The 70,235-nt window shown below is 49.1% G+C and overlaps 4 protein-coding genes across 21 annotated transcripts in view; 2 read left to right on the forward strand and 2 right to left on the reverse strand.

The window, feature by feature from the left end:
- Positions 1-4,244: 4,244 nt before the first annotated feature.
- LOC105190174 (ELAV-like protein 3) lies at positions 4,245-55,489 on the reverse strand. Of its 15 annotated transcripts, XM_025297506.1 has the most exons (10): positions 33,637-33,899; positions 26,959-27,192; positions 21,401-21,636; positions 19,378-19,481; positions 18,578-18,731; positions 16,326-16,364; positions 14,116-14,374; positions 10,552-10,593; positions 8,703-8,705; positions 4,245-6,583 (listed from the first exon to the last, which is right to left on the reverse strand). In XM_025297506.1, exons 3-10 carry the CDS (start codon positions 21,594-21,596, stop codon positions 6,259-6,261), a joined length of 1,122 nt encoding a protein of 373 aa, XP_025153291.1. In that variant the 5' UTR covers positions 21,597-21,636; positions 26,959-27,192; positions 33,637-33,899; the 3' UTR covers positions 4,245-6,258. The 15 variants fall into 15 exon arrangements, with proteins under 15 accessions (XP_025153291.1, XP_025153313.1, XP_025153305.1 ...); XM_025297528.1 differs by lacking the exons at positions 26,959-27,192; positions 33,637-33,899 and adding an exon at positions 55,467-55,489; XM_025297520.1 differs by lacking the exons at positions 26,959-27,192; positions 33,637-33,899 and adding an exon at positions 52,910-53,278.
- On the forward strand, positions 46,406-52,896 carry LOC105190177 (cytosolic carboxypeptidase 6). Its single transcript, XM_025297564.1, has 8 exons — positions 46,406-46,510; positions 46,737-47,101; positions 47,897-48,330; positions 48,856-49,059; positions 49,260-49,483; positions 49,705-49,900; positions 50,906-51,116; positions 51,225-52,896. Exons 1-8 carry the CDS (start codon positions 46,450-46,452, stop codon positions 51,333-51,335), a joined length of 1,806 nt encoding a protein of 601 aa, XP_025153349.1. The 5' UTR covers positions 46,406-46,449; the 3' UTR covers positions 51,336-52,896.
- A 2,336-nt stretch (positions 55,490-57,825) lies between the features above and the next one.
- On the forward strand, positions 57,826-64,070 carry LOC105190262 (uncharacterized). 3 transcript variants are annotated; one of them, XM_025297574.1, is made up of 6 exons: positions 57,826-57,950; positions 59,184-59,481; positions 59,585-59,996; positions 60,338-61,121; positions 61,299-62,700; positions 62,863-64,070. In XM_025297574.1, the coding sequence occupies exons 3-6, from the start codon at positions 59,658-59,660 to the stop codon at positions 62,948-62,950; spliced, it is 2,613 nt and encodes an 870-aa protein (XP_025153359.1). In that variant the 5' UTR covers positions 57,826-57,950; positions 59,184-59,481; positions 59,585-59,657; the 3' UTR covers positions 62,951-64,070. The 3 variants fall into 3 exon arrangements, with proteins under 3 accessions (XP_025153359.1, XP_025153376.1, XP_025153369.1); XM_025297584.1 differs by lacking the exon at positions 57,826-57,950 and adding an exon at positions 58,382-58,640; XM_025297591.1 differs by lacking the exon at positions 59,184-59,481 and having other exon boundaries at positions 57,856-57,950.
- Positions 64,071-64,353: 283 nt separating this feature from the next.
- Ir25a (ionotropic receptor 25a) overlaps positions 64,354-70,235 on the reverse strand; it is a 9,299-nt gene continuing 3,417 nt past the window's right edge. For both annotated transcript variants that reach the window (XM_025297572.1, XM_025297568.1), the window contains 5 exons: positions 70,084-70,235; positions 68,970-69,767; positions 65,521-66,359; positions 64,901-65,236; positions 64,354-64,792 (listed from right to left, as the gene is read on the reverse strand). The exon at positions 70,084-70,235 is cut by the window's right edge. In XM_025297572.1, coding sequence (XP_025153357.1) covers positions 64,447-64,792; positions 64,901-65,236; positions 65,521-66,359; positions 68,970-69,767; positions 70,084-70,235 — 2,471 coding nt within the window. In that variant the 3' untranslated portion in view covers positions 64,354-64,446. The remainder of the gene's footprint in view (positions 64,793-64,900; positions 65,237-65,520; positions 66,360-68,969; positions 69,768-70,083) is intronic.

The raw sequence follows: 70,235 nt of genomic DNA on the forward strand, positions 1-70,235 counted from the left end.
CGCGAGTTTCACGAGCGATTCGCGACTCAGCGTGGCGGCGTCCCCGTGACTATGCACTAATTAATAATTACGATAATAATAAAGACGCTACGAACCAGGATCCAGGAGCGTGTCTCGTGCATCGAGGTCGGAGCGGCTCGCCGTAATGTTACGCACATCGATCTATCACTACATCAGTCTGTGACTCGTGGAATGTCAGGAAGAGATCGTGGAATGTCGGATGTAATCGGTGAGAAGGGGGGTGCTGGAGGGACGGATCGGCGATAACGGGGAGGACAGGATCCGGTGTGGCAACTGAAACATTTTAATAGAAATAAAACGAACGACGTTTTTTTGAACCAAACACAAATCAGTTTAATCCTTAAATAAAACATAATAATTATGTTATTTAATAATTAATTAAATAAATAAATAAATAGTCGGCGTTTGTAGTAGTAGTTATAGTAGTAGTAGCAGCAGTAGTAGTAGTAGTAGTAGTAATGGTGGTGGTAGTGGTGGTGGTAGTGGTAGTGATATTAATGATAATAGAGGTGGTAACAGCGATAGTGTTAAGTAGTAACAGTAATTATAAAGCAGGTGGTAAAAAAAGTGGCGAGACGAGTAGAACGATGATGTGTATTAAAGTGAGCAAGTGAAGTGAGAGCGATAAAGTATCATTTTCCTTTTCTATGATCCTTTTCTAGCTTCACGGGAGTAGATGATAATGAGACGTTAGAGGGTTACACGTAACTATCAAGACGAGAAACACAGAAAAAATACACGATCATAAGTAGTAGTAGTAATAGTAGTAGTAGTAGTAGTAGTAGTAATAATAATAATAATTATAATAATAATAATAATAATAATGATGACGATGACGATGGCAATAATAATAGTAACCACAATAATAAGTATAATCGTACGGTAATAATAGCGAGAAGGAGAAGAATCATTGTCGTAATGGCAAATGTAACTGCACATAGTACACGCGAGACAAAACACTGTATGTGTTTGTGTGTTTGTGTGTATATGTGTGTGTATGTGTATGTGTGGGGAGGAAAAAACGGATATAACGGCTCGCTGATATTGAGAGGATGCTGTCGAGGTACGATTTGTCGATCTCTCGCGCGTCGTCCGCGACACGAGAATCGCGAAAAATTCACCTCTCATTTTCCCCCTTTTCTCTTGCCAAGCAATTTTCTTTTTTTTTAACATCGCGCAAAATGCGTCCCCGTCGTTGATCGACCCATCGGACGGCGCGCGATTGCGTGTATCTCCGTAGCGTACCGCGAGTGAAACTCGCTCGCGCTACACTGCTCTTCGCTGACGCGCGGAAACACGCGCAACCGCGCGACATCTCTGTGCTATTACTTTCATTATTTAACACGGCATTCGCGACTCGTGATTACAGCGGGAGGGAGGATCGTCGATCGTCGAATTCGCGCACCCTCCGATCAGCGAGCGCGAGATTTTGCTTGCCCATTTTGCTTTACTCGCGCGCCCGCGCGAGTAAGACGTCGTCGTCTTCTAACAATCATTCGCTGGCGCGTCAAAACTTACACTAATGTATGTCACGAACTGATCGACGTTGGCCTCGTGTCTCCCACGGCGGGTGATCTACGGACTCCAACGGTAGAGAACGATTGCTCAATATATGGAGCAATAAAAGGAAAAAAAAAGAAAAGAAAAACGCGACGCTGGGAGATAGGACAGGAGCCGCGGGATGGACCCTAGCGAGAAACGCACAGCTTCGTCCACGCCACTCCGTCGACTCCCCAGACTAGATACAAATAGGTACACTATATATGACAATTACATACGTAATCCTTTTTTGGTTTCCTTGACTAAAGCTACTCTTAATCGAGTGTCGCCTCACTCGCTAATTAAGTAATCCGCGCGATCCGCCCTTTCTCTCTTTCTTTCTCTCTCTCTCTCTCTCTTTCTCTCTCTCTCTCTCACTCTCTCACTCTCTCACGCTCGGTTTCGCATTCATCGATCTCTCGACTCGGATCGTCGAGTCGCCATTTCTCACGAAAAGTGACGCGGACCGAGACTCATCGGCGTCGTCGTTGTTCTTCCTCCGAAAAGTGCGACAGATCTCGATCGAGATGTCGCGCGGTGCAAATTAGCGTGAGAGAGACGCCGTTCGCTTGCTCTCGCGTCGTGTTTCGCTTAACCGACGTCACCTCGTTAATACGACGAGTAAGATTAAGCACGTAAGTATACGCCGCTTCTCTCCCCCCTCCCGGTGATATATGTTCGCTATCCTGGCACGGTATCCTTCTCTCTCTCTCTCTCTCCTCTTTTTCTTTTTGGGAGGCGGGCAGAGGGAGGGGGGATTACGCAAGCGCGTGATCACACCGACAACGCGGTTGTTAAGTTGCACGTAAGACTAGATTGCGTGATTCCTTAAACCTGACTTGAGATCGAACGTTGAATTAGCTCTATTAATCTGTATCACATTACCCGTGCACACCGTCCTCGAAGTACATGCAGGAACGCGAGGATCTCGCGACGCCCTTCCGCATGACTTCAGGCTCTCCCGAGGGCGAGCGAATAAAGTGTTCCGCGAAAATGTTCAACAACCAGCGTTGTTCCGTGAACAGCGGGGGAGAGAGAGTATTTGTCGTCCTTCTGCTCCGTTTCACGGAACAACACGCGGCCGTTGCTCCCTGTGTTCCTCTCCGTATACCGTATTGATAATTTTGACGAATCTTCTTGTCGCGAAAAAAAATCGTGCAATATATCGATCAACAATGAAGAAGCGTAAAGTCGCACATGATGATGTCTCGCGATTAATTACGCGCACGAGAAGAATGAGGAAGCGCGCTCTCCTCTCCGGATTCCCATCGGCTGAAATAATCGCGCGCGCGCTCTCTCTCTCTCTCTCTCTCTCTCTTGATCCGCCTCAAGTCCCTCTCGCTCGATTCTTTCCGCAAAAATCCGTTTACAAAAGGAAGGGTCGCGAAGAAGCCGCGTAATCGTGAGTCGTAAAATATTCTCTCAGACGGTGTGCCCTCGCGGGGGGAAACTGTCGAGAGTCAGACTGGCCTTCCGAAAGCGCATTCTTTTGTTTCTTTTTCTCTTTTGTCAACTACACACCTAAGTACGTCCCTTACTTAGAAAAGTGACGAAAAAAATAAGAAGAAAAAAAGGAAAAAATAGCCACGTCAACGCGCGTCGCCGCGTACCCGATGTTCGTCACGATGACGAGTCAATGTTTCCTGAATCGCCGACGGGACGATCGAGCGTGCCCGAGGCTGAAAGCTACAATAAATAGCGCGTGCCGCCTAGCGCGCCAACTATATATAATGCTATAATAACGCTTTAATAAATTTTATATCTTTTCCCCCCTTTCTTTTTTTTGTTAATTTCACGCCGTATCGCGCGACGCGATCGCGGACCGAGTTCTCCTGTTGTCGCTTTCTCCCCGTTTCTATCGATCTGCTCGATTCTCTTCACCTGCGCCGCCCGCGGAGCATCTCCTCCGGGAATAAATATACGCGTCTCTGGATGCCCGTGTTCGAACGGTAGCATCTTAATCCAACTAGTAAGTTAAGTATACCATGTTCGCGCACTGTGTGAGAGACGTCCGTTCTGCCTCTCTTTCCCTTTCTCCCCCTCTTTCTCCTCGTTCTCCTCGTGGTCGTTCGAAAAATCGTGAGTGCGAGCCCTGCCCGAATACTCTTTTTCTTTTTCTCTTTCTCTCTCTCTCTCTCTCTTTCTTTCTTTCTCGCGATGTTTCGACTCCACGTGTCATCATCGTACGAAATATCCGGTCTGGCCCTTGCCCATTCGTAACGTCTTGGTCGCGATTAATTCAGTATTTAATTAATTAGTAATACCTTTGGTATGTCAAACGGTCCCCCAATACCGTTCATAGTGTATGCGAAATACGTTGCGTCTCTTCCTCAACTCTCATTCTCTCTCTCTTGCTTTCTTCATACATTCAAATATCCTCATCGCATTTTCTCTCGTTCTTCTCCCACCTCTCTCTCTCTCTCTCTCGTTCTCTCTCTCTCTCTCACACACCTTTCTCTCGTTCTCATACACACGACGCTAATACTCTCTAAAACTTATGCATAAAACGAGTATGTATAACCATCTACTACTAAGCACTGTGTGTGTGGGTCTGAGTTTTCTTTTAATACTCCCCCTCTCTGTCTTCCTCACCCCTTTCTTACGCTCTCTTTCACTCTCTCCCACCCGCTCTTTTTCTCACCCTTTCTCTCACATCTCGCTCGCGACCAGGAAGCGCGAGGGTGCGGTCACGTGATCCACGTGTTCCCCGCGACGAGTTGTCTCGCGTAAGCGCGTCGTCTCGAGAGGTCCGATGCAACACATTATTCTTCCACGACAGCCCGCCGTTCTTAACGCCGCGCATTTTTTTTTATGTTGATCGTTCTTCTATAGTTGTACGTGCATGTGTATGAGTGTGTATGCACGTGTATGTATACATGTGTGTGAGCGTGTTGTGTGTCCATATAGTAAGAACGTGTACCGGTGTGCACGTATGTGTATACGTGTGTGTGTGTGTATGTGTGTATACGTGTGAATCAGTCTCACAGCCCGATATCGTCGTGACTAACCCGGTCTCATGGATGTACGTTAAGTAGAAAAAAAAGAAGATCGGCCGAAAGTGCCGGCGGAGGCTCTCGACGCCATCGTCACACCTATTAACGGAGGAAAGTTCCTTCGCTCCCCTCTATAAATGTGCTCGCTCCCTGCTGTCGGCCTGTTCGCCGCCGCCCCCTGTCCTCTACTTGAGCCCTTAGGGCTCTCCCAATCTTTGCCGTTCCGATCTTGCGGGAAACGTTCGCACGAACGGGCATCACGTGGCCCACGAGCGTCCCCACGTACATATACATATAAATCGGTAATATGTATGTACAGGACCCGCGATCGGTCACTGTGCGCGAGCCGCGTAAATCCTAAAAACACGAGTTTCATCGTGTCTCCCCTCTCTGCCCCCTTCCGTCGTCCTGTCGCCGACTCGCCGACTGAGTCTTCGCACCCTCGTACCGTCTTCGTGCGTCGATGACGTCCGGAAGAGCGGTGACAAATGATACTTTCCCAGGCGATATTCGTTCGTTCTCGACATCCTTTTACCACGAACTCGATTCGACCGCTCGTTTCTCTTTGTCCGATTTTGTTGGACTAAATGTCAGCATCAACGAGAACGCCGAGGGTGTCTCAGATTCCCGCTGTGTCACTACGTCGCGTCCTCGACCACGGTCGAACGTGAGGACGGAAACATGCGAGGGTGAGGCGAGTGCCGACTCGAGAACGAAAGGAGACAGAAAGGGCGACGCGATTGTGACTCGCGCGCATTTAATAATGTCGCATGTTTTTCTACCGCCCACCTTATCCCCCAACCCCTCCCCCCCCCCAATCGAGGGAAATTCGAGTTTTCAGCACGTGTCAGCAAGCTTCAGTCGTGCAGTTATGTTATCGGACACAGTCGAACGACTCAACACCCACCACCTTCTTATCAACCTCTTTTATTAATTTTTTCACACACACACACACACACACACACACACACTCTTTCTCTCTCTCTCTTTCGCACATAGTTTTCTCTCGTTATTATCTTCCATGTATTCTTTCCTTGTTTGCATTTTCCCATTTATCCTCTTTCTCTCTCTCTCTCTCCCTCCCTTTCTCTCTCTCGCACATACACGCACATTCATACACTTCATCTTGTCCTTTCTTTCTCTCTCATACATACTCGCCACGTGCACATACACACGCACGCACACACATACACACAATCACTCCTCGCAACTACGCTTTCTCGCTCTGCTGGAGCTTCTTGCCGCCGGCCTGACGGTTGTTGTTGGGCTTGCTCTTGAGGGAGGTCTGCTGCTTGGCTTGCGCATGCTGACGCTGTTGCTGCTGCTGCTGCTGCTGCTGCTGTTGCACCGGGTTCGCCGCTCCCGAGACGGCTATTTCAATCGCCCGAGTGAGATCGTGTATGCGCGACGGTAGGCGCTGGAGAAACGGCTGCCGTTGGCCCTTGGCACCGTGGAGAATGCCGTTACCGCCTCCGCCGCCGTGGTGACTGTTGCTGATGCTGTTGGCGGGATTCGCGCCCGGCACCTGACCGGGTCCCCTCTTGTTGTAGAAGTGACCCGGCATCGGCACCGGTAGCTGCACCACCGCGGTACGTAGCAGCCGATGACGACGATGATGGTAAGGCGCCGCTACCGCCGCCGCGTCCGCCGCCACGGCCGCAGCCGCAGCCGCAGCCACCGCCGCCGCTGCCGCCTGTTGCTCGTCCTACGCCGTCTTGCTCTTGTTCGTCTTGAAGCTGACCTGGAGCACACGGTTGCCCAAGGTGTAGCCGTTCAGGCTCTGTATAGCCACCACCGCCTCCTCGTAGTTGGTCATCGTCACGAAGCCGAAGCCCTTGCACTTGTTCGTCTGTAGGTCACGTATAACCTTGACCGACTGGACGGCGCCGAAAGGCCCGAACAGCTGCCACAGCACGTTCTCCTCTGTCTCGGGCGCGAGGTTGTACACGAAGATGCACCAGCCGGCGCCGTTCATCGTGTTACCTGGCAGCATGGAGTTTGCGAGGAGGTCACCCGCCAACGGACTGTACCTGAAACACGACGTCGCATCGGTCATTAAATGGATATCGTCGCATTCAACGGCATAAGGCTAGGTGTGAGGGAGAAGGAAGAGGTGGTGGTGGAGTGGTGGCGGACGAATCGCGGACTCACTACGCACTCCGGAGGAGGATAGGAACGATGCTGAAACGTCAAGCTGTCGCCGCTCCCAGCAGCTCAGAAACTCGCGTTCGTTGTCTTTCTCTATTTTCAGCGTTTCTTTTTTTTCTTTTTGTTTAGCATTCAACGTACACACAATGTTTTCCAGACATTCGAACTTGGCAGAGCGATACATTTTGTTCCGCGTAATCTAGGCAATTTTTACAATTTATGCCACAATCGCCATTTTACTCGCGCTCGTCTCCGTATTTTTCTTTCCTTTATTTTCTTCTTTTTTTTTTTTAATCCTGCTGCATACGAATGTTTTGCGGCATCCCGAGAACTGAGAACGACAAAAGGCACATTCTAAGTGACGGTGAGAGCTTTAAAAATATACCGCGCTCTTATTTTATATCTTATTATCGTTCTCACGTCTCGTCACGGAAGAGAACGTTTGAGCATCGTTCGGGCTATAATTATACCTGCTGGAACTATTCTGCCTTTCTGAGTGGAGAGTATGTCTAAATAAGGTTTTACGTTATACGCTACTCGCACAGTATATCGCAATCCCAATGAGATTGAACGTGTTATATAGCGTGATGCGATTATATATTATACACATATACAGGTATCGATATGAAAATTTATTTCGCGCCAATTGCGAATCGGTCGAATCTTCTCATTAGATCACAGATACGTAAATCTCGCAGACACTTATACGACGAGACACTGTATAGCAGAAAATGTGCGGTAACATATCAAAGACTACACAAGAACCGACACACCTTGCGCCGTGTAACTTAATGCACGAGATAATGACGGTAATAGTAAGTGATGTAACGACAGCGTGCAAATTTCTTCTGTGCATCCAAAGTATACACTAAAAAAAAAAAAAGGCACATGCGACATACATATACACACACACACACACACACACACACACACACACACAAGGTACGCGGGTGTTAATGCCAGTATATTAAATACGGTAAATTTGTCAATTAAATAAACACACACAGTATCTTAGCGCAGGAAATGAAAGTAGAAAAGCTCCGATTCACACGCCATCGTTTGTCGCTCTACAAAAGGAAAATATATCCTTACTATCGTCGCATATAATACGAGAGAAAGAGACAGAGAGATTAGACTATTGTAATCGAATTTACAGGATGCGTTAAAAAACGCAAGTGTGTTCTGTTTTATACCGAAGCTTCGCCGAATTTATCCTTTTCAACGCATCCTGCGAATAATAAAAAACAAGACACTAGGCAACTGTTCGCAAATCTTTATCTACAAATATCGCGAGTTTTGCTACATAAAATAGATAGTAACGGTTAATATCGAGAGAGAGAGAGATAGACAAAATGTAAATGTAACAAGGAGAAGCATAACAAAAATCAAACGGTAAGATCACACAAGAATACAATCTGTTTTTTTTTTTCAACAAAGGGAAAGACTACACCCCCTTCGTACATTTCGGGCAGTGAGAGATAAAGATTCACAAATACACATCGCACGAGCTGAACACACGAGAAGGGAAGGAAAAAACAAAAAAAAAGAAAAAACACTTATTATCACAACTCCTTATTATCACAACATAAATCGATACATGCGTTTCCGCCGGGAAGGTGCAGCAACGAAAAATACAGCATCTGCCGGGAGAGAAGAACAGAGACGCGCGCGATGGTATATTCGTTGTTACTTCGCATTCATACACATTCGCATGCACAGCTAGACGACAAGATCGCACACATAGGTACAGAACGTGTCTCTCGAAAAACACAAGCCGACTCCTTGGATGTGACGCTTTACTCCGTCGAAAGAGAATCACGAAGCGTGATCGATCGTGGATCGTATTAATTGAGATCGGACACATTAATACCGCGCTTCAGAACCGTCAAGCGAGAGAATTTGCGAGGAAGAGGTAGGCAATTGTATACGGTACACGTCCCGCACGACGGCACCTGAGTGAGAGGGGGGAGTATTTACAGATGTAAAAATATCTCTACGTACCTACTTGACGTCACAAGCCGCGTTAAAACAGGGCACATCTCGGTGAGTACTCAGTATAATGCCGAGGCCACAGTAATTACGTATGCATTCGTCACGAACGTTGTTCCGTATTACCGCGAAAAAGTAAACGTGTACGTGTGTCTGTGTACAGTACGTATGTCTCCGTATATTCTCGTGGTTGTGTGTGCATGTGTGTGTGTGTGTGTGTGTTTGTGTGTGTGTGTGTGTATATATATATATTTTTTACACGTGCACGCGGAGACGTGTGCATCGGGTGTTTGCAAAACCGCGTGCACACGTCTAATTAATTTCGCGCGCGTGTGCGTGAGTCGTGCGGCTTTTCGTGTACATTTGTGTATGCGTGCGTGCGTGTACACGTGTGTCGGTGTGCTGTGTGAGGGGGGCGAAAGAGAGAGAGAGAGAGAGAGAGAGAGAGAGAGAGAGAGAGAGAGAGAGAGAGAGAGAGAGAGGAAAAAGAAAAGAGAGAAAAGAAGAAACGATGGAGTCGTGAGGACGAGAAAATGAGGGGGGAGGGATGGGGGTGGTAACATCACGTTGCTTGCGCGCGAGTCTATCTCGCAGCTCACTAAGCGTTATGTACACACATGTATACTTGTACGAGTGTCTGCATCCGGCTAACTCTTCGTATGTACACGGAGAATTCGGGGGAGACGTACATTCCGGGCGGGGGAGAGTAAAGAGTCATCGGTTCGCGTTTATTTGAAATTTCGCGTGAAAGTCGGGAGATGTTTTAGGTAGAGATTGCGAAAGAGAGATCGAGAAAGTAGCGGGGTATTTCTCGACAGAGATTGCAGAATGCGGCATATATGCGCGTAGCTGACCGTTCCTCGAGATCACACAAAGACATTGAATTCGGGCGTTTTTAAGTACGCGAGGTATTTCACAGCGACAGTCGACAGGGCGCGACAGGTAATCGTACGAAACATGTGCTCGCACAGCACATTTTCTCACGGGGGTTGCCAATTCCACCGCTCGCAACATGTACCGTCAAATAACCGACGTTCTGCGGTCGCGCGTTGTGTACGAACGTGTAGAGAACAGCAGAGATCTCTAGGATATATTCTATAATGTAAACCGTCGCCGCTGCGCAAGTGTCGTGTCGTGTCGCAGTTTGTTCGTCGTTAAAAGAAGAGCGAGTTGCAAGTAGCGCTATGTTTAAACAAGTGACAGAACGGAGGAACCAAGGAGGCTTGTTTTGCGAAAACAAATTCAATAATAATATAATAATATACGTGACATCGATATATCTACCACTGTGTGTCTGCACAAATAAATCGAACCAAAGCGAAAAGGCGTGAAGAATGCAAGTGTGGTGACAAAACGGGGTCCCGTTACGAAATTTATGATTGCCTGGAATAAATCAGCAACGTGTCTCTCTTACGTCACGGAGAACAATCGGTCGCGCGAGAACCAGTGAAGACGAGCCAACAAGATCGAGAGACAACAATTACGAATGATACAAAAATCATGAGCAATCTTTTCTTCCCTGTCGCGTTGTCTCAACAGGAACAAATTATTTCGCGATATTTAAATGTCGAATTCGTAACGAGTCGAAGAAAGGAGAGAAACATACGAGATGGAGAAAGGTAGAGAGAGAGAGAGAGAGAGAGAGAGAGAGAGAGAGAGAGAGAGGGAGAGAGAGAGAGAGAGAGAGAGAGAGAGAGAGAGAGAGAGAGAGAGAGAGGGAGAGAGAGAGAGAGGGGGGGAGAGAGATAGAATGAGAAAATGAGAGTGAGAGTGTAAGAGAGAGCGAAAACGAAGCCACACAACGGAATAATTAAACGGAAATCAGGAGGAACGTAGTGGTAGTAACGAAAAAAATACTGACCTCTGTAAGCCTTTGTTAATGGCAAGCATGGCCTTGCCAGTGCTAAAACAAAACACAAAAAGAACAACGTAAGAAGAGAGATACTCCGGGATCGAGCCAAAGTCGGGATAAGTCGGGCGCTTTTCCTGTGCCAATCATTGTATTTCCGGTTCTCTACCCTCTACGTAGCGGTGCGTATTTACCCGGTAAACGAAATCATGGGGATGCATTGCGAGAGACTCGGAGAAGCGAAGCGGTTTTCCTCGACATCGTTGATTCTTAACGATGGCGAAGTGCGACGCACCGAATGTTACGCAACGTTCGCACTGTCGAAGAATCGCGATGCAGTTTGCAGGAAAAAAAATTCACGCTCGATTACAGATCGATTACATCGCATATAAAACAAACGATCTCGACGCGAGGTTCACCTCTACTCCTTCTTCTTTCTCTCTTCGCGCGGACCGCTTCGGTTCCCTGCCGAGGAGGGAAGCAAAATGGGATTATCCTCGCGGCAGTGGCATAACCGTTGCTGAGATTGTTAGATACAACACCTTTAATCATCAACGTAAAAGACACAATAAAGAGAAGCGGTATAACAAATCGATACTTGTGTCTCCAAATCATACTCATAAATCAAGAAAACGTATGTAACATGACGTGTATATGATATACAGGAAAGAGCTGAAACATTGAAGATCGTCAACGAAGTGGAGGAAGCCCGGCACTGCTTCGATCGAGGTTCCGCCCTCAGACGATACGCGGACAACGTCGACTTCGAGCAGGTGCGATTTCGAGTGGTGCGCGCTTTCAGACGCTTTCGCGGACGTTACCGCGCAACCGCATGAAAATGCAACAATACTGTTCGATCCGCCTCGAAATCTCAAGTCTTCGTCGTCGCACAAAGGTGCGCGGTGTCCTTCAACGCTGACAGCTTAACAACTGTCATCGCCACTCCGCCGTAAGGGAGAAAGGGGGATAATGAGAGAGACAAAGCGGTAGCGAAGCGCGTCTACACTCGGTTAACGCTTTGTACTTGTTAAAAGAACCAAACAATCGGACGTCGGTCAGGCGGGTCTCACCGAGAGATTTTTTTTCGGCGCGGCGCTCTACCTCTCGAGACCGAACACGGACAAACGGACCGTGACAGGTGCGACTAATGAAGATGTATTGTGCGTGTGTACTGTCTTTTTTCGCGTCAGCGAAATCGCGAAGTTTGTTCGAGTGTATGTGTGTACGTGTGTGCATGTGTGTGTGTGTGTGTGCAGCGTATTATCACATGTGTAGCTAGATCGCCCTCGATGGCGAGCATCGTGATCGCAATGGCTCGAAATGAAAGAGACATGGGAGCTATGTATGTGTGTGTGTGTGCGCGCGCGCGCGTCGCCGCGATAGCCCAGGATTTTAATAGGACGTATACTTGTCATCAGGCGTGTCTCGACTGTCAAGGGAAAACGATTCTACGTAATTTTACACTACACACACGCACACACCGATCGATCCAAGTGATACTGTGTGCTTGAGGACAAGTATCGAACACAGGACGCAGGACTGTCGTGTGTGTGTGTGTGTGTGTGTGTGTGCTCCTTGCTCCTCCATATTTCGAGAACGGCCAAGGATCAGTTTGATCTCCCTGAAATCGAACGCGTACTCTCATCGTCGAGCGTTCCTGCGTCTCGTGTGTAAAGTCAGTAGATATCTTAGACTGTGCTCATACTCGTCTCGTGAGATCTCTGCTGATCGTTGGCTCTAAAGGAGAGGACGAGGACGAGAGGAGGAAGAGGGACAGCGAAAATCAGATAGCGATACGCGCGATGGATTGAGGGAAGGCAAAGCCACGGGCGCAAATAATGCAAGAGGGCCAAGCGACGTTTCTCGGTGTCGCGTGAAGTTACACCGAAGATGGATCTATTATTCCTTAAGGTCATGGAGCTATCCGATCGAATCGCCCTTGGTAGGCTGTTTCGTCAATATGCAAGTTTAATGGAAAAATATCGATCGCCGGACTTTTCATCTAAAACAAAGTTACCGCCGGGTCTTCGCGCAAATTACAGTTCCGAAATGTTTTCCATCGGCTCGCAAACTTCCCCTCGTTTGCGTCCCACGTTTTTCGCTTTCCATCTTTAGGTCACTGAATGACGACAGCAAGGTAACTTGGCAAGGTCGAAAGTGGCAAACACGTATCTATGACGATTGTGCGAACGCGAGGAAATGTCATGAAAGGAAAGATAAAATAAAAGTAGAAACCATATTTCGAAAAAGAAAAAAAAAGATTGTTTTTCCATTTATACCGAGTGAAAAAAATGGAGTAACGTTTTATCGCGGAAGGTAACGCGAATGTCCGAGCAACATTATCGGAAAGTAATAGAGCGCACACAGAGACACAAGATAAGGAATGGACGTGTTGATGCACATCATACAGATGATACCGAAGAAGGAGCTCTGTACCGAATAATTCGCACGATGTATGTTAAGAATCGTTTGAGACCGACTGATCGACCGATCAACGAACGTGTGCTGATTACTTCTGCTTATTTTGTCTCAAATTGACACGCTATATACGTAATTACAGACCGTTATTACGTGTTGCCTTGTTTTCGTACTTTTTCCTTTACTGTCCGATTGTAAAAAAATCTGTCCGGAAATAAATGACGGATTTCAAGTGTGACGTTTCACACTATTTTCTCCGTAGAAATATTAATTTTCGCCCGTGACAAAAATATCAATTTTTCTAACAAAAAGCTAGCAATCACAGTGAGACGATATGTGTACGGACGATCAATCGATCTAATCGAGTATTCATGTTTGCACGTGCCTGCCTGTGTGTGTATGTGTGTGTGTGTGTGTGTGTGTGTGTGTGTGTGTGTGTGTGTGTGTCGAGAAAGAGAAAAAGAGAGAAAGAGAGAAGGAGAGAGATAAATAGTAGTAAGAGAGATAGAGAAATAGATAGATGTAGACAGCTGGAGAGATAACAGACAAATGGATTGATACACGGATGAACAAGGAAAGATCCACGGACAAGAAAAGAACTCGACAGAGAGAAGTCAACTCACAGCTATAAAATATTACAAGAGAACCGACCAATAGGAGAGAGAGAGAGAGAGAGAGAGAGAGAGAGAAAAGGAAAAGAGTAAACAAAACTGGAAGAGAAGAGACAGTAGCATGCGGTCAACGCGATGCTTCAGTTCAAACAGCGCGAACGCGACATACCGATTCGTCGCACAGACGTCGATATCCACATTAATAATCACGTTAATTGATCGCGCATCTCTCTCACGTCGACTTCAAAGCCACGCCGGTACACGAGCGGCTCGGTCGCACCGTCCTCGGCGACGTGATCGAGTCGCCGGTGTCTCATGGCTCCAAGCTTGATAACAATCAGCAAAGGTAGAGCAGGAAAAAAAAGAAGAAGAAGAAGAAGAAGCGGGAAGAGAAAGAGACGTAGAGGAAGTGATAGAGAGATGAAAGAGAGAAAGACCCAGAGAAAGAGATGAAGAGGAGAGAGTAGAAAGTTTTAGAGAGAGAGAGAGAGAGAGAGAGAGAGAGAGAAAGAATCCTTGGGTAGAGCGAGTAGAGGCGAGTAGGTACCTGGATAGTGGCGACAGTGGAATGTACCTGAAGCGGCCGGTTGGGTGGTGGATCGGCCCGCCGAAGCGACGAGTCGCCTGTGGTGCGAGATAGGCGGCCAATGGCGGTATCGCCTTGTTGTTGTTGCTGGGATTGTTGGCGAATTTGACGGTGATCGGCTCGGACGAGCCCTTCGGTATGGTGCCGTTCAGCTCCTGAATCGCCCGCTCGGCCTCGACGCGCTGGTCGAACCTTATGAAGCCGACACCCTTTGACAGGCCTGTCGAGGCGCCGACGTCGGCGAAACACACAAGATCACACTCGTTATTGCGAGATTGCGGCGGCGCCGCCGTTCGCGACGCGCGCGCGACGCAGCGTTTTCTTTTCTTTTTCTGCTCTTTTGTCTGCTCAGACTGCGTGCGGCCTCGATCGGGATCACGATTGATCTTCGCGCGTCTTTCTTTCTTTCGGTTCGATTCGGTTCAGTTCGCTAAGCGAGAGAGTGGGCAAAATCGCGGAGGGAGGAATGCACGAGAGAGACGACGAAACAAAGTTGATCTCAAGTTTCTGTTTCTTTTCTTCTTCTTTTCTGCCCCTCCCCCCCTCCTCCCCAGTTCCCTTGATTCTCTATGTTATCATGAATGATAAACAACAAAGCAATGAGAGCGACTACTACTACTACTGCTGCTGCTGCTGCTGCTGAGAAAAGAAACTTTCAACTTTGCTTTTCACGACCACTCAATTATTCTCACACAACTTACGTCAACTATCATGCCGGCTCCGCCGGCAGCGGATATTTCGTAATATCGCCGCCAATACCGCCGACGTAAATTGCAACGGAACGTGTTCTCGGCGCGCATTGATGCGACGCAGCGACGATTCGTCGCAGATGCGAATATTGGATCTCTCGTTACCGCGGAAAAATGCAATTTACATGGACGCCCCCGCGTCCGCGCGAGGCGAGAGAGGTTTGTTAAGCTCCTTACAGGAGAAAGATCGCAGAGTCGCTGAAGAGCGAGTGGTTCGGTGCGCGCAGATTCGTTTCTTTACTAACACACTGACAACGCGTTGTCGAGTGGACGTCTTTTTGTCTTTCTTTCGATTTTCTACTTTGCCCGTGGATGTATCCCGCGGATTGGATATTCAATCGCGTTGCTGATTGACTAATAACGGGTAAAACAGAAATAAAAACAAGAGAGAAAAAGAATGAGAAATAAAGAGAAAAAGAGAGAGAGAGAGAGAGAGAGAGAGTAAAAAAGAGTGAAAGAGAGAGAGAGAGAGAGAGAGAGAGAGAAAAAAAGAGTGAGAGAGAGAGAGAGAGAGAGAGAGAGAGAGAGAGAGAGAGAGAGAGAGAGAGAGAGAGAGAGAGAGAGAGAGAGACAGTAATAAAAAACAAAGCGAGTACATTCGATCGCGTGTACGCACGTAAATGTCAGTAGAATCGAGAGATCGTAATGGCAAATCATAATCAATAACGAATGACAAAAAGCGTAAAGAAACAAAAGTGGCGCTCGGGGAAGAAACACTGAACGATGGCGCGCGCCAGGTCCGATTTACCAGAGATGCACCTTTTCATCCTCCAGCTCCTCATTTTCTCCTCGTACCGATCGCCGTAAAACCTCGTTAGCGAGCCTCGAATTTTCGGCGCGGCCGACTCGCGGTGTGATCAATTCTCTCGAGACTCTAGAAATCCTGCGATAATTTTCTAACGCGAGTCGAGTAGAGCGAGTAACGTTCGTCGCGCGGCTCGAAACTGTCACTGAGAAACGGGTCTTCTTCTCTCATCGAGTGTGTCGCCATTGGTCTCGCGCGTTTGCGATTAATTTGGACAAAACGTCACCGTCAATAACCCGCAAACGCGGACTTCGTTCAAGGTGACGAGGTCCCGCTTCGCGGTACTTCGCGTCGAATCGATTTTCGATTCCGCGTGCGCGCGCGATTCCGCTCGATTACCGGCCGCCCGCGCCGGCGGGAGGAAATCGGCATTCGTATAACTTCTGCGTTCCTGTTTTATTAACAACCATCGAGACGGCGATATCGCGGGCGACGAGGCGGACGACGCGACGCGGACGCACGACAAACGAGGTCGCAGACGAGGCGCGCGCATCATTCCGGAAAACGGCTGCTTCTCATTTGGTTCTTTTTTTTTTCTTTTCTTTTCCTTTCTTTTTTCGTTCAGCTGAAGAGCGCGTAATGAGGAAAAAGAAAAAAGAGATTTGTGAGTTACGTACCGGGCAAATTGTCTCCGCCGCCGGTCACAAACTGTCGTACTAAACAGAAACGAAAAAAACCATATCTCGTTAAAATCCAACTGGCAGCACCCCGCGATTCGCTCGCCCCTGATTCGTCGGCAAATTGGGGGGGGGGGTGGCGGGAGGGAAAAGACAAAAACGATATGGAACGTGTTCTCGCGAGTGAAAATCAAAGAAGCGGGGGTCGATTTGCGCTAACTAGGGGAGAAACGCGGGGACAACGCAAACTGAAAACAACGACATCAATCTCGCGTCCGTTCAACCTCGAAAAATCGTGTCCACGAGTCATGCTCTGAAGAGAGAGAGAGAGAGAGAGAGAGAGAATGACAGGAATCAAACGCGACAATCGCGGAATCTCTGTTTCATTTTCTACTACGAGTCTACACTACAAACGTACACTTTCCAACTGATATCCTCTTGTAGCTTGCAGGGAGTAAATTCCTGGCAAGGAGTGCTCGGAAAATAACTCATGCTCGAAAGTGTCCAGTGAACGTGGCACCCAAAAATCATAAGACTACGGGGTTTACAAAATAAAAAGAAGACAGAAAGAAGAAGGAAAAAAAAAAACTAATAAATCTATACGAATTTCAAACGACAGATTTTACTCGCGCTCTTTTATTCCGTTTCGACTACTGCGTCGCTCAAGAAGCGAGTCGTCGGTTCTACCCGTCGTTGCTTTTTCCGCGGCTAATGACGTCTCGCGCATCGCGACAAGGGGCGGTGGATGATGACCGTCGCGAAGTAAAACATAAACTTACCAGCGAGGCGAATAAGGGGCGAGCGAACTTCGTGTATAAATTACGCTACTTCTTCTGGTCTCTCTCCTTAATCGTAGAAAAAGCGTGAGCGCCAAAGGGTGAGGGGGAGGAAAGGGATAATTTTCGGCGTGTGATCGCACGTGTATTCGCTCGTGCGAGGGGGGGAGGGAGGGGAGGACGAAACAAGCAATGTCAACTGAAACGTAAATCCGTCTCGAACAAAAACAAAGCAAGCAAGTCGGTGTGTTCCTGAGGAGGGTTGGTGGCAAGGAGGGGGGACTGGAGTAAACGGGACGATAACGATAACGTGTGGGGGAGCAGCCGCGACGCGGGATAAGACTGGCAACGACGACAAGTGCCAGTTGGAGTGTGTTGCGGGGGTTGGTTGCTTGGTTGCTCGGTGTGTCGGAGAAGAGAGGTGAGTCGTGAGGCGCGCGGAAGGAAGCGAAACGAAATCAAGATCGTGGCGGAGGCCATGAGGGGCTTTTTATGCGTGCAACTGGGCTGGATAGCCGGGGTAGGAGAGCATTCGCAACGGATAAACCAAGGACGCGACAAAGAAAATCCAGCTCGGAGAAAGGGTGAAGTGAACTGAAAGCGCGAGTGAACTGAAAATTCTCATCATCGTCATCGTCGTCGAAAGGTGTCTCTTGGAGAACCAAGTTTCCGCGCGCGCGCGCGCGCGCGCACGCGCGCGACGGGAGGAAACGCGACGAAACGGTAGTAGAACTGACGCGACGACGACGGCGTATCTCGTTTAGATCTTTGTACTTTTGCACGAATGTTTGCAGCCGTGTGTCGCTTTATCATCGCTATCGATCGAGAGTCGCATCGTGTGTGTACGTGTGTGTGTGTGTGTGTGTGTTCACATTGTACTATTTGCCGCGCGTTCGCCTGTTATTATATCATCTCGTTTTCGTGGCGCACCGACCCACCCTACACAGAGACGATGCTTTCTAACGCCCCATGGCCTACGCATCTGATCTGATCGCTCGCAATCGAGTCTCGCTTGAGATTTTTATCGGAGGCTTCCGATCGTGGCGTTGTTGTCTCGTGAGTGAGAGTACGCTCCCTTCTGGGGATCACGATTTCATCTACGAGATTGCGAAAAGTCTCGCCTCGCCGCGAGTCGAAGCGAGTTTCCAACAAGAGAGAGAGAGAGAGAGAGAGAGAGAGAGAGAGAGAGAGAGAGAGAGAAAGAGAGAGAGAGAGGTTTACAACTTCGAACCAACTCCACACACCCCGGAGATATTTCGAACGATTTTTTTCTCTTTTCTTTTATTCTTTCCCCTTATTTCTTTTCGTTACGACGATTCGTCGAATTCTCGTTTGCGAGAAAACAAAGTGGTCTCGAGTAGCGAGAATCGCAAACGTGCCGTCTTTTCTTTCTTTCACGTCGACGACCACGACGGAAACCTTCGCCGCGGCAAGCTCGCGGAAAAAATCGCAACACGGACGATTCACAGGACTTACCGGTGATGTTGTCGCACAGTATTCGCGACGTGATGATTCTGCCGTAAGGACTAAAGAGATTCTCCAGATCCTGCTGCGCCATATTCTTCGGCAAGCCGCTTACATAGAGATTCGCGCCTTTGATCGCCTCGCTGCTCGGTCTTGCGTACGATACCTGAAAATAATGAAGCAAAACGAGACCCAATGAAATGAAGAGACAAGGATACGTACAAGTCTTGCGGTAATTTTAGTCTCTCTCTCGACGATCGGATCGATCGGATCGGCCAAAATGAGGAAACGACCAAATGTCACCGGGACATGTCTCACATGCGTCATTGCGAGAATGGAAGGAGAAAAAGACAAGAAAAAAGGAAAAACACACGCCTCCGCGCGCGCGCGCGCGCGATAATCATCGCTTTATTCTCGCCTGTGCGATAAAACCCGCCCGAATCCAGGCCAGCCTATTTATATTGTTGCACTGCCGCGTTACACGCTCGCGTAGATGCATTTAGCATTCTAGAAATCGAATCGCGCGCTTTACAATGTAGCTCCGAGTTCTGCTCGGAAATAGATTATCGGTCGCTCCAATATCGAGGATTAAAATTGTCAAACGCTAATCCCCACCGGAGTAACATATCTTTCCCCGTGTTACGTCATAAAAATTAACGCGACGAGAGTCGACCGAATATCCCCTCGGAAGCATGTAATTGTGCCGAAATGCAGTAACTTGTCGAGAGACTCGAGAAATTTCAGCGAGAGGAGCCTCGCTCGACACTGCACGAGGAATTTCGAAAAGGTTGGCGCTAACACATGCTACTGACCTTGATCGTTTTGTTCTGTAGACGGAGACCATTGAGCGTGCTTATAGCCTTTTCAGCATCTTCAGGCCGGTGATAGTTGACGAAACCGTAACCCAAACTCTGACCTACAAACAGAGCGGCGTGTCCCAATGAATATCATACGACGACGACGACGATGTCGACGGTATGTCGTTTCGCCGTTATTGACGATGAACGGGTTGCAGAGCCGGGCGCTTCGAAGGCATTCTGCTCTCGAATGAAATGCCTCACTCTGCACCGTCGAGTGAACATTTTCATTCGAGAGTTGATCGTCCATCGCACTCCATATCGTCGTGAGAATAAATTTTCCTCGGACTGTCGGATATCATTTATTCGTACGGATTAAGAAAATCCACTCCGCGAGTCGAGTGAAATATATATTTAAACATGTTCCCACCTTTAAAATACGCTTTAATCATTTCAGCGCTATATCTCTGGACTTCGCAGGACGATTTTTCCACCGTCGCTTCGAGCGGATTTTCACGCGCTTTCATTCCGCGTGATCTCGAGACCAACACACGCGTACGAATCGCGCTCGCAAACGCGTTTGTGTAACGCAAACTGCAACGCACCCGACTCGCGTCTCGGAAGCTCTTCTGCTCCCGTTTAAATGTTTCCTTTAACGCGCTCCAGCTCGCGTCTGTACGCGTGTCCTATTGTCTAATATTGAGGAAATAGTGGCCGCATAATGCCAACTTTAATATCCCCGATACGCGGCGGAATCAATTTTATGAATGGCACTGGTGGCAAATATATCAACGAGCCACTTGGCGAAATGCCTAAAGCACCGGAACTACCAGAATGTACGTGCTCGAGTATTTTTCGCCTCCGCTGAGAAGATAAAATCGCTCTCTTTCTCTTTCGTGTGTCGAGCGTCTCGACACCGAAATAGCCGAATCCGCGGACCGGCTATGATCCTTACCCAATTTTTCAGCATCTCAACCAGCTCCGCTCATACTTTTCGTATCGACAACGGGCGCGAGACAACTTTTCTCTCTCGGTCGCGATAAGCTTGAGAATTTCAGCAGATCGATGTACACATCAGCCGTTCGAAGAAGCGGTAGAAGGGATAAGAGGAGAAGTAGAATTCAAATCGCCGCGGTACCGGGGTGCCGAGGTTGTTCGACGAGCTTCTTGCTAAGTTAACCGATAAGTGAAATCATATGTTTATCTTTATTTTTCCTTCGACTCGACGACAGACGAAGACAAGACATACGATTGAGGCAGCAGTCAACTGCTAAATTAATCAAGGTAAGGTAAGGTAAGGTAATTAATTAAGGCAAATTAAATTAACTTACCAAGAGGTTTGGAACAACAACAACAACAACAACAACCGGCCCTGTGCGATCTTCAGCGGGAGATGAGAGAGAGAGAGAGAGAGAGAATTTTGCCGAAACGCGCGAGACGGCACGGCGTTTACCGCGGGATACGACGCGATACGGTACTGTGATTCTGCCGAGCTGAGGTCGAGCATAAAGCGGCAAATCTTCAAACCAAACGCCGCCCCCGCTCTCTTCGCGCTCGAAATAGCGCCGCAACGTCTATACACGTGCTCGCCGCCACTGCACGGAGAGAACATATACCCGGCGCACACGTACGGTACACGTACGGCGGCTACCACCGCCGAATTACGCTAAATTATGCACGCACGGATTACAGGCCGACGGGGATAGGTCGCGCGAAATGTTTCATCACCGGAGGAGATTCGCGTAGGCCTCGCGCTTACATAAACGCGCGACGACGAGAGAGACCTCCGCCCCGAAGCGAAGCGAAGGTCCCTTCGCGTCGAGAAAGAGAGTGCGACTTTTCTTCTTCCACCGTATCCACCGGCCGTTGGCTGTAATTCTAACAAAATCGCGCGACGAAACTTCTCCCCTTTGCTTTCCCTCGGTTCTTTCTTTTCCTTTTTTGTCAGCGCGATGTCCATCGCGCTTCGATCGCGCCGACCGGACTATTTCGGTCGCTCATGCGGAACTTACCGCCTTTACCATCTTGTGATGCTTACCGCTGAGCTTATCACGGATTAACTTGCAGCTCTCGACTTCGCCTATGCTGGAGAACAGAGAGCGAATCTCATCCTGTGTCATGCTCTGCGGCAAGTAGTTTACAATGAGATTCGTCTTCGACTCCTCCTGCGAGGTCTGTCCGAGGGTCGATCCTCCGTTTTGTTGTACGACTGTGTCCATTCCGTTCGCCATCATTGCAATCCTCTAACGAGTCGTATCTAACTATGTACGAAATCTGCAAGCAAAACGCGCCAGATATTAGACCACCTGTGATCACGACAACTTTATATTGCTATATTTTGTGGTTATCGTCGTAATTATATGTAAAAGCAGTTAACATCGTGATACCGCCGTTTCTGATAATTTTCCGCGAAAACCACCGGTCGCCGCACGAACTCGCCTGTTCGAGAGACTGTTCGGGTCTGCATATTTCCATCTAAGAAAGCGTTTAAAGAAAGTTCAGGGAATCTCGCACGGAAACAGCGGAGACAGCGAACAGAGCGAGAGCGGGTTCTCTCGTCACGAGCCGACGGGAGAAACTTTAGAGTTACGGCACAGATATAAATACAGGTGTAAACACGAAATATCGAAGGATGTAAAAACGCGCGTGATAAGCAAACAACGATGCACAAGAAGTCGCCGGACGCTCGCTGCTGCTCTCGGGTTTTTATGCAGCCCAGTTTAGCATGAAGGCGCGACGCAAGAAGCGTCTTTACCACCAAGCGTATAAAGCAAAATTCACGCAAATCGGCCCCTCGGCTCCGGTATTGTGACTTTTACAGGACTACGAGTTGTACCAAACAATGTTTTTTCTCTTCTTCACCGAACATCAGTTGATGTCACACTTTTCCCCGGTATACGATTCGCGTGTACCTCGCGGGAGAACACAATCTGCAAATTTATCTCTCGCGCTGCCACAATTTTACTCGGATAATAATTTGTCCTCGGATAATAATGTCAGTTTCACGCTCAACCTGACATTTCGAATAGAATAGAATCACGGTGGAAAATAAGCGCTAAGAGTGTACAGATAAATGTGTGATCGTCGAAATTCGTCGTCGTTGAAAGACCGGTTCCCATTGGAAAGAGTAACGATACGAAAGAGTGATAGAATATAAACAAACTTGTGCTCGTATGAAAGGCCGGCCGGACAGCTCTGAAAGGGCAGGCGATTTTAAAAGGACCACTGTCCTTTAAAGAGCCGGAAAACGGATGGTCCAGGCTAAAAGGAAAGCGGATCAGGTGTTTACTCACACCTCCAGCTGGAACAAGTGGAAATAAAATCCGAGACTTGATCGAGAAAGTCGACAACGAATGGCACAGAGAGAGTAAAGACGCAAAGTTTCCTCTCACAACAACGACAACGACCTTTTGTTCACCTACGCGTTGGACGAAACACAGCGAATACGCCTTCCGCTGCAATATCCCGTTACGCTCCTGGCGCGAATAAATTATGAATTGATGTAGTAACCGGCCTCTCATTACCGTCCAAAGAAAAGGGCAATTGATTCCAGAGTATATCAATCGCATATTAAAATCTCATCGCTATCTGACAGCTGACTGGACACTACGTATAAGAGAATGAGAGAAAAACTTCCGGAGGAGTCTAAATTAAAAGACGCGAGCGCACAGCGAAAGAAAGCTTCCAAGGATTCGAGTAAAATTTCATCTATGAGGAAAACTGAGGCGCAAATTGGGCGAATAACATCGACGAAGATTTCGACCGAAGCACGGAATCGTCCGTACGCTTATGCCGAGAGACCCGGCAACTCTTTCGCGCGGGACACCCGGTATACGCGCGCGCGCGTGCGGTCGAGCGTAAAGGAAGAAAAAAAGGACGAAAGAGGGAGAGACAGAGGCAGAGCGAGGAAGGGGAATTACGTGGTGGCTACTATAGGGTGCTACGGTGCTCATGGCACCGTTAAGGCGAGCATACGCATGCACATGACGCGCGTACGCACAATGACATACGTACGTGCACACGCGCGCGCGCGCACACACACACACACACACACAGCCGTCACGACACATTTATCAGACGGCACGAGCCACCGACGTATATTTTAATTCTCTTTTTCGTCCCCTTCTCAGTGTCTGCGGCCCCTTGCCCTGCGCTCTGCCTCCCGCCGTCCTTCCGACGTAAGCATCAGCTGTCCTTAGGGCACCCCCCCCTCCCAGCCTTCCCATCGCCCAGTTCTGTGACCCGCGGTGGTTGCTACCCTAAACGAGCTGTTCACGGTGTCCCGGGGTAACAGATAGCTTTTGTTGGGCGCTCGCACAGAGTGGCTCTGGCCTCTTGAATATTTGCGCGAGATGGACTTGGGAAATGTTCCGTCGTACTTGAAAATATGGCCATCACAGGTGCGAAGCGCCGTCGTCGAGCTTCCTCTCATTTAAGATTAATGGTGTATTTTTATCAGACGAAAGAGAGAGAGAGAGAGAGAGAGAGAGAGAGACTGACTCCGACCGGCACAGGTAGATGATAGAATTTTCGGGGACTCGGAATATTTTCTCGGAAAGACACGGAAGATGTACGATCTTTAGATATTATTATCACGAGCTTGCTAGAGTTCGTCGTAATCGTCGTGATGATTTCGTTGCCTCGAAAGACGGGTTTTACCGACTCGCGATCGGATAATTATCTGCGAGACAGCGAGTAGAGCGAAGGATAACGACGGCAGGTCTTTGATTAAACGCGTAATGCTCCATCGTTATTGACAAAAGAAACATGGCCGAGAACCCGATGAACTTTTGCGCAATCTCCTGATGCAACATTCACAGCGCATCGCGTATGTAAAATTGATAGCTGGAACGCTCGGTTCTCCAGTCAGGTCTCGGAGGGTCTTTGAGAAACGCGAATGTTAATTCGCGAAACGATCTTCCCCGACGATCCTTCGGGCATCGCCTGTTCCGCGCGCAAATGTTCCTCCTCAGCAGCCCCGCGCGACTTGCTCCTTGAAATTGGCGAAAAATTCGATAGAACTCGAGGCTGGCTCGAGCCGGCCACATCTACGCATGATTCAGCCGCGAGAAGTGGAGCAAACTCGACGTTTGAAAAGTTCGAAGTCGACGTAGTCGCGAGTGGAAAGAACAATTTAACTGTAACGCGCGTTCACACGCGGGAAGGAAAGCGCATACCGTAGCCCGCCGCGGAATAGAGAGACAGAGAGAGAAAGAGAGAGAGGCCGCGTCCCCTTTGTTTACGTACGTAGGCGATAAAAGCGTCGCTCGCAGAGGCAGAAAAGTCGCGGTGCGCTTATCGCAACCCGGCATCTTCCTCGTCTATCGATCCGTACGCTCGGTGTTCGCCATCGCGATATATTTTCGGAGCCGACAATGGTATGGCGGGTGAAGCGGCGGCAGAGCGGCCGACTCCATTGTGGCGTCGAAGTATCGCGGACCTATCGTTCTCTCTCTCCCTCTCTCTCTCTCTCCCTCCCTCCTCTCTCTCTTTCTCCACGTTGACTTTTCGACGCATCGGCCGTCATTACCGGATGACAATAGATGCGACCACGTATATGCATATGCATGCGTGTGTGTGTGTGTGTGTGTATGCTGCACACAACACACGCGCATGTCCAAGGGGCAACTTTCTCGGACACGACCCTCAATGAAGCTACGAATATAACGCGACGATGCGCACCCTTATCGGAGAGCTATCCAGCGAGAGATTAATAATTCTGCTAATTAAGCGGCAGAGGGGCCGCGTAATGTTTCCGACAAAGGTTCGCGATTTTTTTTTTAATTATGCCCGCCTCGAGTGAAGTTATTGCCGAGAGGGTGAGTCGTGAAAAGAAATTCGTCAGAGCGACCAGCCGATCGATCAAACGGGAGAGCGAGCGCGTCGTGCTCGCGGAGCTCGGGAATGTACACGTAGTCCCTTCTAGTAGTTGCTTCTTTTTCGTCAAATCACGGGCAAAATTTACGATCGGGACACGCGCGATTGTACAAATGCAAATGACGATTGCGTCGCACCACGCACGCGCGCGCGCGCGAGTAACGTGGATACAAATAATGTTTGCGGCAGCGCGGGACTGTGGCAAGAGACGGAAAAATAGATGATTGGCGAGTTATTTCGAAACGGCAGCGGGCAGCTATCGATCTGACGGAATCGATAGAACGGAAATACCGCTTTATTCTGGGTAAATGCTACGTTGCTTCAATTTAGCGACGCGTCTCTGTCGTATGACCGGACAGCGACGGCCGCTTGTCAGCCGGCTGTCTATCGAATATTTGCACGTCCGAAATCGCGTAATCGCGATTATTTCTTCCGCCGGAGCAGCGAGTCGCGTATCGCGCGACACGCGATTACACACAGCGAACTAACGTACAACAACCGTGCGTAATGATCGATCCAGCGCTCGCGACAGTATCGGTGCCGGCTTCCGGCGAGCCAGAGCGACGTGTGTGTCCAACTATTCAAATTTTTTTGTCTTATTCACAGGGAAGCACACTCGGCAAGGTGGCTGCGGCGGCAAGTGAAAGGACAAAGGGAAAAAGTCTCCTCCCGACGAGGTCGAGTGTCGCGTCATCAAGCTCGTCGGCTCTCCCTCGGCAAGGACGGACGTTGCGCCTACACCTGGCCTGCCGCCGCGATGGTAAAGTTCGCGGGTTAAAGTTCGATTTACACGCGTGCATACGCCGCGTCGTACATATGTGTGTGTATGCATGTGTACGTACACCGCGAGATACGATCTTCGGCCGGTGGCCAGGTGGCCATGGCGACGGATCGTGAAAATCGCGTGGCCGGGGCCGATCAATACGAGCGCGGCTCCTCGGTCCCTGCCTCACGCTCTCTCTCTCTCTCTCCCTCTCTCTTTGTCTCTCTCTCTCTCTCTTTCTCCCGCTCGCTCGCTCGCTCACGCTGACTCTCCCTCTCTCTTTCTCTCTCGCCGCTCTGCGAGAATCTCCCCTACCCCTTCGCCCGTCGCACTGCCGCCCCTGCGCGCGTTTCCGAAGGGAGACCCCCCCGTGCGTGTACGCCCCTTTCCGCGAGAGAAAACGGCTCGCATACGCGGTGTACGCAAGTACGGGCGCGCACGTAAACGCAGTGGCGAGCTTTGGGAGCAGAGGCCACAGGCGAGGGAGAATGCGAGGCGAAGGGGGAGCCGACATGAAGCCGCGGGAAGAACGGCTGTACGAAGAACACAAGGGCGGACGCGCGCGCGCGCGCGCGCACGCACGCATACGAAGACGCATACACACACATGTATTAATGAGGGGGGTGAGAGGGAGAGAAGGCGCGACGAAAGACGCGACGACACGTGCTCCCGGGACGCGTCGTGAACGCGACAGAGGACGGAGACGCAACCGTCGGAAATTACGCTGTATCTTTTTATCTCTTTCTGCCTCTTTCGTTACATCGTCTCTCTCTCTCTCTCTTTCTCTCCCTCTCTCTCTCTCTCTCTCTCTCTCCGTCTCCCCGCGACGATCGATGCATTCCCCGGAGGGGCGCTTCCTTCGAAGGCGCCTTCTCCATCTTTTTCTCTCTCCCTTCCGCCCTTTCCCCACTTGTCTAACCCATCACTGAATTTCGAAAAGTTCACTTCTGTCGTACCTGTTACTGTCACCTCTTTCCTCGCGCGTGCCTGTCCTTCGTTACTTCCCTCTCCCTCTTTTTCTCTCTCTTTCTCTCTCTCTAACCCTCTCACTTGGTCGCACGCGAAACCGAGCACCGTGCGTAGGCAGCCCTTACGCGAGCCCCGGGCTCGCTTCTGCGGTGGCGTTAACGTAACACGTCCCTTCGTACGAACTCCCTGCGTCGTGCTTCCCCTCGTCCGGCTGACGTGCACTGTATATTATATATATGTGTGTGTGTGTGTGTGTGTGTGTGTGTATATGTGTATGTTTTATCACGCTGCTGCTCTCGCACCACCGCCCGGAACAGAAGGTGAAATCAATGAAAGAAAAGTACGGCGCGACCGCTCGTTAATCGGCATTTATGCACGCTGCCGAACCGTCCTCCGTGCACTTTGCGGCGGCGGCGGCGGTGGCGGCGGCGACGACGACGACAACGGGCGACAGCCACGGCGTATCGACATCGGCGACGGCGGCGGCGACAGCGGCGACGACGGCGACGGCGACGGCGGTGGTAGCGGCGGCGGCGGTGGCGGCGGCGGCGGCGGTGACGACGGCGGCGGCAGTGGTGGCTGCTGCTGCTGCTGCCTTCGGCGTACGTACACGGACTTGATGCGACAGGAGAACGGGGGAGATGAGGTGGGGAGAGGGAGAACGATGATTTCGGAACAGCGACCCGGCGTGCAGGTATGCGGGTGAACGAGGTGGGCGAGTTTCAACGTGTCTGTGCCTGTCTGTCTGTCTGTCTGTCTGTGAACGACGGGCGCGACGTGTCTATCTCGATGTATATAATTGTTATGTGTGTGTGTGTGTGTGTGTGTGTGTACGGAGCACGGGATACGAAAGGGTTGCGCGACGGTCGAGAAAATTAAAGCTTGAAACACTAATACTAAAGAAACGGAAAGAACGACGCGACACGGGCGGAGGCTGCCTACAGACTGAACGCGCCTCACTTCGCGAGGCGACTTCGTCCCGCGACCACCCTCGGCCGCGTTCGGCTTTATTCGATCGCGCTCGGCCGCGCTCGACTGCGTCCGCCGCCACCGCCGCGGCAGCGTAGCCGGCGAGAGGGAACCCCCTTTCGGTGTATACCCGTGATTCGCCCGTGCACGCACGGGATTCGTACGCGCGAACGATCGAACTACACCTCCGCGAACTTCTCTCTCTCTCTCTCTCTCTCTCTCTGTATATATAAATATATACATATCGCGTTAGATCGCTAAACAGAACCGCGGTTGCTCGAGTGGAACGAGACGCGACGATGCAGCAGCAGCAGCGGTAGCAGGTAGAAGGGATGCGCCGGTCGCATTTGGGAGAGAAGCGGAATGGCCGAATGCTAATCAGCGAAAACGAGGGATCGTTAATTTAGCTTGGCCGATCCTTCGCTTTAGCGTTGTGGGAAAAATGGTCCCAGTTGAAGAACACGACATACGATGCGATGTCTTTTGTCTCTCCAGGATGTGGCTCTTTTCGCAGGTGCTTCGCTGCCGCTGTACTGTCGCACAATGTGCGGAGACTGTGCGGTTGCTGATCGGCAACACGAATGTTGCGGTTGGCTTGACGAGAAAAAAATCAACACTTTTCTTTCCCTCAGTAAATTTTGCAACGCTTCCGTATTTCGATGAGGGGGGGAAGAAAAACTGATTATTTAGAAGAGAAATTTTCCTCCTATCGGGAATCAAATGCGTTTTCTCTGCTGACCACCGAAGTAAAAATATTGTGTTTTTCTCACGGACTGTTTACGTTTTCTTCGGTGAAATATTCGGGGAAATGTCTCTCTCTCTCTTTCCGCAGCTCGTTAGTAACACCCTGCGTGTGTAAAAATACACGCGTAAAAATAAAAATGCAGCGCAGCGCAGGGAGTTGACTCGCGAATTAATCGCGAATCTTTTCGATCCAGTTTCATCAACCCAGTTCCGCGCGAAGGGAAAGTATAGAACACACTCCAAACCCTAACTACTTGCGCTTCCCCTTTACGTCGTGGCCGGCCCTTCAGGGTTTTTGACCCCCGACACACTACGGTATCGTATATATCGAGATAAGGGTCTCCCCTTCGTCCTTTCTGCACCGTCCGTCGTTGATGGCGAATTCGCGGAAAACCACAACCTACGCGACCACCTCGCGAAATGTCGGATCCGTCAGATACGTGGCGTGTGTTTTCGCAACGCACGATTCTGAGAAATACATCCGGAAGTACCTTGCGGATCCAACCTTGCTGCAGAGAAATGTAATGTATACAACGGTTCGTTTGGAAACCGAGAGAAAGGACGAAATCGAATTCAACGGAAATTACCTTCTCTCTCTCTCTCTCTCTCTCTCTCTCTCTCTCTCTCTCTCTCTCTCGCTCTGACGGAACTCGCGCAAAAATTCCGCGGTTTCGCGATCGGACAAAATATTTAGAAACATTTAGAAATGTGACACATGGTCCGCAGGACGCACCCTCGGCCTCTCGGCGCGCGCGAGAGACGTGCAATCGCGGGAAACGGCTCGAAGTAGCTGCATCCCTGACCTTAGCCCGAGTTTATACCCGGAGATAGTGCTGGCGGCCAATCTCCAAACGATTACGGCCTGAAATTACGCGGCTCTGACGAAACGCGCCGAGTAAGACTTGGCGGCTGTGCCAATAATGTTTTCGGAAATTTATTTCCGTTACCGCGTGCGCCGCGCGGCGCGATGATCGCGCATTCACGAACCGCGGGATGTTCTCCTGGTGGGCTTTTCGCTACGGTCGAGCAGGCTCGAGACGAAGCGATATCGATCTTGAAGAAAAGAAAAAAAATGCAATTCACCGAATCACCATATCGCGTGTCTGTTGACTCGGAAGCAAAGAAATATTCAAGAAAACGAAGCGAGAGGAGCAGAATCGTCTGGAGGGGCTTGCGAAGGGCCGGACAACGCGGAGGAGATTATCCTTCTGAGGACGTGCTTCCGCAGGAGAGCGCGGAGAGAGATGAAGAGCACCGCGAAAAAAAGTTCTTTGCGAGGTGCAGGACCCATGACCATACCTAATGCCCGACGTTCGCCGTCGTGGAAGCTACAACATTCGGTCAAGAACAAAAGGGGATGAAGTTTAGACTAGGGCATGGCTGACAGATGCGAGACGTATGCAGAAAAGAAGTGGCGTGTATGCGTATGTTGCACGTGCGTGTGTGCGTGGACGCTGCGCAAAGTTCACCCCTTGCTCCGAGCGCGTCTTTTTTCAAACTCTGTCAAATGTCCATGACAACCTCCACGTCCACTGGACTTGCGATCCGATCGCATCGGCGGCTGTGGGGGGGGGAGGGGGAATTATCAAACGTCGAGGAGCACTTTGTCACGATCGACAGTGAAAAAGATCCGGTCTCGTAAGCCTGGCCTTAGAAAAAGGCCATCCTTCTTATTTCGGATAAGATCGGTATCATCGATATCGCATGGAAAGAAGATCTCAATTGGAAGTGCAACTTAATGGAGACCAGACGAAAATTCAAGAACGAAAAGTGGTATTTCGATGTACCCGAATTGACCGAATTAGAAATATCCTGCGTGGTTCTTTCTATTCTTACAATCGATTTTCCTGTCTGATTTCTATTTTCGCAACCGGGCAACGGAAATTCTGTTACACCGACGAAATTGCTTCTCCCGTGTAATGAGGACAGATCTCCTATTTTTGTACCGATCACTAGATGGAAATTGTATCTTTTCCGTCCCCGGAGATAGCCCCCTAAGATAGCCAAAATCCAGCTTGTGTGACGGTGCGGCTGTTGTCGCGGCGGTAATGTGCGCGACGATCTTTACCTCTACAGACGGTTGTGATAAAATGAAAATCTGCAAGCTAATGAGCGGCTCGGGTAAAACGCTAAAGCGGCTAGGATTATTCTTGAAGATTTTAAAATATGCAAGCACACCGACGAGCACGTGGCGAGTCCGTGAATCATTCCTGTCGACATAGCTGACGCGCGCGCGGACCTCACCCTCTTTAGTTTAGTCACGATCCAGCTGTCGAAGTTGCGTTTTCGGGGGTTAGCCCGGCGGCATCATCGATCTGCCACGGCGGGCACAGCGAGCGTAATTCAACTCGGGGCTATACCTTGGGAACAATAATTCCGCCCGACAACTTTTCTCGGGGTTCACTGAACCCCTAACGAGATTCCCGTCGATACTCGTGCTCGAAATCGATCCCGACCTCGCCGTTGTGCACACGACGTTGCGACACGGAGCACGAAGTTATTTAGAAATACCGGGAAACGCTCGCGAACGCGCCGTCACGCGAAAGCGTCGGTCGTCGTTTGAACGAACTCAAGGCGGAACTTAACTTCGATTCTCCGCGCGAACGTAATTCCATTCTCTCAAGGATACGCGCGCGCGCGCGCGATTGATGCGCCGATCGCTCTGTGCGAGAGAGGCATCATCATCGTCGAATTCCTCGCGACAAGCGCCTACCGCCAATGCCGTCGCTCGTGATCGACGGGGGATTTCACCCCGGCAAGTAACGAGCCCTCGTTGTGCCGCGCGAAGGAAGGAAGGAAGAGCGACGGAGTAGAGCGCTTATAGCGCGCTGAATTAATTCGCCGAAGCATGCGAAACGTCGCTCGACATTTCTAGGCGCAACTAGGCGGTAGGGCAAGTTTTAATGCCGGCTATTACGGATTGGCGGAATATGTATGTTCGTTCGTTCGTTCGATGCGAAAATAGTTGCAATCTCGGATAATGTCGCGCTGAAAACACGCTGAATCTTGTCGTTTGCAACCACACACAACCTCTGTTTTTTAGCTCCGTCACTCCGCGTAATAACGAGCCCGTCGGGCTCGTCAACAGTTAAAGCTCATCTTCCTTCACCTTCGTTTCTCCCCCCGCCACGCCGCGCCGCGCCGCGCCGCGCGCGGTCGTGGACGTTTTTTCATTTAAATGTAAATGTCGACAGCTCTTTGCCGCACTTTGAGGTCAAAATTCAATACACCGGCGAGATCGAAGGACACTTTTTTCTACCTGCGGGAACGGTTGCTGGCTGAAATGAGAGGCTCTTTTTCTCTTTCCAAGAGCAGCTTCGTTAATTCGATGGCATCGTGCTACGTGCTCGATATCTTTGACGGGCGATTAATCCCTCCGTCCATTTTTCCACGCTGAGTGACTCGCCGCCATCCGCCCGGTGAAGCGTCAAAAGTGCGCGCTCTAAATTCAAGCCTCGATACCTGTTCGCGAGTGGATCTTCGCAACGATCGCGGATTAACCCTCCGTTGCGAGGAAAACAAACGCCGACGTCCTCCGGAATTCCCTGGCACGGCGCGGCGCGGGACTCGCGGGAATTGCGGGAGTGAAACTGACCGTAGCGTCAATTTTACCGTCGGCCGCGATCAATTACCCCCCGCGAGACGACGAGCCGAGCTCGCGTGAAAATTCGCTGCACATTTCCTATTTCGAGCAACGATTATACATGCTCGCTGGCGTCCGTACGCGCGCGGTGCGTGTTATATCGTAGTCGACGAGCACATAATGTGCACGCGTGTGTACTATGTGTATTATGAGTGCGCGTCTGTGCGCTATTTTACAGGGCGATCATATTGTATATGTTCGACGTAGGAAGAGTCGGAGAGAGAGAAAGAGAGAGAGAGAGAGAGAGAGAGAGAGAGAGAGAGAGGGAGAGGCAGATACAGAGAAGCTCCATTGATTGGTCGGTGGCACGGTGGAACGTTGCAGCTACCCTGGGGGTATATGAACCCCGATATATACGCTACTCTCTCCGCCACCTCCTCCCTCGTCGTCTCCCCCCGTCTCACCCTCTCTCTCTCTCTCTCTCTGTCTCTCCTACCCTTACTACGATTTTACCCCGTGGTAAAACGCAGGCGCGTCGCATGGACCCAGGAACGATCAATACGAGGTTCCCCAACTAGACCTAGTCTCTCGTTCTCTCTCTCTCTCTCTCTCTCTCTCTCTCTCTCTCTCTCTCTCTTTCTCTCTCTCGCTCTCTCATTCTCTATTCCACCCTCTCTCGCTCTCAGTTTCTCTCTTTTTCCGTCTATCAACGTGCACCTTTCAGTCGCACCCTCTCGCCAAACGTAACTCTATCTTCGTCTTCCGCGGTCTCCACCACCACCACCGGTGCCTGCCTCGTCACCCTTTGCAGAATCGCGGCCAATCTTTGATATTTCGACGCTCGCTCGAGAATCCTTCGGCCGAGCGCGTAGAAAATGAAGCCCATTAATCAGCGCCGCGGCTGACGTTTCCCAACACGTTTTCACTTATTTCTACCGTGTCCGCCGCGTCGCGATGTTATCGCGAATGCAAATCCCTTCGGTAAATATGCGAGAGCGACGGGAAATAAGATAAGACGATCTTATATGCGTGTCTCTCTCGTTCTCGCCGACGTTAATCGTCAATTGCGACACAGGACGACAGGGCGAGAAGTTCGCGCGTGCAACGGAAGAAACTGACGCGACCTTCCCTATTCGCGGCACGATAACTTCGACAACATGGCGTTTTTTATCCTCCCGACTTGAGAAACGAGATCTCCTCATCGACGAGACCCGGTCGACGAGATGCCGGAAAAAATCGGCCGAATAGTCCGACAAAAAGGGAAAAGAGGGTAATCAATCAATCAATCAATCAGTCAATTAATCAATCAAGCTCCCGCCCCCCCACGGCTATATATCATCTATCTCTCCCCTGTCTTTGGCTCACGCACCATTGTGATCGAGGCTGTCGCGGACGGAAGTGTCCCTCTCGAGACATCCTGCTTGTCCTCGACGAGGACCCGCAGTGCCGGTCGCTCCATCCCGGACCTGTTTGATCCTTCATGCATCACGACGCTCGCCGTCCTCGCTACTGAATTATCTCTCGATTTCGCCGTTTCTTTTCTCTTTCTTTCTTTCCTTTTTTTCTTTCTTTTCCTGCGGGATCGATAGGGGTCGGATCAACAGAGGAAGAGAGGAAGAGACGTGTGTGTGTGTGTGTGTGTGTGTAATATATATATATATATATACATATATATATATACGTGGGTATCGCATGTATTTTGTTCGTGTACGTGTGTGTCTCTCTCTCTCTCTGTGTATGTGTGTGTATGTGTTGCTACGTGGTGCTCCCGCGACAGTCACTTTCTGGTGCCACGCCCAGATAGCGCGGTCTGGTGCACACAATATCGCGGCGTGGAAAACGTCAGCTGCTGGACGCAACGCTCGCGGTTATGGCGGCTGATCGACGTTTAATGCAACTTCGCCCGGTTAATGAGTCCTGGTGTCTAGTTCCGCGTTCGGTACTCGCAAACGCGTTCCTTGCACGAAATCACGCAATCGTCCCCCGTCGGTTCCGCCGCCGCGACGCGCCGCGACGCGACGCGACGCGACGGCGCGATCTTCCTCGCGCGCACGATCGAAACTTTGGCTGCGCGAGCGGCGCGAGGTACCGCAATTTTTCCTCGGAAACGACGAAAGCAGATCTCAACTAAGAAGATAGTAAAATCACAGATGGCAAAATCAGAGTCGAGAGATCGTAATGCGCTTCACGGTCAGCTTGCGTATTTTACACGAGTAATGTCTTATCGAGAAAAGAAATCAACAATTCAAATTACTTCAAATTACAAATTAATCAATTCAAATTACATTCTGCAGAGAACGAACAACGTGTTCTAGCATCTCTGACTTATTAATTTCTCCCGCGTTTCTCACGAGACGCGCAATTTCTGTACCAACGGACCTCGTTCTGTTTGAGAATCTTTAGAACTTTGTATCAAATCGACGCAAAATCTCATTTTGTACTGTGAGATCAAAGATCCAGAGGAACGTATGATCAGTAAGCTCTGAATCGATGATGAGCGATGAGCGATGATCTTGCCGCTGGTTAGATGGAGTGGCGAACGCGGAAGCGAAGCGGCGGAAGCACCGGAGATCTCTCAGGACGTAAAAAGGGTGGATGGACAACCTAAGCGGTGCCGGAGGACGCCTCCTCGCGCGAGGAGGAGCCCCGGCACACGGAGGACGAGAAAGTATACATACGTAAAGATCGGCGGCCGATCCGGCGTGCGTTCGAGCAGTCGAGCGCACGCGGATCGCTAGTAATTAGTCAATAATCATAACGACGGCAATAATAACAACAATAATAACAAGATGATAATAATAACGGTAATGATAAAGTCGTGTGAATCACAGAAACAACGAAAGTAAAGAAACAAATGAACATACCGGTTAACGATGAAAATCAGTGGTTGGAGGATGCCGATATCTGGGCGCAGAACGGAACGACGGTGGGTTTTTGTTTGAATTAACTTTTATTTTTCTCTATTCTCTAGACGCCGAGATATACTCGTCTCCCCGTTTACGTTTATTTCTCTTCGCCTTTCTCTACGATCGCACGAGGGACCCTGCGGAACTTTCGAACGGTCGACGGGCGGCGCGGTGTGTGCGTGAATATCTGTCTTTCTTTCGTTTCGCTGTTCGTATTTCCCTGTTCCGTGCTCGTGTCCTCCTCAGAACCAGCCTTCCCAACTTTACGTTCTCGCGCGCGCGCGCGCGCGCGACGGCGAATCTCTCACGACGCGATCACGAACATCCGAACTGCGGACGCGAGCGCCAGCGAGCCGAGGGAACCGGCTTCCGATCCTCGGCACGAGAGTTCCGGCATCGAGTTGCACGGCACGTTTACACTAACCCCTCATCGCTCCACGCTCCGAACGAGGATCCCCCCCCGCGACGGATCATACACGCGATGCACTCTCGAATATTTATGCGCGCTTCGCGTATCTCGCCACGGCGAATAAACAAATCTCGCGCGCGCGGACCCGAACACACCCAGTAGTCTCTCTTTCACTCCCACCCCCGGCGCAGGACCCTCTCCTATCTGTCCCTGTCTCGCTCTCTTTCTCGCTCTCGCTCTCTCTCTCTCTCTCTCTCTCTCTCTCTCTCTCTCTCCCTCTCTCTCCCTCTCTCTCTCTCTCTCTGCCGATTCCTCTTCTGCCGATTAAAAGATCTTCCAGTTGACGATCTCTCGTTCCCTCGCTCTCTCGTTAACGACACGCGCTTCTCTCTCTCTCTCTCTCTCTCTCTCTCTCTCTTTCTCTCTCGTTGTCGCGTTACCACGTGAGAAAATCGCGCACCGTCTTCCGCGTTGATCCGTTCACGAACGAGTTCACGAGTCCTCGTGATCGACGCGACGCGACTGTCGGAGAGATCGATCGAAGGGATCGTGGAGAAGGGTCGAGGACGAGCGATCTGGAGGAGCTGCTGCTCGCGGACGTAGACGGGGTTAATGATGAAGAACGGGATAGGGAGGCACGAACGAAATCATAAAGCAGGAAGAACGCGCTAGTCGCTCCTCCTCTTTTTATCTTCGACCGATCGCAGTCTGAAGCGAACTTCTATCTCTTGTCGCACGACATCCGCCGTTCCACAAGAGATTCTCGTTGGAACTTGGTTTCTTTGTCGCTTTCTTTCTCTTCACGCGATTTCTCTCCAGCGATGGTGGCGGCGGTGTGAAGACGGCGTCGACGACGACGAGGACGCGACGAAGTCGCTCGATCGGCACGTGGATGGGACAAAGCAGTGGGACAACCGAATGTTACAGGACGACGACAACGACGGCAGCGACGGCGACGGCGACGACGACAGCGGCGGCGACGGCGACGGCGACGGCGACGGCGACTGTGTTGTACGACGACGAACGATACCGAACCGAATGTATTCTTTCTTTTAACCGAATCGAAGGGTTAAAAATCAGGAGATATGCAAGCAAATAGTAAGAATGTTGCGGGTATAACGGTGTCTACAACGCAATGCCTTTATGTGGTGCGGTAACTAAACTGATAGGGCCGAGCCCCGACGCCGATGGCTGCACCCTCCGGCCAGCCGTCGCCGCCGCCGACGCGCACCCCCACCGTCTTCGCGACCTCCGTCCGTCGGGGGTGGGAGGAGAAGAATCGCGAAAAAGCTCGGCCGACGAAGCTTGGCTCGGCCGATGTACGCAGACGCCGCGCGCGCGTTCTCGACGCTCGGCTCTTTCATGGCTGAAGGGGAGACAACGAGGGGAGAGCGAGGTCGTGGGATGCGAAAGCGGAAGAGAGGTCCGACGGCGAGGGTGGCGACGGCGGAGAGGAATCGTCGTCGAGACGGGGATGGGAGGTCGCGCAAGCGTGATCTGCGCGGTCTGCACCCTCCGCGGATCGCCGGGGGTTGGTTGATTGGTTGGTTGGTTGGTTGGTTGGTCGGTTGGTCGGTCGGTCGGTCGGTCGGCTGGTCCTTTGCGTTGCTCCGATGCACATATTTCCAAACATCGAGCGCGCATCGCATCGCGGCGCAGCCATGGAGGGATTCTTTCTTTCCAGTCATTATGCGCGCGCGAGAGAGAGACGTGCCCGACGTGATGGATGACACGGGCGGCCATTATTGATTAGGACGATCGCGCGCGCACAAATTACCGGGGTCCGCGGAACGGAGAGCGAGATAAACGTTTCCACGTTCTGACCGGCGGATTTCGCCGCGGCGCATCAACGAGGAAGAAAGCGCTGCAGAATCGCGACGCAGGCTCGCCGATCGATACGCAGACCTGGTGATATTTTCTAAAATTAAGAAACTCGATAATAGCACATAGGTCCTCGCGGTGATCAGTCTGGCCTCGATTGCTTATGCTATGCTACCAATTAATGTTTCACGTAATTGATACAAATCTCACGAGACGGTCACCTCCTCGGACTGCTAAAGAGGAGCATGACGAATATGGACGATCTATAATTATAAATAATCCGAGCAACGCGGCCGTGGTTATTCGCGGACCGATCGATAATTACGGGGGAAAAAGGGAGAAATACGTGGCCGAGAGACGTTGGAGGAGCAGATCAGCTTGCTTTTATGATCGGACGATATTTCACTTGTCTCCTTCGACATCCGGCACGAGAGGAAAGAGAGGAACAAGGCCGAGACGACGATAATGACGACGACGACGACGAGCTGGAGGATGGCCGAGAGAGAGAGAGAGAGAGAGAGAGAGAGAGAGAGAGAGAACGCTTCAAGTTCGAAAAGGGGACGATGAAATTTCGCAAGCGCTGAGCGTCGCGAGAATGGCCGATTCGGAAAGATGAGAGGAGACGAAGAAAAAATGGAGAGATAAATGCAAGGGGGTAGAAACGAGGGGGATGTCGGCCGAGGGGTCGCTAAGACAATGGTTGCCAACTTCCAAACGCCGTAGCCGTCGGCGGTATGGCGGGATTAAAAAGGGGGATAAAAAAGGGGCGCGGGCTCGAGACAGGGGTGAAGCGGACGAGTTCCAAGCGCTGGAGTGCGTTTGGACCTCGACTTGACCAAACCTTTCTTCCCCTGTTTTTCTTTTTTTCTAAGCTTGAACAGGTTTCCATTCGACCATCTCACTCGAACATCTCGCTCGATCGTGTTGCATCATGATCGCCGATCTTTGCAGAAAGTCGGCATGATTAATGTCGCGGGTGCACAAGAACTTTTCCCAACAACTGTACATCGCCTGGATTAACGAGAGGGTGCAAGAGCAAGGGGGTAAAGGCAGACGAACGGCGAGGGGGGAGGGAGGGGGTGGTAGTGAGGGTGAGGGTGTCGTTGCAAATACGCACGCGCCAAGTAGAGAATGCAAAGTGGAGAGGGGTTGATAGCGAGAAGAGAGAAAGGTAGAGATGAGAGAGGGTTGGCAGAGAAGGAGAGAGAGAGAGGGAGAAAGAGAGAGAGAGAGAGAGAGAGAGAGAGAGAGAGAGAAGCAGGGAAAGAGGAGAAGATAGCGAGGGAGAGGGTTGGTGAAGGACCGAGTGGCGCAAGCGCCGCGAGACGGAGGGTGGAAAAGCTCGTCGGGAGTGCCTGTTCCCCTGGCAAATGGCTTTTCGGTAACGTGAACGTGGCCAAATTTCATCATGCGGCGAATCCCGTATTCCGTTTGACGAGAGACGAAACTGCATCCCCCGGAATCTCATCGCTCGCGGCGACGTTATTAATCAATTTCGCGTGAAACACAGCGAACGTGTCCTCTCGTCGCAGTCGAGAATACGCCGCTATTTCGTATGCCCAATCGCGCGATTAACGCGCCTAATTGTCCTCGTGTAAACCGTCTGAAACAAGTCACGCGAGATCCCCGCAACGCTTCGTTTCATTGTCTCTTCGCAACATTGTTGACGGATCCGCGAGTAAAATGTACCGTAACTGTATGCGCGATACGACTGTAATCCCGTCTATTTCATTCTATTTATACCGGCTGTTTTGCGCGCTCTCTGTCTGATATCGGACGATAAGGCAGGCGTATAAAATTCGTACAAACGCGTCACATATAAAAAGAGCCCGTCGCGCTGCGGACAGAAAATTATCTCGCGATTGCGATCTCATCTGCGATCGGAGGCCGTGGACGGCAGCGCTAAAATACGAGGTCTATCGATCGTAATATTTTCTGTTCTCTCTCTCTCTCTCTCTCTCTCTCTCTCTCGCTCTCTCTCTCTCTCTCGCTCTCTCTCGCTCTCTCATCAACACACGTGCGTGGCTCTGTTTGTTTGTCGCGCCGATCACGGCGTGGGGTTAACGAGTGACGCGTGTAACGAATGATTCCTTAATGAGTCACATCGTAGATTGTGAGCGAGGATCGATAGACATTGGACGCGATGATAAACAATTGGTCTCGTTCATGTGGCCTTATACATTTCGGTATTACGAGATATGCGAGAGATAGGCTGGCGCGCGTCGGAGCAGAGGAGTCGCAGCAGTGAACAAAGGGAGAGGGTAGACACGGGGAAAGTAGAGAGAGAAGGATAGAGCGAGAGAGAAAGAAGCGGAAAGGGACAACAAAGAGAGGGAGAGACGAGGGATGTAATCTAATGGTAAATAGCACGTATGCATATAAGGGTCAGTCCAAGTGCGTCAGTGGCGTAGGAGAACGAGTTGCGCGACGATATGGCTAATCACGTACTCGAGACGCGCGATTTCGCTTGTGGTTGCGATGGTATATCGCGTACGTATCGCGATGCGATATTCTGAAACACGGTGTTTCCGAAGAGCAATTTCACGAAACGTACTATCTATCTCATACGGAACACGTTGTATTTGGAATACCTCGAACGCACGAACGACACGAACGGAAAGTAAAACGATCATATTCCCACAATTATAGTCACCACAACCGCGTGTCTTCTAATTCCCGAGATAAAAAATAACTGTCCTCTCGACCGTGTCTTGACATATTTATGAACAGCGGCTGAGAATAATCAACCTATCGATCGGACGACGCAGCGAGGAAACTCTTTCTCTTTTAGTCTCTCTCTCTCTCTCTCTCTCTCTCTCTCTCTCTCTCTCTCTACTTCTGCAGCGAGCTCTTTATTTATGTCTACTTTGCAATTATAATAATCCCGGGAAATAACTCACGACACGACGCGTGTGTCGCTATGAATTGGTGATCGCGAAGGACGGGCGTAGTCGAAAAATAGCGTTTGAGGGTCGACTAGTGGTGCACTTCCTCGTGAAACTCGCTGATCGTCGGCGATCGATCGAACGGCAGGGTCGCGCCCACCCCCAGCTGCCACCGCCGCCGCCGCCGCCGCCACTACCATCGTCGTCGTCGCCGTCGCCGCCGCTGCCGCGTCTTAATCGCCAAAGGAGTCTAGACACCTTCCCGAGGAGGTCGCATAAATTCCGGGAGGACGGCGCGACGGATAATTTACGGGCTCGCTCGCGTCCTCTTTGTGCTTCCGAGTGTCCTGGGAAAAGCGGCGCGCCTATTCCGTCCCCCTGCCGATGGTAGTATCCTCCTTCCTACGCCATTGGGAGGGTAGATCGAGGGGTGCCAGCGTCAGACGGGGCCGCCGGCGGGGGGGGGGGTCTTTCGAATATCGATCTCCCACGTTCTCTCCCAGTCATTCACTCTCCGTCCGTGCAGTTCCACGTCCCTCTCGCCGCACTGTTTCGCGCACCCCGTACTCTCAGCGAGTGGAAGGGATATGGGATAGGGAAGAGGGGCAGCCGAAAGGGGCTTTACCCGGAGGTCCCAGCCAAAGCCCGGGGGAGGAGGACATTCACCAGGGAACGCGCCATCACCACCGCCACCACCACCACCACTACCGTCGCTACTACCACCACCACCACCACCACCACCACCACTACCACTACCACCACCACCACCACCACCATCACCACCACCACTAACCGACATCCAGAAAAATGTCCTCCGAGAAATTGGTTTACCGGATCCTGCAGCACCGTATTCGCGTGGAATTATTTCACCACCCCCTCTGCCCGCTACGTTCCGCTACGCCGCAGCGCTGCATCTAATTTGCGCGCTCTACCTTTGGAAATTCGTTACGAACCACCGTTAGCCTCTTTCGCAGTTTTCACGGTTGTCTGCGCTCGCAAAGGAGACGAGATTGAAGCAGGCTAGGTGGGATCCATTCGGTTTTGCGGCGGTTTTCGAAAGACGCGTGGAATAATTCACCTGCGCCAGTGGATCGTCCGATTTTGTATCCGTCTAAGCGCGCGTGCGAATCGCGAAATGTGCGCTTTCGCGCGAAACACCCTTTCCTCTCGCAGGACGGCTTCGATCCAAGGGGTTACGCTGGGTACGCTAATTTTGAAATACTTCTCCGTCATCAATAATTGTCCCGCTTGGAGATTCACGGACACTCGTCCCCCCGTCGCCAGCGATCCGGTGCAATTCCCCGCGTTCGTCCCCTCCTCAAACTTATACAAAGTGCCTGCGATAACTCATCGTTACTCGCGCGATCATTCCCCGGTCTCTCTTAAAACTCGAGAGCCGAGTAATATCCCCGACCAAACACCGGCGCCGTACGTCTCAATCTACTTTATTACACCGAGCCGAAATTTGTCGCGTCGCGTGGAGCGAGCGAACGTCATCATCTCGTCCGCCAAATTATTCGCGGAAATGCCCCGCCGTCGCCGCCGTAGCGCCAACGAAAGCGCTATTACCCTCCACCCTCACCTCTAACTACCCCCTTCCACCATTTCCCATCCCTGATCATCGCTCCCCCGCTGGAACCGGGAGCCTGCTCAGCAATAGGTGTGCGAGCACACCTTACGCCCCCGTGTTGCTGCACACGCGTGGAGCGTGGCTGTGCACGAATGCCCGGGCAAGAGAGACTGCACGCGTGCCGTGCCGTACAGAGGAAGGCGGCTAAAGCTGAAGGCAGAGAGAGAGAGAGAGAGAGAGAGAGAGAGAGAGAGAGAGGGAGGGAGAGAGAGCTCCGCCGGTGTGCCTTTGTGACGATCGAATTTCATGCGCGCGAATTACGTGTCCACTCATCCACCCAACCCCTGCTCGCCATCCTATCCATCCCCGTCCGGGTGTTACATAAGCCCGTCGAATTGTGGGAGAGAACGAACGATCCCCGGAGCTACGTGGGATCGGAAATAACGAGGACTGGCTTGTAATTAGCGTCTGATCCGATCGTCTAGGCGAAATCGTTTTGATCTTGAGCGCTAAGCAGCGAAACGCTCGAACGCCACCGTCGTCGTCGAGGAGAGTCGCGGGAGAGCGATCGCTCTTGATACTGCAAATTTATTCTCCTTACCCGCGATACATCGCGCTTCAGTTCTGAGGAGCGTCGTTTGAGAGAAAAGTAGAAAAGTGGTCGATCGCCCGATGCGAACGTGCGCGAATTAATCACGTTTCCAACGGTACGTCTTAAAAATCAGGTCAAAATGTCGCCGACGAGTGGATATCGTGAAATAAAACTGTAATAAATGGAAATAAAAAGTAACAAAACACCGACCAGCCATCTTTCCTCTCCAGCAGAGAATCTCACAGAGAGACTGCGGCCTCGCAATGTGACATGGCGACGACCAGCTCTCTCTCTCTCTCTCTCTCTCTTTCTTTCTCACCGGGTCTTTCTTTCTCACCGGGTCGGCCAGGATGATTTTTACTTTTTCGTTCGCGTTTCGCCGTGCAGATGTACGCTGCGGCACAAGATAAGCGCGCTCACTGCGAAGTATATATCGATTCAACGGAACCAAGGAAACCGGGATGGACTGACTCGACCGGCCGTGTCGCGCAGTCTATGTGGTCGCGGCCGTCGTGGTCCGAGTGAAGTTCTCCGGCCTGAAGTCCAGCCGAGAGCCGCGATATGTCTGAAGACACCGGTACGTACATATGTGTGTGCTCGTCAATAGCCGTCGTCGTCGTCGTCGTTATCGTCGTCTTCGACAGAGCCGGCCCGTACCGCGTTCGTGACTGTTCGCGCTATCAGCGATCTGTCCGCGCGATCACGCGGGACGCGTCCGTGTTGGCCCGATGGATCACGGCCGCGTGATCCGTCAGATCGATCGGATTTAGCCCCGCCGAGGGCTCACGCGAGGATCATCACGCGCCCGGGCCGATTGCACCTTGACATTTCACCCATCTCCCGTGCCGACCCGAAACTCTCTCGGCCCCGCGAGAGCGACGTCACGTGGAGGCGAGACTTCCACCGTGCGCTTGTCAATCAGCGGAGCGCCCGAAACCGCTGCCGGCTCTTCCGCGGCGGGAGACGCGTTAATTGATGCTTTTTCGAGTCGCACGCGAGAGAGAGAGAGAGAGAGAGAGAGAGAGAGAGAGAGAGAGAGAGAGAGAGAGAGAACGGTACCGAGAAAGTTTCCTCCGCCGCGCGCGTAAAACTTTCGTTGATCAATCACGCGAAATCACGAAGTGCGACGTATACGTTTACGTACGCGAGTCGTTCCGCGGCGCAAAGTTGCACGGCGGTCGGATTTACGCAAATTTCTTCCTTTTCGTCGCTCCGTTTTCTTGCCCCTCCAAAATCGATCGATTCTACGGGCCGGCGAACCGCGATCGCTGCTGCTGGAACTCGCCGCACACCGAATTCCCGAGCGTGCAACAACGCATCTCTCTTATCTGACGAACCGGCAAATTTATCATTCTGCGAGTTTAATTACTCGCGCGAGCGGCGCGAGCTAACCGTCGCGATGAAGTGAGTGTGTCGCCCTGGTAAAAATGATTAATATTTCAGACAGCCTTTCGCCGGAGCGCGAGCGAGCGTCTGTCTTATCGATTTCGCAAACTCTACGAACGACGGAGTCGTCGCGGTAATTAAAAGCGCACGCATGAAAAATTGTCCTCGTTATTTTTCACGGACATGTTACGGAAATTGTCACGGGGATCCAGTCCGCGAATTCGTCCATGCGCATTGCCGCGACGGATCTCTCCTTTTTTTTTCCTTCGTTCTTCCGTCCCTTCGCTCTTCCACTTTTTTTCCGAGCTTTCTCTTTTAATTGCGCCCCCTGACTGCCCTTACTACCTGCCATTACTACCGGATTTCCCCGGTTCGTCCTCAATTTTGCAACGCCGTCTCGTCAACGTAAACACAGCAGAACGGGTGATAATCGTTCACTCTGATAGATTACAAAAAACATTCAATCCCCCGAGAGAGAATTTCTCGCATCGCGCTCGACCAAAAATAACTCATCGACACGGTTAGCTCAAATAATTCAAAGATAATTTTATCGTGCATCGCGGACATTCAGCTCGGATAACGCGTGGATCACAGATTAGATTTCACAGATCAAATATGCTGTTCAATTATCAAGCGACGGATCGTGTCGCTCGGATCCGGCGAACGTGTCTCTGCAACATCACGGCAAAGTAAATCATTATTGACTCAATGAGACTCAATGAGAGAGAAGCTTTCGTTGAAAAATCGCTGAAAAATTGTAAATTTAAAACTACCCCGTCGCTCCTTCAGGAGAGAATCTCCCTTCTCAATAAATATTTCCCCATTCACAGATTCGCGTGTTAATACATTCGCAAATCAGAAATCAAATTCCTCGCCGGAAAAGGAGAAAGATCGTTCGATCGACGGAATACTCCCGAGTCATTGAGCGAGTCAACATTCACTCGCGCTAATGACGACCGGTCGGTACGTGACGCGCGAGCTTATAAATTGCTACGAAAGTATAAGGTGTAACGAACGCGACTCGCGCCGGCGAACAACGTCGTACGTGGCGCTACGCGAGACATTATTATTCAACGGATATATAAAGTGCTCGACGCGTTCCATAATGGCGTGCTGTATGTACGCGTGTGTATTTTGTAGATCCTTTTATTTCCGTGTTCTGAATCATTGACGAGCCAACCTCTATCTTGCATCGCAAGCTCGGTATAGCCGGCCTACCTGCCCCGGCCGACAGCTATAGCGTCGTAAGTCATCAGGTGCGACATTTGCGTCGTCGAGCGGTCGAACGGAAATAGATATCGAGTGATCTCAATTTAGATCCGGTAACGATTGCCGCCGCCAGCGGACTGTGTCTCTATGATAAAGGGCGACGATGAAGCCGACCGAACGCTGAAATTCCGCCCCGTATTGACAGGTCGAGTCGAGAAACACCGCGGCACTCATTGCCTACACGTCTACATTTCCTCCCGCCGCTCTTCCGCATTTTGCCCTCCGTCGCGGTCGCTCCGGTAAAAAGCGCTTGTGACGGGCGTATCTGGCAGATTCATCCCGCCGACGAAACTTTATACACGACACGCGATAACGACGAGGGTACGCGTGTAATCGATGGCCACCACTAACGACCGTCCCGGAATATCGCCGGCCGGTATCTTTTATCCGCGGTTAATCGACCTCCGGGAGAACAGAGCGCGACGCGCGCGTGCACCGCTCGCTATCCACTCATATATCCATCCCCGCATCACGCTCTCTCTCTCTCTCTCTCTCTCTCTCTCTCTCTCTCGTCGACTTCGTATAAACCCGTAAAACCATCGCGTCTCCCGCCAGGCACTCGCTGCGCTATCACCGATGTGCCCTCCCCTAATCTGTTAATCGAATCTATCTAGAGAGAACCGTGCCGATTTCTCGCCCCCTCCTCACCCCGCTTCCGCGAATCTCGTGACCGAGAACGAGTTTCTCGTTAGACCTGCGTGCGTGTACGTGTGTATCAGCGACCGGGAAGGGGGGGCGAGGGAGGAGGATCTTTCCGGTGTGTGCGAGGGGAGAAACTCGCGGCTGTCGAAAGATATCTCACGTACGAGATCGTCGACGTCTGGCAGCCACGCGAGAGTTAGCCCCCGATTAGCGATCCGATTCCCATTTCTCGCACGGAACCGCTCTCGCGCGGGCCGCCGCGCCACCGCGAGAAATCACGAAATCACCGTGGGGATACGCCACGAAGGCGGACGTGCACGAGAAGGCGCGGAGAGAGCGGCGCGGCGTGCCGCTCTTATCACGTAGGCGGTGTTAACACCTACCGCTACGGTAGGTGAAGGTAGGTGCTGGATACCCGGAATATCAACGCTGCCGTCAGTCCCGCGTCGTATCTTCCGCCCGATAGGTCACAGTCTCGTCTCGTCGTTTTTGCTCTATGGTCGTCGTTCTCGTTGATCGCCCGCGAGGCCTCGCCACCGCTTTCCCGATAACGCCGGACCGAGCGTCCATCGTCGTCGCGATAGATCGTTCCGAGCCATTTGAAGAGACAACGAGAGAGAGAGAGAAGAGAAAGAGAGAGAGAGAAAGAGAGAGAGAGAGAGAGAGAGAGAGAGAGAGAGAGAGAGAGAGAGAGAGAGGATCATGGTCTTCCCTGGCGAGGGACGTGATCCCCTGGAGCACACTAGTCTTTACCAGCGCGCCGGTCAGCCATTCTCGCTGTTTCACGTCGCGCGTCGTAAAAAGAAAAGATTTGCCAAAGTGTTTTCGTCGCATGAAATTCTCGATCTCAAGATCAAACATCCTTCTTCGCGAGTAATCCTTGTCCACTTTGCTCACGTTGTCGAGGGGTTCCCGCAACGTTCGATGTTTCGTCGCGCCACCCCAGATCGTGTCTATCTCTCTGTTTATTTGCGCGCCGTTTTTTGCAGAGAGCGAAGACAGCGATGCAGAGGGTGGCTTGGGCAACGTGAACAAGATGGTGATGCGACCGCCGGGCCACAGCGGCAAGGCCAAGAGGGGCCACATTTGCTTCGACGCGACCTTCGAGACCGGCAATCTCGGCCGGGTGGACCTGATCTCCGAGTTCGAGTACGATCTCTTCATCAGGCCCGACACCTGCGGCCCCCGGTTGCGTATGTGGTTCAACTTCACCGTGGACAACGTGAAGGTGGACCAGCGGGTGATCTTCAACATGGTGAATATCTCGAAGAGCGCGAATCTCTTCCGGCAAGGGATGACGCCGCTGGTGAAGAGCAGCAGCAGGCCGAAATGGCAGCGGATACCGCGAGAGCAGGTGAGAATTTTCTTGAAGAGCGACGATAATTACGACGACGTTTCGGATAATCGTGTAATTCCCATTGAAGAACTCGCGGATGTCAAGCTAAACACTTTGCGAGACGAAGCTTTGCGTCTTCGAGCATTGCGAGCCAAGTTCCACGCTCTTATCTTGTATCTCAATTAAAGACCTTTAATATAATTTAATATAATTGCTGTAACTGGCAAAATGTTACTTTTCATAAACGGTCTCGTCGATAATGCGAGTCAAAAGACTCCTCCGTGCGATCAGGGCGGAGATGCTCCGATATTTATGTCGGCGGTATCAACGATTGGGATCTCGAGGAACTCGAGAACTGTCAGAACGCGAATTTCCGATATCCAATTACCTCGTCGGCTACTACCGGCAGTCTTCCAAATTAGAATTATCAGCCCTGCAAATCGCGAATACGCTGCCTACGGCCGTCGTAAATTTAACCAACAGATATCGAGTCGAGTCAAGCTCGTTAGCCTCTTATCAAAATATATTATTATATATATTACTATATAATTTGCGTGTGTAATCGCAGAATGACGATCGCAAGTTCTCTCCCTCTCTCGAGAACAAACATTTTCAATTCATTTCATTTTCATTTCAATTCATTTCAATTCATTTTCACAACAACTTCAAGAGACTTGAAGGACTTGAAGAGAGATCGAAATTTTAGAATCCTAAAGTCCTTTTTGCTCACTTTCTAACAAAACGGGGGGATAAAGAAAATCGAGAATCATTCAAATGAACCGCTTAACACGATCCACTGGCGGAGACTTGCAGGTGTTCTACTACAGATCCGCGCAACATCAGAATCACTACGTGTTGAGCTTCGCGTTCGCGTTCGACCGCGAGGACGACGTCTATCAGTTCGCCCTGACTTATCCGTATTCGTACACCCGCTATTTGGGACACCTGGACAATCTGTGCGGCAGGCCGCTGTACACGAAGCGGGAAACGCTGGCTGAGTCGATCCAGAAGAGGAGTGTAGAGCTCATAACTATAACCTCCGACCTCGAAGACACGGAGCGACCTAGAAAAGTGGTCGTTGTCCTCGCTAGAGTTCACCCGGGCGAGTCGCCGTCTTCTTTCGTGTGTCAGGGCTTGATGGATTTCTTGGTCAGCGCGCATCCTATAGCTCAGGTACTCCGGGAGTACGTGATCTTTAAGATAGTGCCGATGCTGAACCCGGACGGCGTTTTTCTCGGAAATTACAGGTGAGAGTGACTCTGCCTCTCTCCCTCTCTCTCTCTCTCTCTCTCTCTCTCTCCCTCTCTCTCTCTCTCCTTTCTTTCTAATATTGCGAGAAAATTCAAAGGCTCGACTACATATAATTTCAACTGCGCAACTTGGCCTGCCGTAGAGGCGCCATCTAAATGTCATGAAACCTGCGATATCTTCGTTTTAGATTAAAATTCCTAAATCCAACTTTTTATTGTTTAAATTTAAATCTAAGTTCAAAGCAAGTGTCGCTAGTTTTTAAACTGACTTAATAGCCCCGGAAAGAGCCGCCGTGACATTTTCGAGGCTCGTAAGGGAGTCCGGAGGTAGCCTTGAAGCGCGAAGCGTTAATACTTCGGCGGTGACACGCGCGCTATCCTTCCCCTAGTTGACGAGCAAAATTAGAAATCGATGAGAAGACTAAACTTCACGTCCAATTCGCGGCGATGAAGTATCATCCGCGAAGGACGTCGCGGCAGGAAACATGTACAGATGATTTTGCGGTAATTTCGCTCACAAAGATCCACCGTGATGGGCTTGGACCTGAATCGATCGTGGAACCGCATCTCCGAGTGGATCCACCCCACCTTGTTCGCCACGAGATCGCTGCTCATGTCCCTCGACAAGAATTCGCAAACACCCTTGGACTGCGTGCTGGATCTGCATGCGCATACCAACGCGACAGGTGTTTTCGTTTACGGAAGCACGTACGAGGACGTCTACAGGTAATTCTAACCCTTTTCTTCGACCACGTGACAAACATTAGAGAGATCTCGTTAAGCCGAACCCCGTTGAGGCGTGAAAATAGTCACGTCTCCGCGAGCAAAGAGGGAAAAGAGAAGAAAAGAATAAGAACCGCCGTGACCTTCGTAACTAAGCATGAACCCACATAATCCAATCTGACTGACGGCTGCCAGCCTCTCAGGTACGAGAGGCACATTGTCTTGCCGAAATTATTGGCTCAACACGCGGAGGACTACGAGCTGGGCAACACCATGTACAATCAGGACCATAACAAAGCCGGGACCGCTCGCCGTTATCTGTGCTCCATTCTGAAGGAGCACGTTAACTGTTACAGCATCGAGGTCTCCATGCACGGTTACAACAAGAAGGGGATGCCCGGCATAATGCCCTACACGGAAGAAGGCTGTATCCTTCGTGTCAGCCGCGTGCCAAGAGAGACGGCACGTCGAAGCGATCGCGAATGAATGAACGCGCGAATCGAGACGTAGTCGTTGTTGCTTCTTTTCTTTCGATCTCGCTGGATCGCGTGTCGCGAGCACGATTACGCGCGGATCTTATCGGCCGACGACGGCGACGTTCAATTGGACAAATTTCACGCCTTGACTGTCAGACTGTGCCGATCGCAGATTACAGGCTGGGTCGTAATCTGGCTCGCGTCTTCATGGAGTACTACAAGCTCACCGGGCTTATCCCGTCCGGACTGCCTGATCAGCCGTCGAACAGGCGGACGCGTCAATCCCGACAGAGACATCGTCTTCCAAGGGAGCCCCGACCGAGAACAGTCAGGACCCCGGCGACCTTGCACCTCGCTAGCATTTATGAGTAATTATCTCGAAACTTTTCACGCGTGAATGTGGAAAGTTGATCGCGCGAGGGAAAGAGGAGGCTCGCAGAGTTATCGCCATTATCAGCGAGACGCTCGCAGCGAGAATAAAACTAAGCTGAGGAGAAACGCGTCGTTTGCTCGAACGTCTACCCTGAGAAGAGCATATTTGCTATTTGTGAAAGAATTATCGTCAGCTCAGAGTCGCTCTTGTGTCATTATCATATTAATCATAATAACCTTGTATTAGAGATGTGCGAATCAAGAATTTTTATGTCGAATCGAATGAAATCGAATCGAATCATTGAAAAATTTAACACGACTATCAAACATGCAAATAATGATGGAAGATTTTAATATGAAAGGGAATATTGATATTGTAATATATCATCTTAAAGTAAAATATATATTTAAATATTTAAAGTAATTTATAATTAAGTCATTAATTATAAGTTAAGTTAATTACAAGTTAAGGGTTTAAATATACGGGCCCAGATGGCCCGTTGCACGTAGCCGATGTACGCAAACGATAATGTATTTCATTCCTATTCGAATCGTACGGATTCGGATTCGAGTCGAATAGAATTACATTAGATTCGATTCAATTCGATTCGAGTTCGAATAGTTCGCACATCTCTACCTTGTATCGAGGCTTTCCGTTGGAACAGCGATAGAAAATGACTGCAATTTTGACAAGATGAATCTTCCTCTCGCTCAACGAACGACAGTTTTGTCAGTCAGTCCGTTCTTTCGTAACGAATAAACAATAAAATCCGTCCGTCTCGTGAACGCGATAACTCTCCGAGCGGGGAGCTCGATAGCCTCGCGGACGTCGAGGAGTGCGAGGAGTGCGAGAAGGGGTGGAAGATGCAATTCGCGCTCGCGACGGCCATTCGTTTAGCTCGCACCCGAAATAACGCCCGTTCGCTGCACGCGCTGCACGCTATTTGTCGACGTTACTACAGTCGTTACGACTGTCGGCTAATCTCGGGCCGAATCGTCAGGTACTTCCGGGAGGAGGCTGCTGAGCCGCTCCCGAGCGCGCGTTACCGATCGATGAGCGGCACGCGGATGGGCCAGCCCGGAACCGGAATCGCGAGTGAAACTGGAACGACGGGCGTCGGCGGGTGCAGGAGCCGGAGCTACAGGTTCCGGAGCCCCGGGGCGCCATTCGACAGGGTGCAAACCCTGACGACGGGCCAGCCCGCCGCCGCCGTCACCAACGCCGCCGCCGCCGCCGCCGCCGCCGCCGCCGCCGCCGCCGCCGCCGCCGCCGCCGCCGCCGCCGCCGCCGCCGCCACCACCACCACCACCCCCGCTGAGCCACGGCTCACCATTATCGATTTCAATCAGCTGACGCGGGGCGGCTTGGAGCTCGCGACCAGCAGGAACAGAGCGACGATACCTCGCAGGAGCGTCAAGTCGCGCAGATAACGATCGTGCCGCCTCGGATTTCCTCCTCGATGCGAAATCCGCGGAGGTACGGACGTTTCCGTGAAGGGGTGAGACACGCACTTCGCCCTTTCCGGCTATTTCCATCGCGTACAACACGGACGAGACGAGGGATGCCGGGGGCTTGCTTTCGCGTTTGCACCGCTGCGCTGTTATCTACGCACTTGTGGGGCAGCTTCCGTGAGATAAGAGAGTATCGACGAGCAGCGGGCTCCGATGGAAGGAAGACGGGGGGCGCCGTTGATTCGTGCGAAATGCAAATGAATTCTCGTGTTTGGTCAAAGAGTTGATCCGTCGCGTCGATCGACGAGAAAAAGAGAGAGAGAGAGAGAGAGGGAGGGGAGAGATTGTACGCTTCGGGAAGATTGTATCGAATCGACGGATGCTAACTACGCGCGTTAGTAATGAGCCTTCGTTCCTCTTACGTTCCTGAGTATAACGGGCCACGGGTATTGCTCTTCGCACACACGGCGAGCGTTGATTCTCTCTCACAACGCAACACGGCGAACGCACAAAAGAGCGCATTTTTCCGACCTTCTCTTACGATGCCTTCGCGACACCTTATTACTCGTGACAATAAGCGATTTCGCTGCTTGCCAGAGCTTATCAGTCGAGCGATACGCAGCATACTTTACTACGCATATGTATGCGTGTATTTTCATGATACTTGTTACATTTCTTATGGTCGTTTATGATATCGTTGTCAGAAAAAAAAGAGTTACTGTTAGCTACGTTACGCTATATAACTACTTGTACGTTAAAGTATAGACAATGTTACCAATGGCAGAATAAATGGATTACCAAGAATCAAAGCAAACATGGAGAAATGCATGCTTTCGTACACATCACAACACCGTTCTCGAATCGCAGCTGGAGCCTCGCGCGTAATTGCCTCGTGAAACTTGCACGAGCCGACGAGCGCACAATCGCCACGCGATTGTTGTTAGCCTTGGAAGAGGCAAAATCTCTTCCGCAATCTTTTTCGACAGAGTCTCGCGTTTCAGCCGATAGTCAGCGGATATTCCGAGACAAAAATAGAAAAGGACATATCCGGATTGACGATTCGCGCTAATTTGGAAATTTCTTCCGTCCTGTAATCGCGATGGAATTTTGACCCGTTGCGCAGAGTAAAAGAGACGGCGCCCCTCGAAATTTCTTGTAAAATCCAGAATCAAAATGCCACGGCGCGCGGCCTCTCGGGCTTTCAAACAAGCGGCAGCTGGTCTAAATTTGGATTTAGAGGCGGTAAGGAGCCAAGTCGCGCGGCGTCCTTTGGCTTTACAAGAAATTTCGAATGGCGCCCTGGAGCGCAAGGTGTCGACACTGTATTAATCGGATTAAGACGGATGAAATCAGGTAGCGGACCTGTTTGCGCGAAACTTGGTTTTGGTTTCCCGAACAAAACACCTCTCGGTCCGGGTTCTCGTCAAACACACACCGGGAGAGGTGACGATCGCGTGGCGAGCGGACGAGCGCTTCAGATGCTATTCGTAAACGATCGCGGCCCTTTGCCGGCACACTTAATCACGATGTAACACGATGATGTTTGCACGTACCTGAGAAGGCGGCAATTACGTTTCCTAAAACTCAACGAACTCGCGCTCGATGCACGCGCGCATTGAATGGACAGAACAGACGCAGGTACTACGCGACGGCCCGGTACACCTGGCCAGGTACGGACCTAAGGATACTCGGATACTGGGCGCGGGTGTGTCCGTGCATTTAACGGCGACGATAACGACGATGACTCCGACGACGGGAAAGTCGGTATACTAATCGTGCTTGCGAATTCAACCACGAACAACGAACAAACGAATTTACCGTGTGCGTGTATCGTATATGTCACTGTACGTATGCGTACGTGTGTATACACCGGGTATATGTGTGTGTGTTTTCTCTAGCTTCGATGTATGTATGTACGTGTGTGTGTGTGTGTGTCTATATGTGTGTGTGTGTGTATGTGTGTATGTGTATGTGTATGTGTGTGTGTGTGTGAACGTTTGTGGAGACGACGTTGTGCGTGAGAGCGTCGGCTGAATATATACCCTATGTATATGTATATATATATACGTGTGTATGTGCGTATCTGTGCGTGCAGGTGTGTATGTGTGTATATGTGTTGTATGTGTGCGCGTGTACGTATGTATATGCGGTTTCGTGTACGTGTGCCGATACTGCGGTTATATATTATACGTGTACATGTCAATCAATCGGAACTGAAGAGGAACTAAAACGGAAAGAAATGAAACTATAGCGAAAGAAGGGAGCAGACAAGCGGCCAGTAGCTCTTCTACCCCTGAGCTCGAGACGGAACTGGCCCGTGGGCCGATCGGCTGCCTCGCGAGACCCCCAGCGTACCCCTCGATTCCGCCACCCACCACCGACACCACCCCCGCCAACGCTACCGCCGTTCTCCCTCGCCAACCTACAGCACCACCACCCCCCCCCCTCCCCGATGCCGCTCTCTTTCGCGCCCCTGTCGTCGGGAGTACCGTCGCGCATCCCCCTCAAGCCGGGCTGGGTACTTCGGGGTTGGACGAGAGCAGGGCGGTGGTCGTTGAACCAGGTATATAGCTGGCTGCTGTCTGCGTCGTGCGGGTTGCGCAGCGGCAAAACCGCCCTTACACAACACACACACATATGCGTCGTTCTCCACCACCCTCCCACTCCTCATCCCTTGCCCATCTCACGGGGTTACAACCCCCGGGTGCACCCTGTCGCCGCAGCGCAGCTCTCGGACGGTTCCCCAGGAGAAGCGACTAACCTCGGCGAACCCGGCCATGGCACGGCGCGGAGAGGACGAGGACGAGGGGTGGTCGGGACCGTTGTCGGGCGAGAGTGGCAGGAAGAGGAGGAGGTGGAGGAGGGTGGACAACGAGGGGGATGGATCTGTGCAGCGGAGCCGACGTGTACAGCGCGCCAGTGGATTAATATCGGAGTCCGCTCGCTGGATTCTCGCCGGGGCCCGAAATGATTTAATTCCGGACTTTAATCCGGGCTTTTATCCGCGCCTCGATATCAGATTATACATCGTCGGGCCTTTTTCTCCTCTGCGCCCTTTCTTTCATCCGTTGCGGGAACCGCGCCAAGAACCAACGACCGAGCGTCCCCCACCCCTCCTCCTCCTCCGCCTCTTCCGAATTGCTTCCTTTCTTCTCATAAAGATTCGGCTGTTTTATCGTACCTGCGATGGGAAACTTTGTATCGGAGATACTGTTGATCGTCCGCGCTTCTTCCCCCCTTTATCGTTACACTTTGTACATATTTCTTGCGAGTTAAGTAAGTAAAGTATACAGAAAAATAGAATGCAAAGGTTTCGAAAGTATAAGATATTTAGGATGGATAGATGGCAAGCATCATGTCGAAAGAATTCGTGACTAAAATTAGACATTTAAGATGTCTAAAATTCCTTAAAGACTTTAACCTTAAAAATATTTAAGAAAAAAACTAAGAAGCTCTCGAAGACATCTCTTGGTGCTTTGTGCATTCTGGATGATGAAAAATTTCCATTATTTATTATATTTACTTTGCTGCTGAATTGAAGACTCTGAATCAAGACGAAAGCGGCAAATACAATTTCCGCGTTGATAAATGATTTCAATTATCTGGTGTCCCAGACTGCACAAATATGTTCGAGTAAGAAATGTCTTGGAGACATCTGAAATAATTACAATACCACAAGGATGTCTTTTTTTATTTAAATTAATTTTTTTAATTAAAGTATGCCGTAACGAATGATATTTTTGCTAGACATTTTGTCATATGCAAATATTGTAAAATCGGTGTAAAATCGGTTGCTTTTTATTTATATTCTGCGTTTATTGTTTATTGTTCAAGCTGTTTATTGTTCTAGCCGTGATTAAGACTGCGTTCGAAAACATCACTCGGGTGCATCCGCTGTATTGGTGTAAGAGAGAGAGAGAGAGAGAGAGAGAGAGAGAGAGAGAGAGAGAGAAAGAGAGAGAGAGAGAGACGTAAGAATGAGATAAAGGAAGAGGGAAAATATTCGGCCAACGTTTTCGAACATAGCCCTACTAATGGTCGCTTCAAAACTTAGAGAAAACTTTCTCGATATTAACGACATACCGCTTGAAAAGAAAAAGGTCTACTCACTCGGCTCGCCTATGTTTCGCCTATGCATTTCCGAATGGCCGGTGGACTTTCGATTTACCTTCATAAACGATCCTCTATTGTTCGTCTTAAATGCACCTTCAGCGTCGCAGGACATTCGAATTCGTCTTTGTCATCATCTGTCGAGCCTGAAATTACAAAGAAATAAGTTGCCTTACCGAATTTCATTCGAGAGCTTTCACTCCATCTTCCCTTCCTTTTCCCTTCCGCCCAAATCGTCCATTTTGTATCTCAGAACCAACGCAGTGATATAGCTATATTACCTGTGTAACCTACGCGAGGAATAACCTCGCGACATTGCAGCTTTTAAATTCGACATTCAGGATGTTTCACGTTGCGAGGATTCTCTCAGGCAACGCGAAATCCGCCGGCTATCGCGATTTTTCAATCTCAAGATGCGATTACATCGTAACGGACGCGGAACGTCTAGAAATTTCGAGCTAAGAATACCAAGGCGGGAAAGTTCGCGAAAAACTGGAGATTTATATCGCGTTACTTGCACTTTTGACACTTTTGCATGTAACGCCCGTTGCGCATCAAACGCGATATCCAATGAGAGCTCTTCTTTTTAAAGAGAGTATGCAACCGGCGTGAGATATAAAAAAGTGTCAAAAGTGCAAATAAAGCAAACAGATGGAATAATGTAAAGTAGCGTCGTTAGGCGTTATCAAGATGAAAGCTGCACCAGTCTAGAATGTGCGCAATTTCAGCCGTGAAGACACTTGTGACACCTAGTGCGCCGAATATGAAGGAACGTTTGTTGGTAATTGAAAATTCGTCTCATAAATAAATAAATAAAATAAATAAATCTCGAATGTCTAATGCAAAATGTACGAAAGAGATCGCACGCATTTGCAGCTCGCGAAACGTTCTCTGTATTTTATACAGTAAAGACATTTTGTTCTTCACCCGACCTAGCCCATACCGGGTTTGTCTTATTGGTCCTCTTACTTCAGAATGTTAAGATCGAGAAGCATCTAAATATGGAACGTAACAACGATATCACATTATAAATCAACTCGAGTCTGCTTTCGGTATTTTCAGATTAAACGCCGCGTGCAAGAATGTCGCCTGCCGGCGACGATTGATCGATGTTTTTGCCGATTCGAACTCTCGAAACATCTGTTACATTCGCAAGTAAAACTTGCGATATTCACATGGAAGTTAGTCGAATTATTTCATCGTGAGAGGAGTAAAAGATTCTCTCTCGGTTTTTGTGCGCCAAACAGGCACGAAAACGACAAACGGCTCCACGCAGTCATAAATTGTTCATTATTAATAGCCTGTTAAATAATAAACGAAAAGAGACGACGAAATGTGTAGTATTGAGAATTATTATTCGAGTATCTTTCAACCATCAACCCGGGAGATTTATGACTTTTAAGAAAGTCCTGAGGAAATAAAAGAGACATATCCATAAATCACTAACCTTTAAATGCACACAACAAAGCAAATACGTGTGAGTCGAACAATGTGTCCCTTCCTCCCTTCCTTCCTTCTGTTGGTTGGATGAAAAGTATAGGCGAGAGTATTGGCAAGAATCAACTTCCATTTCCCAAGGAACGGAGCCTTCTCATTGGCTACACGTTATCTCAAGATGGCAACGACACTCCGTCTGGCCGAAGCTGTACTAACCAAATGCGTTGTCAGAAAGATCTTTATAAGTTAAAGTCCTTAGCTTAATTTTGCAGTCGTTTACTCTTCAGTCTTCTCGAGAAACGTCTTTAACAAGCTGATTCCTCAAAGTAGACTAAAATCTGAGTTCGTCCTATTGCACCTAGTGCGAATACGAAGCTTCGTCGACGAGTGTTTCTCGAACATAACAACGCTCATATCGTCGCGATTCTCACTGTTGTAGAAAGGACGGCAATGTGTCATATCGCATCTAAATGCAATTTAAGCCGTATTGGTTTTTACAGTTAAATTGGCAAGTAAACATTTCGAAGTGCGTTTGAACTTTTCGGGCGCGGGGACGACCTAGGAACATTGCGGCTATCTAGTTATATTCAGTGCGATGCGCGATCGAAGTGCCTCATTCGAGACATTATTTTGTTAGCAAGATATTATTTGTTTGATCATCAAGTTGCGGTATTTTCCGTCGGGAGGATCGCGTAAAGAGAGTGCGAATTATTTTCCGAAACGCGCGAGTGCATCTGACGAAGCTCGTTTAAAGCGAATTAGCTGGAAGCCGCGGCTGATTCGCCCAGCCCAGTTGCATCCACTGCAGTGCGCGAGATATTCTCGCGTCGCGTTCGCCTCGCGAGTGTTCACTGCGCGCGATCGACGAGAGAGAGCAGCACATGCGACAAGAAGAACACGAACGCATCACTGTGTCGACGCTGTGACTCCACGGCTGAGATGGGAAGTGGAAGTTTGGAAGTTTCAGTATTAGTAGCTCGCCATGTTTTTCACTAAGAGGGGTGTGTAGAAGAGGCCGGGGTGAGAATCATCTCTCGAGGCATGCAGGTACGTCGAAAGAACCCGAATTCATCGTCATTTCGGCACGACATTCGCGCACGGGCAGCCTCTCGCGCGCGTCTCGTCGCGAATCTCGCTCGCGCCAACGAACGTCGCGGTTCGCGCGTTTCGTAACGTCATACACGGGGCTTTCGTTCCGGGCAGAGCTATGACTCAGGCGAAACATTATATAGCGCAATCGGCAAGGTTATTTGCATTGCCCGATCGGGAGATGCTCTCTCGTGCTCGCCACTCGCCAATAACCGCTGAGAATCGCGCGAGGCACGCGTCACGGACACCGCGTGCCACTGTACACACGCCTGAAGGAGAGATAGATAGAGAGAGAGAGAGAGAGAGAGAGAGAGAGAGAGAAAGAGAGAGATGGAGATGGAGATAGAGAAAAAGAGAGAGAGAAGGAAAGATAATTCTTGGCGATCGTCTCGCTATTCTCGCGTGTCACGTTACGTTACGTCGCGTTGTCAGTTTCTCGGCCGTGCGCTGCGTCGCAGTATTTTTCGCCGAAGGAGATAATGCGAAAACAGCGACGTTGGTCGCATGCGTTCTCGCGTATCTATAGATAACGACGTCTCTTTGACAGCGATCACAATGGTCTCAGGCGCGCGTACCGCCACAATGTGCGCCACAATGTTTGCACGCACATTGTGCATTACGTTTGACTCCGGCTGCTACCGGGTCTAGGTACGTTTGTCGTGCCTCGTTTGCATGTCGCGATACATTCTATTGTCCTGTACATTTTGGGCTATTGTCAAAACAATCGTTAACGACCTTCGCGCTTTTATTGACAGCCCTTGCGTTTGCTTCAGTGAGATGTCAGGTTCGTGGATGTGATGTGTGAAGTATATACGTAACGCTAACATTGCGATGGAGTGATTATTTTGGATAGTTGAGAACATACGTGGTAACGCTGATAAAAGTCTAATATAAAAGTGTACTAGTGAGAGCTTAGAAGAACCCGCAGAAACTGTCTCTATAGTTCTAGCTTGATGGCAAACGCAATGGGCTTTCAAAAACTATGGAATTGTATTGCCTTCCGGAAAGTTTTATTTGTAGAAGGGAGTTAGGATATATGAGGAACACATGATGAGTCCTTTACTGTTATCGTTCATATTTTGAATCATACCTTTGAATTTTATGTAATGTCAGAAAAGACATCAATTGCAAACCAGTGAGGCTTTTTCTCTACCAGAATGTTTATTTAAGATGTTTCTTATTAACTTACAGTGTCAAAATGGGAAGGAAACTATACTTGTTATCCTTCACTAAGACCTGCCAGCCTCACTCTAATAATACATCCACCACCTATATACAAGAATTAAATAATTTTTAAACAACGTAACTGAAACTCTAAGAAACATTAATACCGTTCCCGGGCAATTAAGTAACTTAACGCCAAAAAAAGAATTTCAAATAAGAATTGAAAAGAAATACTTGACGAGCCCGAGCGTTATGGTGGTGGATTCAGTTAAATTGAAACATTAAAGGACAATAATAAAATACTGTAATACCTTACTGTATATAGGTGAGTCCGTACAATTTTCTTTAAATAATCTTGTCCCTTTTATCGGACCCTTACAGTGTTCGTATAAGTTCTTAAAATGATAATGTTATTTGTAATTTTATAGGAGAGATGATCACCCGAGGGGTAGTGGAGTTTGTTAGAGTTTCTGGGTCTAGGGGAATATTCTGTAAGAGGGAATGAGGAGCCCGAGAGAACATCTGGTTGGGATAGCTACGTCCCCTCTAGGGCGTGAATTCTTCAACTTAAGGGCCGAGGATGAGTTGCGCATGTGGCTTTATGTAGAGCTGTGTATACTGGGAGTAAACGTATCCAGATACCTGGAGTTTTTAATCTCTCTATTGCGCTACCCCATCTCGGCCCTAAGTACCGTACAAGGGATCGTCGGAGTAGACACATACACAGGACAACACCTATTTGCCTCATCCCTAGAAGAGCTGGAGACACTTGGTAACTGGATGCGAGCTGAACGACGAGCTATTGCCCTGGGATGTCTGATAGGTGCTAGCTGTTTCGATGTAAGTTTCAGTGCGACATGTAACTAGAATCTCTAGACTATAATATAATCTTCTGCGCTGCAAATGTAAATTCCAGCAGTTACAATATTTTACTCCTAATATTTTACTCTATTTGTTGACGCAGTTGATAGCAATGAGAAAAATATTGTGCCAAATGCAAATAAAGTTACAGACTATAATGAATGAATGAGACTGTGATAAATTGATTCTTTTTGCTTAGTGTGACATTATCCGTCTTTTCGTAAATGTAAATACGCATTCTTAGTTCTAAATTGGAGGAAACTACAAGAAAGGGGATAATTTAATTTTAATTCAAAACACCATCATCTCTGTGTATCCAGGCAAACTTATCAAGAATAATGATGCTGGTTGACGAAGTGATGACGAGGCTAGATAAAGTGGATGGTAGGGACGCAAACCTTATGGAAGAGGAATTTAAAGTGCCCAACGAAGAATTTCACGCACCTGCAACGAATATAGAAGCATCCATGCTTGCTGATAGCGCTTATGAAACTCAAGAAGAATTCACAGTCTCATTGCAACCTGTATTGATAGAAGAGATTTCTCGGTGGACGGAAAAGAACATTGGCACTACATATTGTAACAACACAAACAACAGAATTAATTCGTACAACAAAAATAACGAAGCATACAATAGAAATAATAACGTATCTATTGTGAATAGCATCGACTCCCAACAGCTGGATAGTAAAAACAGCTTTGGGTTTGTTGAATCAATGGAACGGCAAAGAGAAAAGGACCGATTACAATTGGAAATTGAACGACTACAGTTAGCTCGATTGCAGGCAAAATTCAATGAGGATGTTGAGGCTATCTGGAATGCAGGTTTGCAAAATATACAAGAGGAACAGCAGGACTGTAAGCTCCTGCAGGACAGGATAATCCCTCCTGCTCCTGCTATATTTCCAAACTCGCAACCGGTATTTACTATACCTGATGGTTCTCCCTTGAGTGTATATTCATCTAGCTCAAAGAATGGGAAAACCATTGATATAGACTCATTATACCCTGGATCTCGTCTTGATGCGCCCGACAATGACGTGCAGAACAGTGAGCTAATCAATGTCCAAGACCAAGCGGAGAATAGCTTCAAATATAATGCAGGTTAGAATATTACTTCATAATACAAAAAGATTTTTTAATTTTGTTGGTTTTTTCGTTAATTTGGTCTTTTTCTTTCCTTTCTCATTTTTACAAACAGATATCCTGCCTTCACTTATTCTTTCTTTCTTTCTTTCTTTCCATTTCTAATATATTTCTAATATAAGTCGCTTGTTGCAGGATATAATACCACAAAAAATGCAAGAAATTGGCCGGACCTGATTAGCAATGACCTTTGGCGCAGAAAAGGAACCGAAGACAACTGGGTATATTTGACACGGAACATACAAGCGGTTGGTTCCCTTCCGGTGGCATCCTGCAAACTTCCTCATGGAAGTCACATAGAATCCCCTTCGATTCTGAAATTAAGTAACCTTCCAGAACCAGACGAGGATTTATTGACTTCCGCTCGTACACATTTTCGTCCGATAAAGGACGATGGTTACTGGGCAGATGGAACAACGTTCCCCGTTAATACTGCTGTAGAACAGGTTGCCTACCGCAGATCTGAATCAGGTAACGTATGGTACCTTCCTGGCGGAGAAAGCCCATATATGGAGTATCGCGAGAACGACACGGCCAGCCCTATCGTGTCAATGTTATCTTCCAACTTAACTCCAAAATTCAGGGTACGCCAGTGCGACAAGAGCGTCCAAACGGACCCTGTACGATTTGCGGTTAGGCGTAAACTTATCTTCGATGACGATTGTTATGACAGTACTCCGTTTAGAGGCGAAGATTCTGTCATAAACAAGGACGAAGAAGAAGAAGAAGAAGCAGTTATTGAAGGAGAGGAAACGATCACTGCTCAGTACCAAGTAAAAAATAAACAATTTACTGACAAGCAGAACACAATAGCAATAAATAACGAGGAAGAGAGCAAAACTTCCAATACACAAGAAATAGAACGGAACGATGAATATACAGCTTATAACGGAAATAGAAAAGAACTGGAAGGTGAAAATAGGAAAATAGGCGAAACTGAAGATCTTGATGAAAATGGGGATGGTTGTGATTGTGAGGAGGACGAGGATGAAGTGGAAGGGGAGCAGGGGCAGGAGGAGAATAATGATACAAACTACACAACTGTAACAATAGACCAGGATAATGAGAAAGGCAATAAACAAAATGAAAATGAACAGGTAAAAAGAGATGAAGATAAAGAGGAGGCCGATGAAGACGAAGATGAGAATGAAAATGAAGATGAGGACGAAGATGATGATCGAAATGAAGATGATGACGATAATTACGACAATGATAATGAGGATGATGGCGATGAGAATGATAATGAGGATGATGATGATGAGAATGATGATGATGATGATGATGACGACGACGATGATGATGATGATGATGATAATGATAATGAGAACGAGAATGAGGAAGAGAAAAAAGAGAATGAAGAAAAACGTCATGAAGGGAACGGAAAAGAACAAGAAGACGAGTATGAGGACGAGGATGAGGAGGAAAGTGATGATGACACTAAAGTTGTGTTTTGTAATGAAGAAGAAAGACGAAAGTATATTTTGGATAGAATGAACCGGGCAGCAGTCAAGATTAATCTGGCGGATGATAGAGAATGGTAAGAAATATTGTAAAGTTATGTACATTTTAAAGTGCATGTACATTTTAAATGTTACTCGCGTGGAAATTGCAATGTCACGTCTTATAGACTGTACAAGAAATTTAATTTTGCGCCTTTGGTGATTCTCTCCACTTAGTGTACGTATTTTTATTCCGATAGGAAAAACTGTATGAACAAGGTGAGGGAAAAGATTTTGAAGAAGATTGGCACTGACATATTTGTGACGATGCCGGAACGAATAATGTAAGCTGGGAAATAAACTACGTGACTGAAGATTTGAAGTTTAGCTATACTTGTTTTTATTGCAAAACGAAGATACAAACGATAGGAGCGTGAGTGGGGGTCCTCTTGGCATGTGGAATTTGTTATGCATGTAACCAAGAAGACACGAATAAACCCCATCGTCACTCGTAATAAGCAACACGCGATATCGAAGTAAAGCGAGACGCGTGACTATTCAATATTCATTTAGATAAATGAACATTAATCCTTTGATGAGTAAGGAGGAAAGAAACGAAATATCGAAAAAAAAGGAAAAAAAAGAAGTGTACACCTTATACAGCGTTTCACGTTGAGAAAACGTTGAAGAACGTAGCCCACGTGATTTCAGTTGTAGATTGTTGATTACTTTTATGTGATTTCTGACAAAACTTAGTGCGCTGATTTTTGTAGAGAAAATCGTAGGGAGCAATTTCGTTTCTCGTCCGACGTGCCGCCTACAGTATTGGACGTTTTGCGGGTCGAAATTAAATAAGAAAAACGAACGCGCGAAAGTTAGGAATTACAGACAGTTTTGAGTACTTATTTGGAATGCTGTACGGATTGCAACTCTGATATTTCATTCGTGCGCTGTTTTTCTTTTCTTGTCGTTTTTCTTAATTAATAATGGATTATCTTAATTGTATTTTTCTAATTATAATTTAACTCCCTAGAAGATTATTTATGAATGTGTATATATATATATATATATACATATATATATATATATATTTATTTATAAATAATCACCTTGACTATCCTCTTCCCCTCTCCCAATACTCCAAATCTCCCTGTATCCGATGCTTTTCCTGTACTCCCCCGAGACAGGATAATTGAGAACGTATGTATAAAAGAAAAAAAAACATGTAATTTGAAGACATGCTTACCCCGTGTGCGGGTATGCGAGAAGTGTTACTAGGTTGCAGATGCCAAGCGTACGTTCAAAACTAAAAAAAAAAATAAATAAAAAAGAAAATGTTAATGCGTCGAAAGATGCCATTTACGAATGGCTATTCTTTTGGAGAATAATGCGTCGGAAACGTGTCTGGTGGATTGTGCGGATTGTACGAAAAAAATCCAATAAAGGCACTGCAAATGTGAAGATTGTACATGTGTAAATTGTATCTTTCCAATACCTCCCTCCTTGTACTTGATGTTTTTCATATTACTTCTCTCCTGTTTGCGTGAAACATTTACATTTTTCATAGTAAAGTAACCCAATTGTAAAAACATATGTACGATGCGTGACTCTCGGTATAAAAAAACATTTTGGGTTTGATTTATCGAAACTTCACGATGCTCCGCACAATGTTCGCTTCTCATCGTCGCGTTAGCTGACACGTTTAAAACAAAAATCAAAGAGAAAAGAAATCAGTAAAAGAAGAAAACCGGTATATCTGAAAAGATTTAATTTCTTTGTGCGATGATTTCTACAATTTCTTTCTCCGTGTTTCCACAAGCAAAGTCCTCGAACGTCCAAATGTTCTAGAATCGCGATCTAAACTGTGAAGGTTGCACACCGTGCGTCGGGGCAGGCTGCAGATTGAGCCTGATCGGCTTTATTGTCTTCATGATTTTCGTCCTGGGCGAGGCGTCTTTGTGCAATTCACTGACTTTCGCTCGATGTCGGTAATACCAGTATTCGATTGCCAACGTGAGGCAGGCGAAGACGATGCCCACGAAGATCACGAGGAACACACCGCCGATGTTATGAATACTGATACCGTCGCTCTGATCGTTCTCCAAGTCGCAGTTCTTCCTCGCGGGATTGTACTTCCACCACTTGTCCTTCAACTTCTCCAGTCTCCTCTTGTTCAATAGTATGAGAATCCTGCGAAGAACAGTTTTTAATGATAATCTGATCTATTTTATCGTGTGAGGGAACATCAATCTTGCGCAAGCTTGCGAGACTACACGAGCGTTTTCATTATATACATACGCGTTGTTAAATTGATCTTTGAGCGGCGAGCCCTGCTGAACGGCGATAGCGTACGGCTTCCTCGAAAATTCCTCCCCCACTTGGGCCAGATCGCAATTCGTCATGGCGAGGTACTTGATGGTTGACGCATCGCCAATATAGGCGAACTCGTTGTTCGCGTACGAGCCTTGACGTCGAATTCGCTTGAGCGCCTCATTCATATCGGCCGGAAATCCGGCCTCCTTCATCGCTTGGAACATCTTTGTGTACTTATCGCTAACCGGATAATCCCACACGGCCAATTTCGCTCTCTCCACGTCGGACAGGCTATCGTTCAGGCTCATGTCTTTCCAAATTCTGCATGTGATAAAGCGTACGTCCGATTCATGAAGAAATCTCTTTTACATTGCGTCAAGATGTTCAAATCGGCTCTATGATATATTGAAGCGTCTCCTTGACGGAGATAAATAGGCAGAGAAATTTCGACTATCTATCTTTGTCAGCCACGTACATTTTTACTAGTTTAAATCAGATAGTTACAGATACAGATAAGGATAACAATCCCATCAGCATCGATCTGTCTCCCGGAAGGCGCCACTCCGATATATTAGAGCACTCTACTTGAAATTGTAATGACTCACTCGTAAAATCGCGCCTCGATGTCCGCCATCCTCCGGAAATAGGTGAACGCCGGCGAATTGAGCGTAGGAGCGTACTGTATCTTGTATTGCTTGCTGAGATCCTCCAGAGTCTCAATCGGTATCTCCAGTCTGGACACGGTGAGGAACGCGGCCAAGTTGGCCGTGTAAGACGCGATGATGATGAAGCCGAAGAGCCACCACGTGGCCGCCACCAATCTTCCCGACAGATTCTTCGGCGCTTCGCCGCCGCCCTGCGGCGTCAGCGAGGTCATGCAGAACCAGAAGCACTCACGCAAGTTGAACTCCCTCTTCTCCTCGTCGTCCTTGTACTTCTCGCGGTTGTTCTGGTAGCTGTACGGCGACCAACGGTCGAACATCCACATGAGGAAGCTGGTGAAGAAGTACGCCGCCAATATGCACAGCCAGACCTCGTTCTCCAGCACGGTGAGGAACTTGAAGAGCGACGTCGACGTCTTCGTCTTCAGCATCATGATCGTCAGGCCGACCAGGTCGTAGTACGGCACAGTGAAATCCACGACCTTCTCCCGCTCCGCCATGACCCAGAGCGAGCCGAGGGCGATGTCGGAGCGCTTCTCTATCAGCTCGCGGATCATGCCGTTCCAGCTGCCATTCTCACTGAGCGTCCCGTAATTCTGGTCCTCAACCTCGCGTATCTCGTACTCAAACGGCACGGTCTCGCGGATCGCGTTCAGCAGGTCGATGCAGAAGCCGTACCACTTATTGGTCTTGTTGTCGTACATGACGAAGGGTGGGTGTTGCACGCTGACCACTCGGTAGCTCGTCACCGCGGTGTTGTTCATGACCTCTTCGTTGGTGACCTTCGCGTAATGCAAATTCGCTCTCGTGGGTGGTGAACGGCGGTGAATGGTGGTTAATTGACGATAACAATTGATGCTCACGTAGAGTAGAAGGCGGACTATCGAGCCGTCGTTGCAGGTGCGGAAGGGTACAAGAAGCGAGCGAAACTAAATGCGCAAGTGGCCGAGAGCGCCGCTCTCTCGTGACACTCTCGTGCGACATAGTGAGCAAACAAAAGTATATGCGACCATCCATCGCCACCTTGAACTTTTTCCAGGACAGATTAGCGAGCATTGTTAGAAAGAGTGGGTGAGCGAGGGTGATGCGAGCGGAGATAACGAAAGAGGAGCACGAGTCCGAGGAATTATTGTATTTCCCTTCGTAGCACTTAATGACTCGCTGATGAAAACGATTACTTGACGCCGGCTTGACAATAAAAGTGAAGCATGCGAAGAAAAATAGTGATGCGTGCATCGTGAGTAACATTCAATTTCCGAACAACTAGATTATAGCCTACAGGCTTGTCGATAATGGAATGACAAAGAGAGAAGGATCAATCGCGGTTAAAAATTGAACGACTACAGCTGGGCAGTTACAACAACAGGCAAAATTCAACGAGGATGTTGAAGCTATCTGGAACACAGGTTTTACGAAACATATAAGAAAAGTAGCAGGGCTGTAAAGGTACTCCTACTTCTTTTGTGTTTTCGAAAATGGCAACCGATATTTCGGTGGTATTCTGCAAACTTCCTCATGGAAATCGCCACCATAGAATCCCCTTCGATTCTGAAGTTAAGTAACCTTTCAGAACCAGAGACGAGGATTTATATTGACTTTCGCTCATACACATTTTCGTTCGATAAAGGACGATGGTTACTGGGCAGATGGAACAATGTTCCCCGTTAATACTGCGCTGTAGAACAAATTGCCTACCGCAGATCTGAATCAGGTAACGTGTAGTACCTTCCTGGCGGAGAAAGCCCATACATGGAGTATCGCGAGAACAATACGGCCAGCCCTATCGTGTCAATGTTATCTTCCAATCTGACTCCAAAATTCAGGGTACGCCAGTGCGACAAGAGCGTCCAAACGGACCCTGTACGATTTGCGGTTAGGCGTAAACTTATCTTCGATGACGATTGTTATGACAGTACTCCGTTTAGAGGCGAAGATTCTGTCATAAACAAGGACGAAGAAGAAGAAGAAGCAGTTATTGAAGGAGAGGAAACGATCGCTGCTCAGTATCAAATAAAAAATAAATAATTTACTGACAAGCAGAATACAATAGCAATAAATAACGAGGAAGAGAGCAGAACTTCCAATACACAAGAAATAGAACAGAATGATGAATATACAATTCATAACGGAAGTAGAAAGGAACTGAAAGGTGAAAATATGAACAAATTCAATGTTGTCAACGGGAAATCGAAGATGATGTTGTAGGGGAGCAACAGCAAGAAGATAATGATAAAAACTATACAACTGATACAACAGACCAGGAAGAATGAAGAAGGCAATAAACAAAATGAAGATGAACAGATAAAAAGAGATAAAGATGAAGAGGAGACTGATGATGATGATGAGAATAAAAATGGGGACGAGGACGAAGATGATGTAGTTATAACAAAAATAACGAGATTGATGGTAAAAATGTCAATGATAAAATGTCAATGAGAATAATGAAGGGAGGAAAGAGGATATAGAGAAGAATCATGAAGGGAATGGGGAAGATTGTGGCAATAATTATGATAAGGATAATTATCAGGATGGACAAAGATAATGACTAAGCACAAACGAAAATAGAGCGGAAATAGCTAAGAAGAGATAAAAGGAGACAAAAGTGGGATTTATATCTAAAATTACTACTGTTGTTTCTTTCGCCTTATTTCATAATCTGTGTGATAATGACAATTGTTTTGTATCACAATCCCCCTCCCTTTTATGCACATTTGCGTTCTTTCATTAAGACGCAAATTCTTTGGGCGGAATGCATCAAATGCACGGGCCATGCAAATTTAGTTTTAAATTAACTTTCAGCCACTGCACTTTTCATCATTCGCAAAGTCTTCGTTATTATGCCACCGCGATATAACGTCCTTCGTGAGCGAACAAATATTTAATGAACGCGCAAATAAGCGCCCCGACGAGATCTCAACGTGATTTCAATTCAATATAACGGCGACGATCGATCCACTTCTTTGCCTTTCTGAATTATATTTCAGAATCTATTCATAAAGAAGGCCGGTACGTACGATATAGACGAAAAAAAAAAAGAGAGAAGAAAATATGAGCAATCGATCGCATAAGTGCCGCTCGGTCAGCCACGACCGTCAGGTATGATCAATAATCCCCGGATATACCACTTGAGAATTGAAAGAAAAATCGACAAGGCCGCGCGAGGCATCTTTTTTTGACTCTGGTTTTTGACTCTGGTTGCGGGAGAAAGTTATCATTGCAAGATTGTAAAATAAAATTCGGAGCGTCCGGAAGATATGCCGCGTTGAGATAACGAGCAAACCACGAAGGATACGAGAATGCATGTCCTCAAGTACACGGGAATATGGTCTGCGTCTAACTGATGCTGTGCTTGGACATTGAAACTCTGCACACTCTGTAGCATTTCGACTTGCCTGCAAGGTCGACTCGATGCCCGACTGCCAGACCCCGCTCTCCACCTTCAACGTGATCTTCTCGCGCTCGATGTTCACCATGTACATGTCCATGGTGAATGACGCGTAGTGCTCGCCGTTTTTCGTACCCCAATTGATGCCGGCGTACGTCGGTGTCATGTCCTTCGAGATCGCCGTGAGCTTGGCGAACAGGTCCAATCCTCTCGTGGGTCGGTTCGTGCCGTTGTAGTTGTCGCAATCGATATGACGCGGCTCCAGCGGCCACTCACCGTCGTCCAGGGCCAACTTCATCGCCCTGACGCCCAGCAGAGTGAGGTCGTAGTAAAAGCCGGAGGTGATGAGCGGCTTCGGAAGACCCGCCCTCGCCGCGAATTCCGCCTGATTCTTGTCGTCCGCGGCTGCCGGCGGCTGCGGCTTCATGAACAGTACCGTGATGTTCTCGCACAAACAGCTCGGCCACATCTCATCGTCCAAAGTGAGGACGAACCAGCCGTACTTGTTGCCGGTGAAGCTCAACGACTCTCCGCTGTCCAACACAATGTTGACGGAGTCGCTGGTGCCCAGCAGAAAATAATTCACCACATCGAGGTCCCGCAGCCCCGACAGTTGCAGCCGCACCCCGTCCGTCGTGGTTTCCATTTCGTTAATGACATGTCTCGTGGGTACGTTCAGCAGCAGGCTCTTGTATTTGTGATTCATCACAAAGTTCTTGTCGAACAGGATGGCGGCGTTGGTGATGTTCAGGAGGATCGCCAGCTGCCGGATCGCCTCTGGCACCAGGTCGGCCGGCGGCATCACCTGAAACAGTCATGGAGTGACAAGAGATCTTCTAAGAGATGTTTGGAAAACTGCGACTGAATTGATCATCGATCAAGAAGAAACCTCACGAGTTCTTTCCGCGCGAATTTTCACTTCTTTTTAACAACTTGCTGGATTTTCTGTTAGGCTGGATGCCTATTTAAATTCCAAAGTTACACGAGAATGTAGCAAAAGTATAAGTTACAATTTTTAATAACATAGTGAAATATATATTAATATTATAAGCTTGATAAAAGAAAAACGAACGCATCCTTCATCAGAAGATCTTTCATGTTTGCATGAACAATCACAGTACCTGGATCAAATAGTTTCTCTGGTCGGTGTCCAGGTTCCTCCAGTACTGAATGTCGTCCTCTTGCCCATACTGAGCAGACAAGGTTGGCAGTCCGAGAGCCGCGGTGATCGAGCTAGAGATCTCAGCGTTCATGCCGGACATCGACATATCCA

Source organism: Harpegnathos saltator, unplaced genomic scaffold, assembly GCF_003227715.2.
Source record: "Harpegnathos saltator strain DR-91 unplaced genomic scaffold, Hsal_v8.6 scaffold10, whole genome shotgun sequence".
Lineage (NCBI taxonomy): Eukaryota > Metazoa > Arthropoda > Insecta > Hymenoptera > Formicidae > Harpegnathos > Harpegnathos saltator.

What these genes read in the sequence shown, in the direction of transcription:
- LOC105190174 (XM_025297528.1), bottom strand. Translation starts at nt 21,596, where the DNA reads ATGATGGCGAACGGAATGGACACAGTCGTACAACAAAACGGAGGATCG. An exon ending in TACAGAACAAAACGATCAAG is followed by an intron (nt 18,732 to 19,377) that starts GTCAGTAGCATG and finishes CATTATTTTCAG; the next exon opens with GTATCGTACGCAAGACCGAG. An exon ending in CCACTGTCGCCACTATCCAG is followed by an intron (nt 10,594 to 14,115) that starts GTACCTACTCGC and finishes GTTTTGTTTTAG; the next exon opens with CACTGGCAAGGCCATGCTTG.
- LOC105190177 (XM_025297564.1), top strand. Translation starts at nt 46,450, where the DNA reads ATGGTCTTCCCTGGCGAGGGACGTGATCCCCTGGAGCACACTAGTCTT. An exon ending in AGCGGATACCGCGAGAGCAG is followed by an intron (nt 47,102 to 47,896) that starts GTGAGAATTTTC and finishes GGAGACTTGCAG; the next exon opens with GTGTTCTACTACAGATCCGC. An exon ending in GTTTTTCTCGGAAATTACAG is followed by an intron (nt 48,331 to 48,855) that starts GTGAGAGTGACT and finishes TCGCTCACAAAG; the next exon opens with ATCCACCGTGATGGGCTTGG.
- LOC105190262 (XM_025297574.1), top strand. Translation starts at nt 59,658, where the DNA reads ATGAGGAGCCCGAGAGAACATCTGGTTGGGATAGCTACGTCCCCTCTA. An exon ending in TAGGTGCTAGCTGTTTCGAT is followed by an intron (nt 59,997 to 60,337) that starts GTAAGTTTCAGT and finishes CTGTGTATCCAG; the next exon opens with GCAAACTTATCAAGAATAAT. An exon ending in TAGCTTCAAATATAATGCAG is followed by an intron (nt 61,122 to 61,298) that starts GTTAGAATATTA and finishes CGCTTGTTGCAG; the next exon opens with GATATAATACCACAAAAAAT.